This window comes from Conger conger, chromosome 4 (assembly GCF_963514075.1).
Source record: "Conger conger chromosome 4, fConCon1.1, whole genome shotgun sequence".
In the NCBI taxonomy this organism is placed as follows: Eukaryota; Metazoa; Chordata; class Actinopteri; order Anguilliformes; family Congridae; genus Conger; species Conger conger.
The window spans coordinates 32,190,918-32,254,120 of NC_083763.1; the positions used below are offsets into that span (position 1 = coordinate 32,190,918).

Genomic DNA, 63,203 nt, shown 5'->3' on the forward strand with positions numbered 1-63,203 from the left:
TAGAACAATGTAATGCTTAATTTGCTTATATGAAGTTGTTGTTGCCATCTATGATGAAATCCGCTAGCATAGCACTTAGCAGTATACCAGAAATGCCATTCAGCGGGACTTCTGCTTTACCTCCCTATAAAGTAAATACAGTATATGCTGCTGAAAACAACAGCAGAATTCATTCTGAATTGTACAGAGGCATCTTATCTGCTCAGGTTCAAGCAAATGCCTCCTAACTCATTTGACGGCACTCCACCTTACAGCAAGACAATAATTTCAAATATACTGCCAAAGCAAAAATGTAGTTTTTCAAAGACAAAAACTGGAAAATTCTTGGCCAAGTCACCCGATCGGAATTAACATGTGTTTTGTATGCTAAAGAGAAAACTAATGGCAACCAGCCCCCTAAACAAGCAGGAGCAGAAAATGGTTGCAGGATTGGCCTGGCAGAGAATCACCAGAGAAGATACTCATCATCTGGTGATGTCTATGGGTCACAGATTTTCATTGCATGCAAAGGATATGCAACAAAGTACTAAACATGACTACTTTAATTCACATAATGATATGTCCCAAACATTATGGTGACCAGAAATGGGGGGGGGGGGCTGAGACTTTGTACAGTGGATATAGTCATTTTAAATGCACTGTAGACAAAGGGGCGGCACGGATGGTGCAGTGGGTAGCACTGCCACCTCACAGCAAGGAGGTCCTGGGTTCGAATCCCCGTCGGCCGGGGCCTCTCTGTGTGGAGTTTGCATGTTCTCCCCGTGTCTGCGTGGGTTTCCTCCGGGTACTCCGGTTTCCTCCCACAGTCCAAAGACATGCAGGTTAGGCCGATTGGAGAGTCTAAATTGCCCGTAGGCATGAGTGTGTGAGTGAATGGTGTGTGTGCCCTGCGATGGACTGGCGACCTGTCCAGGGTGTATTCCTGCCTTTCGCCCAATGTATGCTGGGATAGGCTCCAGCCCCCCTGCGACCCTGATCAGGATAAGCGGGTTCAGATAATGGATGGATGGATGGATGTAGACAAAGGTTAAGATTACAACGTGATATTATATTATATTTATTGGATATTTCTTACTGAAACCTGATGTCTAGTTGAAATATAAAATAAATGCTGCTATGTAGATTTACTATTTTTATCTCGTTTCGTGAGAAATGCGCATGTAATCATGATAAAATATTACGTTATACGAAATAACTACAGTAGTTACACCGTTATAGAAGAAAAGATTCAAGTTTGCATAAACAACTTGACGAGATTGTGGATTCACATCATGGCAGGTATTCTCCTATGCATCCCCTTATCTGCATGCGTCTCACGGTGTTTTGAATTTACACGATTGATACTTTGGTAATATCGAGATTCAGGTAATTTTGTAATGACGTATATTTGTCGTAATTACGTTTTGATCCTTTATGATACCGAAATAAAAAATAATGACTACATGGCAACCGTGCACATGCGTGGATAACAGAGCTACCAATAGCACTTTCCCTATCCTTACAAACAGAATACTACTGCACCGCCCTGTACGGCCATCTGATTGTATGCTATTCATGTGCTGAAGTCCCAATAGCATGCAATCATCTAGAAGCAGTAGGGACGATTCAGGTCGAGTGTGAGCCGCCCGGTGGGTGCACAAGTTTGCTTCCCATATATATTTATACAGCATTTCCAGGAAACGGAGCACCATGAAAAAAACATCAGCTAGCGTTTTGCTGCAACCGTGTAACACATCTTCCCCATGGGACACAACAAGGAATTAACATTCGACCACACGTGCACCAACTGAGTTGGTCATGCTGTGTCGACAGACATGGATGCTCAAAACAGGAACAAAGATACCTGCCAGGACCGTGGGGTTTGCGGCGACGGGCGGATTATTCAGCATAGTCATAATTGGGGAGTATTTCAAAAACACACTGCATAGTGGTTACATTTCATAGTTAAATAATTGTTCAGGTGAAGCGCATCATTCTACTTTCTGCTGGCGTGACGTCACACAACGGCACGATACAATTACAGCAATGATAAAGTAGAATGTCCTGGGTTAACCAGGCAGAGAAATGACTGCCATACACGCAAGCTTCCACACCACTGAATATGATAATCACGAGCAGTAAACCATACCTCTTGAAACAAACGTTCATATAGCATACGCAAATGACACGTGTAAAAGTGCATGTCACACTGTCGCCGAGCCTTTTACTGATAACTGGAAATAATGCATGCACACGTGCCAGCATGTTAGCCGCCTAAAGCCAAAAGGTCTGAATGATATGTAACCTATATGCTGATTTATATGTGTTATTTGGTGTTGATTTACATTTCTCATTTGATCTGAGCCTCTCTTATGCATCTGATTCTATTTTGGGGTTCTGCGCCTCTGGACAAACTCGTAGTGAAAACGATCAAAAAAGAACACCGGTTTCTATCTTCCAGTTTACTTCGGAAAGCAAAAAGCGTTCTTTTGTTTCAGGGTGTCGTGATTACTCCACCTTGCTGAAACACTTGTCCCCAGAATCACGAAGCGGTTATTTAAGGACGGAATAGGCTAGTCCTATTCCTCTGCTAAGACCCAGAGTAGAATATCGCATTCACAGCAACCAGTGCAAAAGTACCCACTGGCTTTCATGTAAAATATGCTTCACATCTCTACGCCTTATTTGAGCAAGGGTGAAGACTTCATTGCTATGAAAGCCTATGCGTTTTACGATAACATCCGTTCAGAGCAACGAACTATACGTATACTGCACAACACAATGGCATAAGCGTTTAATCCGCAAAATATGTTTAAGGGATAGAACAGGTGAAAACAGACTACTAACACACACATAAGGTCACGAATCTCAGTGGAGAAGACGAGGAGAGCAAGTCGTAGAGAGCACATTTTAGGCTACCACGGGGGATCCCAACAGAACATTTACTTAATACGCTATATTATGTCTTGGTGCCACGCTATAGACTGTAGTCACGTTTACAATGCGGTCGTAGCTTTTCTATCTGTAGTATGAAGCATCGTTTCCAATGTTTTTCAACCAGAGTGAATAAAAAATTGACACATGCTCTGCGTCCTTTATATGAAAATGATAATACAATCACTGACAGTTCATGCGACTCGATGTCAGATTAATAGGCTACAATCTGTGTGTGTGCCAGTGGCAAGGATTGGGCGTCTTGGTTGTGCACTAGACACGCGTTTTATCGATTGCTAAATAGTGACTCTCATTCGAAAGTTCCCATGCCTTCAATCTATAATGTCTAAATGTGCGCCAACAAATGTTTAAACTCAAGGTGCAATTCATACATAAACTGACTCATGGCGCAAACGTATAACCGTAAAATATAATGAATGAACTGTCATATTCGGAAAATGAACAATCGTACACGTACCTTTCCTTCTAAGCTGCATGTGCTGCGACAGGTAACCTGATGTAACCCTACTGAAAATCCAGCAGTTAAACTTCCCTTTTCAAGATCGTCAGAAAAAGCATGCCAGAAATCCGACACGTGAAAGTGAGGGGCTGTCTGCGTTCCGCATCCAAAGTGCACTTCTGGCAGCCTAAAGCAGGGCACGAGCGCATGACAGACATTGGTAGCGCGCGGGGGGTTCCTGACAAATCGGGGCGGGAATTTTAACTCTGGAATTACATTTAGACACATTGTAGCAGCAGTGGCGATGTATGCATTATATCGCCCAAGGTCTTTATAATGAAATACAAACATTTTGAACAATTTAGTAACAGCATACGTCTATCGCATGGATGTGTGGTACCCTACTGTCGACCGTACAGCTTGAGATCTGAAAATAACTTGCTTTTTCATCTTCTTAGCACGTACAGTAACTAGGTAACAGTTTCTCGTCTTAATACAGAGCAGCAAAGGAATAATATAATAAGATTTCGCTCTGGAGTCTTAACTAATGCACAGTATTGTTAGAGACAATTGGTGATTCAAAGCATAAATCATTGCCTCTTGCATCTTAAACACTCTAATATCTCTTTGCGCCTGTCATTTGTTCAAAGCACCTCATTGGCATATCTTCTCCATTTATAACTGTATATTTGGTTTATATTATTCCTCTACTGTGTTTCTATTGCAACCAGGTGCCTAAGTCCATCTAATACTGTTAGGATAGTTAATTTAAATTTATTAAAATGGATCCTATCCATTTTACCTTGGTGGAAGCACTCTCAATTGAGAAGTGGAGTGGAAGCCTTAGGAATAAAAATAAAGATGTACCTATTGCCTAATTTTGGAAGAAATACTTACTGGAAAGTGAACAAGACTTTACAAGACAAAAAGACATTGGGTTATGTATTTAGGTGGTGACATTACCAAAGAAGTATGGGACAAGGTTCATAATAGGGCCTATACCCTATAAGGATTTTTCTACTGAAGCTAACACAACTAAAAACTGGCTATCTGTATCATTGGATCCCAAGCAAGCTTCATAGGGTTAATCTCAGACCATCAGGCACCTACTGGAAATATTCAATCAAGGAAGGGACTTTCCTACATAGGGTATGGGCGTGCAATATAATTAAGTTCTAGGCTGAAGTCCTTCAAAGAGTCAAGGATGTAACAAGTATTACACGTATGCTCAGTTTTTTCCATGTGGTTGACTATAGCTTTTAGAGTTTCTAAAAAAACAATTTAGAATAAATGGAAGGACACTTCTGGCCCTTCCATCCAAGTCCAGACAAATACAAATACAACTGTAAAGAGTCATACACAGTGACATCGGCTCTGTGGACATCTATGAGAAGATATGGTCACCTTTTGACATATATGCCTTAATCTCAATCTATGACTATGTCTCGTCTTGTACTGCATTGGTCAGGCTGTTTGAACTTTACTTGTGAGCTAATTGCAGTTGTATGTTTATTTAAGGCACAAATGTACCTCCAAAATCTGAATGCAATCCATGAATTAACACACAACTAAAGAGAAGGGAAAAGGGGAGGAAAAAAGCAAAAAATATAAAAAAGCAAAGATTAATTAGATGTTTTGGGTATTACTAGGTACAATAAGCACCATCATTATTACTGTGAATTATTTGTCACTGTAATTCGTTCCCATATGTGTTTCTTATTTTTCATGTTGTCCTTATTTTCTGTTGGTGCATGTATGTGCATGTGTGCATGCTTAGGTGGGTGGGTAGGGGGTTGCGTTGGGTATTTATTGTTCTGAAAAATGAAATTCTCTTTCATTCTATATTCTACACTGCTCAAAAAAATTAAGGGAACACTTAATCATCACAGTGTAACACCAAGTCAGTTAAACTTCAAGGATATTAATCTGTCCATTTAGGAAGCACAAGTGATTGTGAATCAATTTCACCTGCTTTGGTGCAAATGGAAGTGACAACAGGTGCAATGGAGATGCAAAAGCGGTTGTGGCCACAGGCAATCGCTCTATCCTTATCCTTCCTGACTGATTCTTCTCTAGTTTTGTGTTCTGCTAGTGTCCTTGTCACGACTGGTAACATGCAGTGGTACCTGCAGCCCAATCAGGTTGCACAGGTAGTCCAGCTCCTCCAGGATGGCACATCCATACGTGTGGTCACAAGAACGTTTGCTGTGTCTCCCAGCACAGTCTGAAGAGCATGGAGGAGATACCAGGAGACTGGCCGTTACAAGGAGAGCTGGACAGGGCCATAGAAGGGCATCAGCTCGATTGGCATTTGCGAGAGACCACCAGAATTGGCAGGTCTGCCATTGCCGCCCTGTTCTCTGCACAGATGAGAGCAGGTTCACACTGAGCACATATGACAGGCGTGAAAGAGTCTGGAGACACCACGGTGAACTTTATCCTGCCTGTAACATCATCCAGCATGGCAGGTTTGGCAGTGGGTCAGTGGTGGTCTGGGGAGGCATATCCTTGGAGGGTTGCACAGACCTCCATGTCATAGCCAACAGTACCCTGACTGCTGCGAGGTACCGGGATGAAATCCTCAGACCAATTGTCAGACCTTACACTGGTGCACTGGGCCCTGGGTTCCTCCTGGTGTAGGACAATGCCTGGCCATTGATGCCATTGACTGGCTCTCACGTTCCCCTGACCAACATCCAATTGAGCACCTATGGGACGTTATGTATCGGTGCAACCGACGCCGCCAAGTACCGCCACAGACTGTCCAGGAGCTCACTGATGCCCTGATCCAGGTCCAGGATGAGATCCCCCAGGACACCATCTGCCAACTCATCAGGAGCATGCCCAGATGTTGTCAGGTGTGCGTACAGGCATGCGGGGGCCATACACACTACTGAGTCACATTATGAGTTGCGTGATAAAATTTGGATCAGCCTGTGATTTAAAAATCCGGCCCTCAATGGGTTGATGATTTTGGTTTCCTTTGACCGTTGTTATGTCATTTTGTTCTCAACAAATTATACAATTTATATTAGTAAAGATTTTCAACTTGAATAAATCATTCATCAAGATCTGATGTGTCCCTTAAGTGTTGCCTTAATTAAATAAGCAGTGTATATAGGCGCTACTCAACTACGCGTCCTACGGGCCGCAGTGTCTGCAGGCATTTGCTTCAACCGGGTGCTACCACCTGTTTTTACTAATTAGCTTATTTGAACCTGGTGGTGTAGCACACGGTAGAAGCAAATACCTGCAGACACTGGGGCCCAGTAGACGTGGAGTTGAGTAGCGCTGTTCTATATGATCCTTTAGGACAGGGGTCTCCAACCCTGGTCCCGGAGAGCTAATGGGTCTGCTGATTTTTGTTTTCACCATAAAATCAGCACCCTGTTGAGACCCAGGTAACCTGGTGAGGTGAGTTAATTAATCAATTAGAGCAGTTGATTACGGTTAAGTGAAAAGTAACAACGAAAACCAGCCGACACTGTAGCTCTCCAGGACCAGGGTTGGAGACCACTGCTTTAGGACAAATCCTGCAATTTAATTGGTTAATAGCAGTGATAAAATTTGTTTAGAGTTCTATTTCAATTATCTTTCCGTGGCTAAGTTAAGTTAAGAAGTTAAGTCAAAATGAAAAATTGTTACATGCAGCCAATGTGCATCAACAGCTTGCAACAGTGTTGCCCAGCTTATGCAAGCAGGGACGCAGTGACTTCCGCTTCTCCATGATCCAGAAACAATCTGATGCGGGTCATGAGGAGAGAGAGATTTGTGTCCATAAGCAGGCAGAAGTGTGAGAGCGATCAACACATGGGGACCGGAAAAGGCGGAGCAGTGCTCACCACATAGAGCAATACGTCTTCTCCAAATAATAGAGAAGAATAGTAGACCTCCGCAACGTGATTCCAATGATGTAGGATTGTTTTCAGAGTCTGCATAATGGAAACGTACAAATAAACATTTTATCACTGTCAAAAAGGTTCATTTCGGACTTGAGCTCGCCAAATAATCCTCCCCGCAACAGCGCCAGAATGGGTGGAGCTACTGGTGCTATAACACCACCTGGGAAAAAGTTAGCGGTACTATCATAGCCCAACGCACCACCTCGAATTTCGTCCAAAAACACAAACTCGGAAATCTAATAGTCCTGAAATGAGGCATATTACTACTCATACTAGGATAACTGCAAGTCCAACACAATCACTGAACACAAAAACAACGTAATGTGACTGGCCAAAGACGTGACAAACTGTGGTGGTTTCCCTGCTTATTTCCTGTTGCTATGTTGTCAAGCTGTTGTCATGAAAGAGCACGGACTCAACATGATTCCACTGACAAATCAGCACTGATATCATATTGAAATTAACAGTGTTTTTGGTTTTGTATTTATAATGGAATACATTAACTGTACAAATGCCTGGTTAGCAAGGGGACAGTGGACTGTCACAGAACAGTTACATTTTGCTTTGAGTGCTTCTCATTAGAAGCAACAGAATGGCCTTTTAAAAACAGTAACCATGGTACAAACACTTGTCAGGGAATGCCCATCTGTGGCTACAATGACACATAAGTCTTTTGAAATAGCCTGAATTTGTAGAAGAATGTACCTATCCTATCCAATTTCTGTGTTGATCATATTGTATTGTGCACAGACTCTTTTTATTGGTTTTAAAGAGCTTCACCTGCTGATTGTTTAGTGTAAATTCACAAGGTCGATTGGTTGAAAGGTTGGTTGGGAGAGAGAGCACACACAGTTATCGTAGTTAGCTAGTAAGGTAAAAATAATAATAATTCTCTACTCCTAGCTTCTTGCTCGCAAACCATTATCATTTGGAATAAATGGTAAATGGTTGGAATTTATATAGCGCCTTTATCCAAAGCCCTGTACAATTGATGCTTCTCATTCACCCATTCATACACACACTCACACACTCACACACCAACAGCAATTGGCTGTCATGCAAGGCGCCTACCAGCTCGTTAGGAGCATTTGGGGGTTAGGTGTCTTGCTCAGGGACACTTCGACACAGCCCGGGCGGGGGATCGAACCAGCGACCCTCTGACTGCCAGACAACTGCTCTTACTGCCTGAGCCATGTCACCCCCAAGAAGACTTATATGATGACATGCTGGGAACAGATTTTTTTGAAGAAGTTTGAAGATTTTTCCACTGGCTGTTCAATACAAAGCAGTCCCAAACCGTGAACGTAAATGCCGTAAACAACGTAATGACTTCACTTTGTGATGACATATGGGGGCGTAGTCACGCAACCATGCAGTCAGCACCAGTAAGATTTGGGTAGTTCCGGTACCTATGCCCCAATTCAGCTTAGATTGGACTGCCCCTGTTAAATTTCAGCCAATTGGAATGTACCTTTTGCATTCTTCACATCCAAAGTTCCATTAATGGCAGAGTGGAATTCAGTGCAGAAGACGTACACCACACCTTTGGGGACTAATTAGAAAACGAATGTTCTTCTTTCTTAATTGTTGTTAGTGCGTGCATCTAATTAACCACACTCAATAAACAACATTTCAGTTGAATATAAAGTTGTTGGTGATTGACATCCCCTCATATAGTAATTGGTGACATCATGCTCTGACTGGACACCCTATAGCGATTCATATAATCCAGAATCAGCTAATTTCTCACTTCCAGCCCATCATATTTTGTTCTATGGCCCTTCGAGCCAAATTTGGTGAATAACTATAGTGACGATGTCATACCCTGAGCCAGAAGAGCCGGTGGTCCGGCCGCAGAGAGTTCCAGAGAGACAGATGGAGATGCCTTGGTTGGATACCACCAACAAGGGAAGAGTATTCTTGTCAACACCACATTACAACCTACCTCCAGTTAGGTCCTCTCCATCAGCCCATTACTCCCAAGCTTGGCGCCAGTCAGAGCTCTCAACTCCACAAGAGGAGTACCATGATCGTCATCGCAGATCTCAATCCAGCCTTTCACCCACCAGATTATCTTGAGGCTTCTGAACATCTCCCAGACACGTTCACTCAAGAGAGAACCTAAGCCTACTATTCCTAATCTTACCGCTCTTGATCCTAGGGAATTTTCAAGGTTGAGAATTGCCCTGGAGAATATTCTACCAGAGGATGCCTCTGAGAGATTCAGGTTTTAGATTCTAACCGATCATTTAAAACTTGAAGAAGCCCAGCTTGTGGCACATTTGTATAGTAACTCCAGGCATCTTTTTACAGACACAATGCTTACCCTCAACAAATTGTATGGACAGCCTCATCGGTTGCCCATGCAATGCATTGCTGAAGTGATGGATGGGTCAGACATAAGTAGTAGAGATGTAAAGGCATTTTGCACTCCACGTACGATCCCTGGTGGGCATGTTGGAGCAGTTGGGGAGGAAGGGTAAGATTGAGCTTGAATGACCACATGACTTAAAGTTCAGGAGGTACATTCATCCACTAAGGGTGCCCATCCCCACACTTCTTGACTTCAAGCAGACTGATTGGAATATGAGCTCCAGGTCCAGGAGGATAGCACCAGAGTTCCCTGCCACCACAGAGGGGAGACCTCAAAGAAGAAGAAAGATATGTGCAAAGATACAAAGCAATCTGATAAACCAACTACCATTCTTCTAAGCTCAGAGAAGAACCCAGAGGTCAGTGCCACAACCCCGAAGACATCCAAGCCTACTGATCTCAAGAAGGAGAGAGCAATGGCCTTTTGCCCTTATTGTGACCATTGTAATCGTGTATTGGAACCGCTGTGACAACTTTAAGCAACACAGTAAGGAGCAGAAACAGAATAGGATCAAGAGCAAGAACCATTGCTGGCACTGTGGTCATGGCCATCCGGCAGCGAACTGCACATTTAAGACCTGCAAAGGAAACACTTGTGTGTGCTGCATGAGGTGAATGGTGGAGAAGAAAGGTAGAAGAGAAGGCTGCAGAGGCTTCCTGCCTGGTGAGTGCCCCTCATGAAGGTCTGTATGTTGACTGCCAGACATATAGCCATAAAGAGCTGCTGAAGATCAGTAAAGTCCTGTTGAGAAATGGCGACAAGTCCCTGGAGGCATATGCTGTTCTAGATGATGGGTCTAAGAGGACCATCATTCTCCATGCTGCTGCTCTGCACTGAGGCCTTCAAGGGCAGCCTGAGGAATTAGCTCCTTGCACAGTAAGACAAGATATGCAGGCCCTTCATGGGGCTTCTGTGTCCTTTATGGTATCCCCTGTGGTTAAGCCAAAGAAGACATTTCAGATCAAAAGTGCATTCACAGCTGAGCCAATGAGTTTGGCTGAGCACACTTACCCAGGCAATGCTCTGCAATGCAAGTATAGACACCTTGCTAGTTTGCCTTTACAGCAGGTAAAGTGGGTATGCCCGGTGCTCCTAATTGGTTCAGATTGTCCACACCTCATCACACCCATTGAGCCTGTTCGGTTAGGCCCACCAGGCAGCAGTGAGAACACGCCTAGGGTGGACTCTTTAAGGGCCAGTACAAGAGCTATAGGATCATCTTTCACCACAGCAATGCTGCTTTACCTTAACATCACCATCTATGGATCTCTATGCAAACATGGAGAAACTCTGGCAAATGAATGTGCTTCCTTATTGAAGTGAAAAGATCCAGGCTATCCAGGTTCTCCAGGAGACGAAGGTGAGGATCAAGGTAGATGGAGTTAGGCATTATGCAATGCCCCTCCTTCGTGTCAAGAATGTCTTGTGATTGCGTGTACCAAAGGAGGCAGTATTACCACAGCTGAGAGGGATTAGTTAGAATACAAATATCTAATTAGTTTGACTTTGGGTTAGTGCATGCATCTAAATAACCACTCTCATTAATCAACATTTGAGTTGAAGATAAAGTTGTTGGTGATTGACAACCACTCATATAGAAATTGATTGTTCTGACAGGACACCCTATAGGGATTCGAATAATCCAGAATCAGCAAATGTACGTCCCTGAGTTACTATTAACTCACTTACAACCCATCATATTCTTTTCAATTACAGTTAATGGGGTTTCTCTGCGGGCGGACCGAAAAACGCCCCTAAACTGTGATGTAATCAGAATATACCACTGCCTGTCCTGAGTTATTGCTTAAATATGCCATGCTATGTTCCACTTTTATTTTGTACTTGTGAAGTGTTATGTACGATACTGAGGACCCAAAAGCAGACCAGAGGATATTCCAAAAACATTGTCTTTATTCAGTCCAAGTTCACAGCCAAGAGATCATGTGACAACAGCCAAAACAAAGAGCAAAGAAACGTTGAGAAAAAAAATAAGCAGGGGTTGGTATCCAGGAAATCAGAAAGCAGAGGTGCAAAAGGGCTAAGGCGAAAATCAAAGTCAAAGTCGTATCAAAAATTCAAAAACCAAATAATCAGAAGGGGAAACAAAAAGAGAGCAAAGCAAACTTGGAAAAAAAAGGGTTGTCGTTATGAATCTTTAAAAAATAGGCATACAGGTATCTCGGCTCTGAATTACGGTCAACGTGCTGACAATGAACATGCTGACTGAGATTTAAATAAATGAAGGAAGGTGACAATCTAGGCGGGGCTCGGGAGAAAGGTGGGCTAAACAAATAGACAACAGGTAGAAAATATAATAGGGTAATGATACAATAACAGGGGGAGACAAAAACGCGGACTGGATGCACACAGACCCACATGTAAGTCAAACGGCTCTGGATTAGGGAGTCGACATTTGCATAGAGTCGGAGACGTAATGATAGTATGAAACAGGTGCGAACACTTCGCTGAAACTAAGCAAGTAATCAGGGATAGCATAGGAAGGTGGAGCTATAGAACAGCATGTAAAATAGGAGATAACGTTAGTGAGTTAGTTACGTGATTAAATCTAAACTATCCAAATTAAGTGACTGTTAGTTTAGTTAGTTAGACAGACAGTAAGTGTATTAATATGATTAGTACTGTACAATATCTGAATTAGTAGTAGTTAGTAAGAATCATGCTTTAGAACATTAACTAGCGAAACAAGCCAGAAGTAAGGAATGTGAGGCTGGAAGAAATGTTGAAAACCAGGAAACCACCCGAATAGTGAAGCACACAGACGGGAGTGACTCCACCTCAGGAACATTCAGACACAGACATCACAGGGGATCACGAATGCAATAATTGTAATGGAAAACAATAAACCAGATAAGAATGATTATAATTAAACAGCAAGAAAAACACAAAGACAAACAGACAACTCAGGAACATTACATGAAGACTTTGGGCTCTATTTTCAGCCAGCACCTGGTGTGTGGGGAGCTGGCATTCTGACGACTTCATACTTTCGTCAATTGATTTATATGATTCCGACCTGGTAATTTTGGGACTGGCCATGCGCCGAAGTGGGAGGGGAGCTGCTGCTATCAGTCAGTCAGTGTGTCAGTCAAGAGCGAGCAGCGCATTGCTATTTTGGTGTGGCTTTTTGCACAAGTCCTACCTAATGAAGTGATCACTGAGCGTAAATCCCACAAGCATTTGTTCACAGTTTTTTTTCTTCTTTATAACTTTAATTCGTGTATTTATTTCAGTTTTTAATGGGCTGTTCTCAGATTACACTGTGATCCCAGGGGTACTGTACTTCATTGTTTTTCTTAAACCCACCTGTAATGAGAAGAATGACAATAAATGCAAATTGATGCAATTCTTTTCATTTTAATGACATAACTGTAGTTATGATAGCTACAGTACAGTACAGGCACAGATTATGGATAAACTGTATTTGACGATCAATTCAATATTTTGCAATAATTTCTCTCTTGGCATAATAAATATAAAATGTAATAAATGTACTATCAACATAAAACAAGCATGAAGACATAATTACTGTTTGTATTAAACAAGCAATAAGCATAACAAGCTGCCATGACAGTATGTTTTGGTTCATACCAACATCATTCAGCAGTCTTATGCATCTTATTGTTAAGAGAACTACACATGTAATTGTAGAACTAAAACACTAATAACTGAGTGTTTGTGCCAGTATTGCATGTGCAAGCTACATGAATTAAATGCATTAGTTATTTGCTCCGTAGCTCATTTAACATCATCTAGTGCTGGGGCAGGCTGGAAAGGGTATCCCAAATACGGTAAATAAAGTTCAAGCATGTGGGTCATGCAACGTGTGTAAACATCAACTGCATTTACTTTGTTTGCTTTTCCAAAGCCATTCTATACAGCTTGTATTTTAACGCATGTGCTATTGTGCAGCTGGACACTAACTGCACCAATTCAAGTTATCTACTGAAATACAGGGTTATGTGGATATACAATAATTTGGGAGGATGACAAACTCCCTGCAGAAGCATGCAGGACTTCTGCAGACTTAGGAGAACAGAACCCCCCCAGAACTTCTTATCAAAGGAAAATGGTAAGATATAATATCACATGAAATATAATTTACCCTTGTCCTTTGGTAATAATGTAGTGATCTAGCATAGAGGTCCACAAAAATAAAATTTATGTTACATATTATGTGTTGGAAAATGGTGAACACACTAAATCCAAAGGGCACAACCCTACCCCAGACAACATACTGTAGCTTAGGTGAAGTAACTGTCTAAAGACTTGCATTTATTGATAAATTATGCATGGAGTGGTTTCTTTGGTCTGAATTGGTTGTTGATTTTTGGTTATAATAAAGATCAGACCACCCTTGGGCTCTCCAGAACTAGGGTTAGAGACTAAATGGGGATCTAGTGTATCCTCCAGTCCATTTATCTATTTTCTATCACACTATTTTATTTCAAGAAAAAAAATATCCTCACACAGAGAAACCCCAACCGAATGTATCATACATCACTTGTGACCACAGCAGCACCACAACCTTTTACAATTAAGGGCTAGGATGCAAAAAAAAAAAAAAAAATCAAATTAAGCCACCCAAAGGTGGGTTTTTTTTTTTTTGTTTCGAGTGCAGCCCAAGTTTTTGACACGGACGTATTGAAAAACCCACTTCTACATAAGTAAGTCAGTATCATGTATTCAACCAGTCTATGCACAGTGCAGTACTCAGCTTCTTCAAACTTTTGTTTTAGCCTACAGTTGGTTCACTATGATTTGGATGCACTCATTTGTGTTCTGTAACCACATACAGGTTAGGACGACACTCAAGTCAGATTTGGTTTATTTTGGTCTTCAGGAAACACTCCCTCCTCCCTCCTCCCCCTGGTGCTCTCACCTTAAATTCGCATATTTTACTTGTGATCTGTGTGGAGACAGGGAAAAAAAAACTGGTGTTTCTTTACACCTTAAGGTTACTTTAGGTGGTAACAAATCCACACTTGTTATCTCAGCTTAAAGAGGGAGGTATTTGAATAATTATTTCAGTCAGCTTCCAGAACTGGAGCATACTGTAGGTGCAGTTAGTCAGATACACAGAATGTAAGAGCTGAAATAGAAATCTATTTATCTCCCCAGAACAACGGCATATGGAACCACAGAGTTAAACACACAAAAGGACTCCTGACAGAACACTGTTTAATTTATTCACACAGTGAATGCAAATGAAATGACACTCCTTGTCCTCCTCATAAATTACACGCTTACTGAACAGTGGAACTGGAAACAGAAGTAGATTATTCTAACACTAATTATGATTTCCTGCTCTTTCTTGACAAGTCTGTTAAAACTAGACCAGCTGTTGTAGTTCAGAGGTCTGAAAGGATGCAGGGTTGTTCATCCTGCAGCACTGACTGTGGAGCGAAAAGAGATCTAAAAAAAGATCATTTAAAAAAAAAAATCATTTGGATGAGGAAATGGCTGTCCCAGGTATAAGAGAACACAATGATCCAATTGACTGAATTCAGGGAATAGGCCTACCGCTGAAGTACTTGCAACCAGCCTGGAGGACTTTTGTTTGATTTGCGTTTTGTTTGCTGCATCGACACAAAAGTTGATTTTCAGTTCCCACCAGTCACACCAACTGGGTCTCATACTCAAAAGTGTGTGCTGCCACCGACAGCATTCACAAAAAAATCACAAGAGGAAATAAGGACAGGGAAAATGCAGTAAAACAATAGCATAGTATACAGTTTTCTTAAGGCAGAGAGAGGAGGGAGGATACATTTCAAGTGCTTATGATGCCGAGAGAACCTTGTAGCTCTGAGTTATACAGTATGCATGCAGGCAAGCAGAGAGAACAAATACCGAATGGGGTGGCTGGAGGTGGGGGCATTTAGAGCCATTGGACTGAAAAGTTCATTGTATCTGCATTAGTTTCTGTTGTATTGCAGCAGCAGACTAATTAAAATGTATTTTAAATATTAACCAGCAGTGGATTTGCTGACAGCAAGACAAGACCTAGGAGCATGCCTAAGTGCTCTGCGTCTGGGGAATTCTGGGTAGAAACAGCAGCTTACAAGCTCATGGCATAGGAGGAGGTGGCAAATTAGATTCACCCAAAAAGCTTGATTGAATCCGGTGTTGTTGATGCACATACTCCATTAATTCAAATACGGAACAGACTGAACCTCTCACAATGGCAGACTTCTGAATCGTCATTGACCGAGAAATTTATATTAGTCATCTCTCCACTCTTTTATCTGAAAGGATTTTACACAGGTTTTCAGCCAGGCACACTGCTGGCCGTGGGACAGAGGCGTTGATTCTAGCATATTTCCAAATGCAGTACATGGTTCCTTGGTGATTCAAGAGCCCCTAAGCTGGCTTTACTTTCTAAGCACCTGTCTGGCTTCTCTCTGGCAGATTTATAGTTTTGGTCTGAGTCCAGCTTCAAAAACAAAGGTGAACTCTACCTAAAGTGTGACAGAACTGCTGATGCATAGTCAGCTCTATTTATTGTTTTTCTCCATTTCTCCATTCTCTATAGAGGCCCTGGCTGGCAACAGGTTTTTGGTAATGTCTGGACTTGAGTGTTTTTAGTTTTTTTGGCCGCACCCCTTCATGAGCATTCGCGGTGAATGTGAACACTTCTAGAGCATAAAAGGTCAGTGAGAGAGAAATGAGGTAATCCTTTTCCCTGTCTACAAGGGAAATTATTGGGAAAAAGTTACTGTGGCACCCTTCCCAAAATACATTTCCAAAGTCATATCTAATTTATAACTCTTTGTCATCTTTTTCCATGGCAACTGAACCTCCCATCGGTGACATACATCTTTAATAATGCTTCCCAGATGTACATTGGGTTCAATAGTGTCATATCCCAAAATGCATCACTGGAAGAAAGGAATCTAAAAAAAAAAAAAAGGTCTCTGATTGGTCTTTCCCCTTTCATTGAGTCCAGATATTGATATTAAATGTGGAAGGGAAATTGCAGTCCCATCCCTGCAAGTTGCTTACTGGCTCTTTAAAGCTGCTTGAAGTGAAACCTCTTTAACACATTTGTCCCTTTCATTACATTACACAAAGAAGTTACATGAAACAGAACTACACTAAAGATGCGTCATTCGCCATAGTGCACACCATCAAACATACAATAAAATATGAAGAAATATGTATTAATTATTTAACTCCTGGGTTAATTCTGTCCATCCAATGCTGGAGACATACTGATCCATACAATAATAGTGCAATATCAAATTGCCTATATATAAACCTATGAAATGGGGTTTACAGCCTGTCAATCTGCAATCTGACTAGGCACAGCAATGGTAATTTTTTAATTCCATACTATAAAAATGTTAAACTTAAATTATTAAAGCTATCTGTATTAAAATATCTATTTTAAATTATGTTCACAATGTTTAAGTAATGTAAAGCTTCAAATAGAGCCTGAAGTGAAGTAACAACCACTGCTAACACTTGATTTATTACTACAGTAATTTAAAGCCCAGCATGTTGCCATTACATTTCTCTTCAGTTGCCCCTGTTCACAAGCACAGGATCAGCTCACCAGTAGTTCTTTACCCTAGTCCTAAAAAACCCCACATTTATTTTCATTGAACTAACCCAATTGTTGAAAAATGAATTCAATGTTAAAGCAAATTGAAAATCTGCATTGTGTTAACATCTGTTCCGACTAAAAAAATTGGAACTGACACAAATCCAAATTTAAGAATCAAGAGATTGGTTAGGAGTGGAAATCAACATTCTGCCTCTCATCCAATATTCCAGGATGAAGTTTCAGAACCACTGAGCAACCCATGCTTTCCAGCAATGATATTTTTAAAAACCTAAGAACGGATCATCTGTGACACACTTTTGACACAGTGTTACAGGCTTTTTTTCTGATATTTTTCTGTTGTTTAAATCACATTCCATTGTCCACTGTATTATCTCTTTTACATGGCTTTATTACAAAAAAATTGAACCATTTAAGTGAAAAAATAAAAGCATACATTCTACATGGCACAAATGTTGGAATGTTGAAAGATACTGTAAACCAGTGGTCCTCACTCCTGATCCTGGAGAGCCACAGGGTGTGTTTGTTTTTGCCTTAATATCAGCAACCAATTCAGACCCAAGAAACCAGGTGAGATATTTTTTCAACAGTTCAACAGGAAAATTAGTCAGGAGAAACATTTATTGTAGTATCTACTGCATAGCTGTCAGCAGCATGATGGTTTGAGGCTCATTTGATACCTTGGACCCTTGATGACTTAAAGCCTTTTAGCCAAAAAATGTTCCAAACTCTATCAGCATAATTTACAGCTGAATCTAGTCCCAGTCTAGATCCATTCAAATGCAAAGAGTTTCAGTATCACTTGTGCAACTTGAAAATAAGATATCTGGACTAGGTCACAGACATCGGGTAGTCTTGGCATGCAAAGGATATGCAACCAAAGAATATTTGACATTGTGTAAATTTGTCTCAAACATCAAAATGGGGGACTACATATAAATAACTGCTGTAATTACTACATGGTTAAACAAAAATGTTTTAAAATGCCCTTTAATAAAAGCTCTGAGTCTGCAGACCACATCTGATCAGAGAAAATAAAATATTAAAGCAGAAAAAGTGGAAAAGGTGGCTCCAAACTTTTGAGCCGGGGTGTATATATAAATATACACTCCTCAAGTATGAACCAAGGTTCCCTCTGCAATTTTAGCAATGTTTTATAAGAGTCACCAGCTTTTACACCAGAGCTAAACACCAGTGATGTCGATAACCTGAAGGACAAATTGGGATGGTGTCTGACCAGCAGAGGGCAGAGGAGCAACTTATGTTTTCAAATAAGAGAACAGGAATTCTCTGAATGTTCTTTCACAAAGGTTTTTATATGCATGTCTGTGAAAAGCGTGCAAGGAAAACATGGACAAGCCACTGGATGTCTTGCTGTAGCAGCATAAGTGGCAGTACAAGGCTTGAATTGCCTACAGAAGCATATCTGCATACTATACCCCACATCCACCCTGACATCAATTAGTTAAACACGGAATACCTCAAGTCTGTCATTGCTTTACACAGGAGCTGTCTTCCTTGTGGTATGCCATTACAGAGTTTTTTCTTTCTGGGGCTAAGAAATTGTCCCATTTCATACCCAGCTTTATTTACCCAGCTTTAGGGGAGGATGTATCACCAGAACAAGATTTATTACACTGTTGAAACCCTTCAATTTTCCTATTCTCTGTTGTTGTGGGTATGTGATAGTTTGACAGGTCTGTTGTTTACAGACCAAATAAAATCAGTTTGCTTCGACATATTACAACCATGAGACTAAGAGAAGATGTTTCACAGCAATGTTTATCAGCGAAATTGTTGTCATTTTATTTCTTACTACATAGGCATGATAGGTTTTGTAAAAAGCAGTGGGAAATGCCCACATTAAAATGAGTGCAGTTATATAAGAATTCACTTGCACAAAAGAAGTTAAAAGTTACAAAATACATTCATGATTTAACTAATTAATTAATCACGCTCTTCAATCAAGACTTTAAGTAGAATCAAGTGTATTAGTGCCAGACTAAAACAAAATGGCACACCAGCCCTTTTCAGACACCCCTGCTTTATACGGTAAAAATAATATAAAATATCCATATAAAATCATCCTTTTTGCTGTAGTGGTATTTAATCCTGGTGCTGGAGATTATCAATTCATAAAATCATAAATCATCAAATGCAGACCCAAGAAACCGGGGTCACGTTCAGACCCAACAAAACGTAGAAAAACATTTATTTAAACAGTTTAAATGGAAATGAACATCCTGTTGCAATCTGTTGGCAAATCATAAAATGGCACGTCCATACCAATAAACTCTTTGGAAGGATGGCACGAAGACAGCCCTTACTAAGAACAATAAACAAACCAAGCATCTTGAGTTTGCCAAACCTCTTTGAAATTATGGCTGGAAGAGAGTGCTATGGTCATAAAGTACCAGGAAATCATCCTTCATGACCCGTCTCCGGACCCCACATCAGCCACTCTGCGGTGCATCTCGCCCCTGCTGTGCCTACACTCCACAGCTCCAGCCGGGATTTTTCTTCACCATCCAAATTATTCTTCTGTCATCCGCTACACTAGTTTTCTATTGTCTGGCAGGTCGTTTGCCATTGCTGAGCTCCCCAGTGCATTCTTGCTTCTTAACAATGTACCAAATATCTTGTGAGACACAAAATCAACCTGCATATGTCAAGTGGAATTTTCAAGGTCACACATACCAATAAAGGTCAACAGTTACTTTCAAAATCCTCACATCTTGACATTTTCATTATCTACCTTCTGCCTGACTTGATGTCTTCTTCCAAATGAAAACCCAAGGAACCCTGCTTAAAAATTTACATTTTACATTTATTTTGATGTGGAATACTTGTGCTTGAACTGGTGAGCTTCTTAAATATATGCCTTATGCACTGCCTCTATACACTTCACATATGACAATGTTATAATATATTAAAGAACAAAAGAAGACAAATAATAGGACAAAAGCCTACTTTATTCAGTTGAGGTTGTATATTAGTTTATTATCCTGAAAGCAGCAAAAACAATATTATTATACTGCCCTCTACAGGAAAACTTGATGTTGGTATTTTGGAGACAATCTTTACAGTATTGTATAATTCATATAATACTTACATTTTTGGCAATCAACAATACAGACATTTGTGGGCTGACAATCAGAAGTGAACCTGAACATAATATTCAAACAGTATGTACAGCGCTTGTTTGGAAATTACATCCTTTACATCAAAAATAAATACACTAGGTTTTGGTATTAGGTATTTATTATACTTTTTTTAGACTTACTGGCCTTCTGCTGCTGTAGCCTATCCACATAAAAGGTTTGACAGGTTGTGTGTTCAGAGATGCTTTTCTGCATACCACTATTTTAATGCATGTTTATTTGTGTTACTGTCACCTTCCTGTCAGCTTTGACCAGCTTTGGCCCTTCTCCTCTGACCTCTCATTAACAACACGTTTTTGCCCACATAACTGCTGCTCACTTGATCTTTTACTACAAACAAAATTAAGTAAAATAGATAATTTATTGAAAAATTATACAATGCCAAAGTTGGGTGCAGCCAGAAAATAAAAAGTATTAATTATTCAACCAAGTAAATTGTAAGGTAGAACGTTTCCAATCCAAATGAAACTTTGTTTTTCAAAATGTATAATACACCGTCTTTGGCAGAAATAATTCCAACCAAACGCTTCCTATAATTTGATATCAGTCTTTACTGTGGAGTGATTTTAGCCCACTGTTCTTTGCAGAGGTGCTTTAATTCCAACAAATACGTTTTTTGAGCATGAACTGATCTGGGGTCCTGCCACAGTATTTCCATTGGCTCCTTTAAGAGACTTTGACTATAGCACAAGCACAAATGGCTGCAGAAGAACGGGCACAGAAAATATTTGAAGCAGGTTTTGCATAGTTTGTGCCAGTACTGTGTATAGACTATGTATAAAACATAAATCCAAACATATTATGGGCAGGCGCCTGTGTACAGGAGGAAGCCATGATGCACATGGGGAAACTATTTGAGGATGATTTATTGCCAAGAATATAAATGGCTTTTCTCTGGAGCTTTTTGGAATATTTGTGTGTGTGTGGGGGGGGGCGAGAGTGTCTGTGTTGTGCAGGACTTTTTTAGAGTATGTAGAATGTTCATGATTAGAAAAAAGACGCCCAACTTTATAAAAACATTGAAACATACTACAATTTACAACACTGATTCTCTGTTGCCCTAGACACATGGGAGGCGCTACAGGGAGTCCTAGCAATCACAGAATGCTCTGCCAATGTCACTACAACCCTGTTAACAGAGCCGTGGTGAGAATGTTGGAGTATGTAGTGTACTCCTGCAGGCTTTGTGTGGGCAGGGCCCAGTTTGGAGTGCAGGGACAGAGAATGGTGGACAAACAAGGTCATCGCCGCTGCAGTTGCGCAGGTGGAAGGTTGCTGCTATGCTGAGTAGCAGTCTGTTGATCAGTCCGCTGAAGCTGAGCCAAGGTTTCTGCTGGTCCCAAGGCAAAATGATAGGCGCAAGAAATAGAGAGTTCTACAGTATGCAGAGTTTCTCTGATTACTCTATTTCAGAGATGGCTTTTAGCCAGAACAGGCTGAGAATCTGGACTGTGTTATTCTTTGTATGTCTGTGACATTTTGGCAGGTCTGAACTTCTGGGGCCACAAATAATTCAACATGCTTTTACTTTAACATTTCTCCCTTCAGAGTAATACAGGACTGCCCCACTGCAACAACAGACTAGTCAAAGTGTAATGGTGCTTCACCAAGGAAAATGCATGTTAGGATAAACCAGCCTCCACCAAATTGTTTTCACAGAAGTACAGAGTGATTCCCACCTCTTAATTTAGGGGGTAGGAGTATGGGTATTAGGCTTATTGCAATAGTTCATTGTCTATACACACAGACCCTATTTCACAATTTCCTTAACCCTGATCTTATCCATCCATCCATCCATTATCTGAACCCGCTTATCCTGAACAGGGTCGCAGGGTCGCTGGAGCCTATCCCAGCATACATTGGGCGAAAGGCAGGAATACACCCTGGACAGGTCGCCAGTCTATCTCAGGGCACACACACCATTCACTCACACACTCATACCTACGGGCAATTTAGACTCTCCAATCAGCCTAACGTGCATGTCTTTGGACTGTGGGAGGAAACCGGAGTACCCGGAGGAAACCCACGCAGACACGGGGAGAACATGCAAACTCCGCACAGAGAGGCCCCGGCCGACGGGGATTCGAACCCAGGACCTCCTTGCTGTGAGGCGGCAGTGCTACCCACTGCACCATCCGTGCCGCCTACCCTGATCTTATGATGTCTTTAAATATGTCCCTTTATTTTAATTTCCTCTATAAGAATGTCTTTGTAGTTTTTCTCAATTATATTTATCGTGAAATTATCACATGATGTGTCCCCCTGGTGGTAAACCCGTGGAAGTTGAGCAACTGCTATTTTACTATTTCAGTGGATTTTTGCAGCCAGCTGGGGGTTTGAGCCAATCAGATCTGGCATCTGCAACAGCTGCAACAAATGCAGTCTTCTGGCGCAGTAGTCACACAGCTTATGGAGTGCTGGAACACAGTGACTTATTGCAAACAGATATCTGACGTGCTGATCAATTCAACTGTTTGAAGGCTACACTGGGAATTCCACAAAGAACGAAAAAAAGGAAAGAGTGGGTTTAAAAAAGCAATTTCAAAAGTAAAGACGCTTGCCTGAGAGGATAAGGCAGCATGACCATTTTCTTTTTCTCATAAAATTGCTTCACAGCCCAGAGAAGCAAATGGATTAATAATGACAAACAGTTGTATCACCACCACCTCAGCTAAATTTGTCAAAAAATGCACAATAATAATAATAATAATAATAATAATAATAATAATAATAAACACATAAACAACATGACCCACAAAACTCTCCTTTAGCGAGAACAGCAGTTTAGATTCATATCATCTTCTTATTTGCAAACCAGGGCAATAAAACAGAAGGCTCCCCCATGCCACGCTTACGGGTTTACAACCATGACCTCGTCACAAAAGCAGTACTGAACTATTTTGAATGTTAAACATGGCAGACTTCTTGTAGGGGGTTTCCTACCATTTCCAACAAGATATAATGTGTCACATTCTGGTGATGAACAGTTTAGGAATGTTTCTGCATTCGCATAGCAGAATCAATATTCAGACATGCATAAAACATCAAGTGAGCATTTGTGTTGGACTTGCTATAGATAAACCCATAATTTTACTAGCTAAGGGGATCTGGTTAACCTAATTTTTTAATACAATGCAGGTTTGTAGGGTAAGTAATCTTTTTGGAGAGCTTGGGCATGCTTTATAAAACGTACTCTCATATATGTGGATAAAACACATATGAAGGTTATTTTTTGTTACATTTTGCATCTAAAAAAATGTGGGTTTAATAGACAAATCAGCTTTTCTGATCATTTTTGTGTCTGGACAAAAAGATATGCAGATGTTTTGTATTTGGAGACACTTAAGGACATCTGGGTGCAGTTTGGGGAAAACTTATTCCCAAACATTTGGAAAATTTGAATGCCTGTAGATATCTTTACTAAATCTTGAGTTTGTGCACACATATAAAGTAATTCTGGTTTGGTCTTTGACTTAGAAATTGAGATTCAGTGTTAAACTATAAAAACCTAAGGAGCTTTTGTTTTTTAATGTATCTTCTATGTACACTGTATGTACACTCTGGGTACACTCTGACATATATTTGTTTGTTCTGAAATGCATAAATGGTACAAACTTATTTAATTTAAGTCTTCAACCATGTGTGCAGTAAATAGTTTTTGAGATATTGACACTTATACAACTAGTACACTTTTATGATGAGTACAAAATAGGCTGAAATTGCCTTCTTGGGGGCCAAAGTGGAAAGGGTTAATTACACAACCCTCGCTTCAAATGGAATCACAGTTGACTCAGTAGGTTTATCAGTTGCGGAAGCTAATACCAAGGGTCAGTGTGTATGTAACTGGCACACAAGAGTATAAAATATGCAGTAAGACATGCTACACCTAGTGTCTAAAGTCCAATTTAATTGGGGGGAAGAGTGGTAAGACAACTAATAACAGTAACTCTGTCATAGTTGTACCACGTGTGATTGTGGTAGGATGTGCCTTTATGAAAGGCAGTACTCATTAAACACTGTCTCACACAGAGCTGGTCAAGGACCAACTGCTTCTTTACTCCACATGTCTGCACCACGTGTCACGGCTGGATCCCAGTTGATAGGTTTTGGACTTGTAGTGCTTAACTGGGAAAAGCTATCCAGATAGAATTACATAGCGTACTTCTATAGTCTTATCTTGCAGGTTTCATTCTTTTTAGGAGTATCATTTTGAAATGGACTGCCTGGGGTTTGGGTCTATGATGAAGTCATAGGTGATTAAATTAAATACACTCATTGCATTCTTTTGGCCTAGATTTAAAAGGTACCCGAGGGCTGACAGTATAAGGCACAATTGCGTATTGTAATGATTGTAACTCCATTGAGAGACCAGGTGGATCAGGCATAACACTCATCACTTCTTTATTAAGCAGTTGAGTGAGTCATCAGACCAGAACAAGCTGCTAAACAGAAGAAAATGGCTGAAAGTCATTCTGAAGGCCTGAAGGTAATTTTCTGGGCTGAGCAAGGGCCCAAGATTATTCCTCACACAAACATGTACAGCTTTGTTGGCAATATTACTGTGATATCACAATGCAATGCAATTCAAACAATATGGCACATAATATAATTAACCATTCAGTGGCTAGTTAGTTGGCTAGTTTGGCAAGACACTGCTACATTCTTCCCACCTCTAATGAACTCCAGTGATCTTGTTACAGAAATCACCAACAGCAATCCTCACTTTCTCAAAGTTTGCAAGCCAGGGCGATCCCCAATGCAGGAGCTGGCCTTGACTCTCCCCCCTGGACTGATCCAGGTATGAGGTGGAACAGACAAGCAGTGCACACTGACTGGCACTGTTGAATGGAGGTAAAAAGGGTAGGATGCAAGGTGGTCTAGCACCACAAAGTGCAGCACCACAACCCGCTGCCTCATACACTACATCAGGCAGGCTCAGCAATATGATACAGGGGCCCTCCTAGATGCTATGCAACTTTGGTGACTGACCCTTCTTTTGGTGGGGGTTGTAAACCCAGACCTAATCTCCTGGCTGGTATGACCGCCTGGTGCAGCAGAGGTTATAAGTAATCTTCTGCTGGGAATCTGTGCAGCCTGTGTGCTTGCAAGCTAGCTGATGGACCTGGTACAGGTGGTTGTGTAGCTGGTGAACGTATGTGAGATCAGATGGGTCATTCTCTGGGGGGCGCTAAACATTGGATTAATTGGTCTGTGCAGCTCTCTCCCAAGCAAGAATGCTGCTGGGGTGCACTCTGTGGACTCTTGCATAGCAGGACAGTACACTAAGAGGACTAAGCATAGGTGCAGGTCCCAGTCATGCTGGGTTGCTAATGTATCATTAACCCTTTTGACTAAGCTGTTGTTTTGAGGGTACAGCAGGGTGCTGTGGGTCATCTCGATGGAGAGAGGGCAGCAGCGCTCGATGAAGACCTCCCGTGGTCATTGTGGAGTTCTTCTGGGATCCAGGAGAACATCCATGAGATCAGGCACTCTGCCACCAATGCCGTTTCCTGGGAGGGAATCATCTACACTTCGGGCAACTTGGTGACATTATCCATGGCTACTATCCACTGGTAACAGGAAATAGGCTGAAGATATCCACGACCACCATCTCCGTCAGAGCCCTGCTGCATGACTGCTGGAGCAGCAAACGTGTCTGGCGGTCTGGACCATGCTTATCTATGCAGGCCTTGCAGTGGCAGCGGCAGCCCTCTATGTCCTGCCTACCGTAGTAGTACCGCTGCCAGTCTCCATCCGTATATCGCCCACTGGAGGACTGGGGCAACTACTGGTGCCAGAAACTGTTACCATGTTTGTCTCCTGCATTGCTCAAGCATAGAGGAAGGTATGTCTTTCTGGCTCCTTAAACCTGAGTAGCCACTGGAGAGCTGTATGGTTCATCTGGATCTGGAACTCCCACCCCTGGAGGTATACACCCACGATGGATAAAAGTGATTAAAAGCAGCATATAAATGCATTCAGTCTACTCGTATTTTTGACTAGCGGCAATTATTTTTTGAAACTTCAAACATTTCTTACGAGCACGTTATTGCAGTCATTTCCCACTGCTTTGCATGATATATTGGTTTATTGAATCAATTAAACAAACACCCAGTTTCACACATAAGACTTTTGTTTCCTGGGCACAAGGCGTCATATGTGCACCTGAAAACCATTGCTAAAGGCTTAGTACATCTCTGGCCAGTTGCACAAAGCATCTTAAATTGAGATTTTGAATTTAGGGCTTAAGGAATTCTTTTTAAAAAATTAAAAATTGAAGAAATTAAAAAAGGTCCTTCACAACCAAAATATGGATAAGAACTTAAGATACCTCCAACTTGACCTAAACCACATTCAGAAGATGGCTGAGTTTATGTACATCGGTGAGGAGGATTAATTTGTATATGTGGAGTTTACTAGCTAGCGAACTGTAAGACTCCGGGCAATACACAGGCAGGCTGATGAGGAAGCTTACGTATGATCACCATGGCAACTGTAACATATTCAGTTCACAAATGTGGAAACAGCTTAGTATTTTCTCTACTCTAAGAAAGTAACTGTACATGTTTTGTGCATCAACCCTTAAAGTTAGGAAAAAATTAGACCTCAAGATTGGCTCAGCACTCTGAGGGCGGGGGGAGCAAAGAGCATTATTGAGATTGAAATTCTGAACTCTTGTCTTGTTCTTGTCTACTACTACTACTTATAACTGACTGTTTCTTTGATTTTCCTATGGTGCTAGCCAATGATGGAATGGACAGCATAGACATGCCTTACACCTCTAATCCCACCTCCACTTAAAATCGGTGTATAAAATATCATTCAAAAAAGAATAACTCAAATGAAAAAAGGCTAATTCTAAAGAAAAACATAATGCAAATGAAAATGAATAACAATGAATAAAAATAATTCTTTTTTAAAAGTTGTTTTCCTTTGAATTATACTTTTTATATAAAGATAAATCATAAAAAAAGACAAATGAAACTTGAATTGTTAAATGCACGAAAACGTGAAAACCATCAGAAAGGGAACTCTGCCTTTAAGAATTTATTGGCGACAAGGTACTTTTATTTTGAAGTCGCTAAGAGCCGCTGTGCGTCTTGCTGTGGCTTGTTTCACAGTGGCGCACCAACATACTTCCTCCGAATAAGATTTATTTCGTCATTCTACCGAAGTCATCTGCACAATAACGTGGACGGCACATTGTGGCAATGAAGCGGGTTTTTGCTGTTACCTGCTTACTGACAGCTGTCGCTTATTACATTTACATCCCTCTGCCAAGTACAATTTCGGAACCATGGAAACTGATGCTACTAGACGCAACGTTTCGAAGTGCCATACGATTGGTGAGAATACGGTGGTACAGCAATGGCAAACGTTAAAATTGTTGGGCTGAATAATGTGTTGTTCTTTTATTAAGTAAAATCGCCGTTTGGACATGCTGGAGACTTTAGATTTCTTAAACTGTGACAAGCTAATGATGTGGCCATTATTGTCTGGAATATTTCTATCAGTAGCATTGACGCTAGCTGTCTAGTTATCCAGTGCACACTCAGATAGCAGAATAAAAATCAGTGTCGTTTACACGAACATATAACTATATATAGATTATAGACAGACACCGAAAACACGGAAAATACAGCTAAAGTAGATAATGTTTGATTGAAGATTAGAGGGTATCAGCAATAGGAACTAATTACAATAACCATCTCAAAATGTGGCCTTTCAGATGTTTTCGTGGTTACAGGTGCAGCTGCTTTTTTTATATAACCTGTCGTCGCCTTTCACCCGGCTCCCTGGCCTCGCCCTCGTACTCAGTGCTTCTCCAAACAAATTTAATGTTAGTCTATTTGTCATAGAGAGCGGTGCCGAAGATTGTGTACGAATTCTTGACAAACTCGTTTCCGTCTGCAGGGCTGTTTGCCTGTCTTTTTCGTTGTCACATAAGCATTACAAGTATGCAAGGCTTTTATTTACCATTCACTCTTACTCTGTAAGAAAGAAAAAAAAGCTTAGACAAAAATCTATCATTAATTTGCATGAATTATGAATAAAGTATGATAACGTGAATACACCATATTAGGAAAAACAGGAATCACAAAGAAAATCCTAAATGTATTACTACAAACAGATTTCAGGATAGATTTGTAAATTACAGCGAATAAATTAGATTTTCCCTGTGATATTCCACGTGTCCATTTCATGCAGGTCTTGCAACCTGTTTCCTTTCGATTTGCATTTTTACACCAATGAAACAGTAGTGGCACATTCCAAATTAGCAGTTCTATGAATTAACTTCTGCTACATTCACAGAGTCGTGTTCATTTCCATGATCAGGCATTATTGGAACTGGACCAGAACACGTAAAGTAAAATTCGTTTTTACCTGAATTTTACGAATCGAAAATACGTTAAGAAACAAAGGTTTTATTAACGTTTGATTAGGAGAGTATTATGAGTGCATTATTGCCCGACGCCGTTACAACTCAGCTTTTGAATGAAACTTTCCGAACTTTTATGCTGTGTTGTCAGTTACGAAAATTACCGACCAAAGAATGGAGTGCGTCTTTTTGAACGAGTGTGTATTTTAGAAGGAGATTTATGGAACCCCGCAACAAGCACGAAAAAGCTCTCAAACTATCTGCTATTATGGCGACGCCATTTTTAAATGTGCGCTAGTCCCTTTACATTTTTTTTTTTTAACATTCATACACACACTCACACCGATGGCGATTCATTCACCCATTCATACACACACTCACGGCGACTGGCGGCCACGTCGCCAGTCGGGGTTGGGTGTCTTGTTCAGGGACACTTCGACACAGCCCGGGCGGGGGATCGAGCCGGCAGCCCTCTGACTGCCAGAGGACTGCTCTTGCTGCCTGAGCCATGTCGCCCCCCGCTAGTCCCTTTACATTTAAGACACATAAATGAGGCTTATGATGAGATAAATTGAATATTCAGTAGGATGACGTCCCAAGCGCGGAATAATCTGCGTTTGACAGATTAAGAGTTCATAGGCAAAGCTTCCTAACTTCCCACTTTATTAGGTACACCTATAAAGGCTACCAGGGCCGCATTTCCCGAAGCCATCTTAACGCTACGCCGTTCTTAAGTTATACCTTGAAGCTCTACCTTAACGTTTCAGCGTGTTTCCCGAAGCGTCCTTAGCTAAGATAGGCTAACTTCTGTAAGTGGTACTTTCGTAAGGTTGGTCTGTTCCACTTAGCTGTACCTTAGCGATGTTGTCAGCTCACTCTGCTAGTGGCCAGCACTGTTACGACCACTGAAATACTTAGTTACATCTCAATCTGTTAAGCAATATGTACACTGATAATTATACAGTTGTAGTTGGCTAATGATATTACTAAAATACCAAATTAATGGGACTGTTTTCATGGAAAGAATACAATTGTACATTACAAAGGATGCATGTTGCACTTAATTGACTTTAAATGATAGCTATTTATAAACTGACGATTTCCCACTCTCTCTGTGGGCTGGAGCGATGTTGAATCATAGTTCTTTCTTTGTTTTGTTGGACACCGTAGTCCTAAAACTGGAAAATAATTTCCATGCCATGTCTCTAACAATATCTCAATTTAGTTTGCTGTGAAGCTGTGGGACCGCTTCTTTCTTAGTTTTTTTTCTGGCACAGCTTATGTTGTTTTCATGTTGGTGCGTTTTGCTTGTTGGTGTGTTTTTATTTAAAACGTCAGCCAATCAGAGAAAATAGTGAATTACACCAGTAATGTGATGGTGCTTCTGGCAAATCAACTCTGATTGCAAAGTCATTTAAGGGACCATGACAAAGATATTAAAATAATGTCAATAAAACATGACATGCCAAAGAAGGCGTATTGCTAGGTGCCGTTGCAGGATGAGGTGTGATACCACAATCTGATACCACAAACCGTATACACAGCTGTGTTCAGGAAAATAGCAGTACAACATCTGTAACCTGATGAACCACTGTTATTAGTAGTAGAGATATTTCTGCATGGCAAATAATTAACTTGTAGATGTAGGAGTGTAATAGAAAAACAACAGACCCAACTGTCATGACATGTTGGGGCGTTTTCAAAATAATTGCAGTGTGGAGGTTAATTAGAGAATTCATTCATTCTTTGAAAAAAACAGGTGTCATTAATTGTCCTTTATTGAGGAAGAAGGGAAGCAAATGTTTCACACATTGTTATAAAATATATATCCTTCTGAATTGCTAAGTAAAATGGGCTGATCTAAACATTGTTCGGAGGAACAACGTCATTTGATTAAAAAGTTGATTGGAGAGGGGAAAATGTATAAAGAAGTGCAGCAAAATATAGGATGCTCAGCTAAAATGATCACAAATGCTTTAAAATGGCAACAAAAACCCAAAATACGCGGAAGAAAATGAGCAACTATTGTTAAAACGGATCGAAAAATTGTCAGAATGGCAAAGATTCAGCCATTCATCAGCTCCAGAAAAATCAAAGATGATTTACAATTGTAAGTGCTGTTACAGACGTTTGATCGAAGCTAAGCTATCAGCAAGAAGCCCTGTAAAGCACCATTGTTGAAAAAATGGAATGTGCCAAGGAACACATCGATTGGTCCATAACATTCTGTGGACTGATGCGAGTAAAATTGTTCTTTTCGGGTCTAGTGGTCGTCAACAGTATGTCAGACGATCCCTGGGTACTGAATTCAAGCCACAGTACACTGTGAAGACAGTGAAGCATGGTGGCGCAAAAATCATGGTATCTGGATGTTTTTCATACTGCGGTGTTGGGTTCGTACACCAGGGATCATGGATCAGTCAAAATACTTGAAGAGATTATGTTGCCTTCTGCTGAAGAGAAATGGCCCTGAAATTGGTGTTTCAACAAGACAATGACCCCAAACACACAAGTAAGCAAGCAACATCTTGGTTCCAGACAAAAAGGATTGAGGTAATGCAGTGGCCAGCTCAATCCCCCAACCTCAACCCCATTGAAAACTTGTGGGGTGAAATTAAAAATGCATTTTCTGAAGCAAAACCCAAAAATTCACTGGAACTGTGGAATGTAGTTTGTTCATCCTGTGCTGAAATACCCGTTTCTAGGTGCCAGAAGTTGGTTGACTCGATGCAACGCTGATGCACAGCAGTGGTTATGCAACTAAATATTAGTTCAATAATTTAAACTGAAGTTAAATCGTTAAAAATGAATTCAGTTTATACACGGTTGGATAATTTAGTTTGTAAGTTTTTAATTCAATTAATAAGTTCCCACCAGTCATGATAAATGCAATATTTTTAAGTATTCCTGCAGTGTTTTATTCAAAAAGAACAAAAAAAATGTATCTCATAACACAGTCAAGCAGTCACTGCATGGAGTGAATAATCACTCTTAGAAAGGTTGATTGGCCTAGTAACGTCGCACGTAGAAGCTATGCCTTAAGCAACCGCCTAAGGGATAGTTTGAGAAACACGCCTAGAAAAGTAAACAACTTTAGTAAGGTATACCTTTCAAGTCTTCGTAAAATGCTAAGAGACACCATTATCGGGAAACTCGCCCCAGGTTGTTCATGCACATATCTAATCACCAAATCATGTTACAGCAACTAAATACATAAAAGCATGTACACATGGTCAAGAGGCTCAATTGTTATTCAGACCAAATGTCAGAATGGGGAAGCAATGTGATCTAAGTGACTTTAACCAGGGAATGATTGTTGGTGCCAGACGGGGTTGTTTGAGTATCTCATAAACTACTGATCTCACAGGATTTTGACCTCCAGAGACTCTTGACTTGAGTCCACACAATGGTACAGAAAACAAACCAGTTCTGTGAGTGAAGTTTCCTTGTTAATGAGATCAGAGGAGAATGACCAGACTGGTTCAAGCTGACTGCAAGGTGACAGTAGCTCAAATAACCACATTACAACAGTGGTATGCTGAAGAGCATCTCTGAAAGCACAACTTGTTGAACCTTGAAGTGTATGGGTTAGACCAGCAGAAGACCACGCTGAGTTTGACTCCTGTCAGTTAGGAACAAGAAATTCAGGCTACAGTGGACACAAGCTTACCAAAACTGGACAGCTGAAGATTGGAAAAATATTGCATGGTCTGGCAAATCTCAATTTCTGCTGTGGCATGTTGATGGTGGGGTCAGAATTTGGTGTAAACAACATGCATCCTGCCTTGTGTTAATGCAGGTGGTGGTAGTGTAATGGTGTGGGGAATATTTCCTTCCTTTTCTGGCCACGGTCTACCCATCTTCCAATAGCTACTTCCAGCAGGATAATGTGCAATGTCACAAAGCACATGTCATCTCATGCTGATTCCGAAACAATGACAACAAGTTCAGTTTACTCCAATGGCCTCTACAGTCCACCAGATTTCAATCCAATAAAGCATCTTTGGGATGTAGTGAAACAGGAAATTTGCAGCATGAATGTGCAGCCAAAATATGAAATGTGATGCTATCATGTCAGCATGGAATGTTTCCAGCAACTTGTCAAATCAAGGCCACAAAGAGATCAGGCTGTTCTGCAGGAAACGGAGGTCCTACCCAGTACTAGAAAGGCGCACCTATACTAGGGCTTGGTATTTTACTTTAATGTGATAGTGGAATGTTTTCCAGCTCCCAAGATCGAATTGCAAAGAGATCTGTGTTCACATTCACTTCTGATGATGTATGTAGATCAGAGACAAGGCTGATCTGGGATAATATTCATGATTTTCTTGTATGCAGAGTAAGTCATCTGACCATTACAAGGCCATCAACCACACACAGTGTTCTATTAACAGACACATTCTAAACACACACGCAAAGCACTACAGGTAGCAAGAGCTACAGTATGACATCACATAACAAACATGGCCGCACCAGGAGGTATCCCTTTGGTAACTAGCTAGGCTGCAGCCCTACACTATATATTTTACCCATTTTAAGTGAAACCATTGAGGTTTTTCTTTTTTTAACAGCAGCTCGATGCATAAATGTTAAGTTTATTGAACTGATTAAATTTGTGCACCATGCCGGCTGAGATAGATTCCATTATTCTTGGTCAGACAGGTGATCCCAAAAGAGATTAAAAGAAGATCAATAAAAACATTGTGTGCCAGACAGACCAACTGCAGCCAGGTGTGAAGCCTGTTCTACTGAAGGGATTCAGCAGGGGCTGTAGGGTTGCTGCATACAACAGCACCCTGATCGCCTTGGAGTCACGGTCGCAGGGTGTTTGAGACGATGCAGCTTATAGAAGGTGCATCATCCTCTAGATCGCTTGATCTCCTGGGCCACCGGGGGGACGGGGTTGTCAGTTAACCTGGGCAATTGGAATTGGGATAGGGTGCAATTAGCTACCAAATTGGAAGAAAATGGGAAAAAATCAGAAACAAATAAAAAACTTGTGTTCAAAATTGGGTAAAGACATCGACAGGTTTTCCCAAAACTGCCCCCAGATGTCCTAAAGTGTCCCCAAATCTATCAAAATACAATAGATCACCAATACCTTCACACCTACAGTGTCCTACAAGAGCTGACTGATCCAGGTGCTCTCCTGGTTTAATTTCACTTGTAATCCACTGTGAAACTGACATGATTTTGGATGTAGGTGTCCTTGTCCCTGTTATTCGGCATTGATCTTCTCCTGCACGCCGTTTGGATGAGAGAAGGAACATTGTGGTTTCTTTTCTATCCGACATGAACTTTTGCCTAATTTTACAAATTGTATCACAAGCTCAGATCTGCTGAAAAGGGGAACCAATGCATGTGCACATGTCTGCAAACCAGGAAGCAGACCTTATTTATGCCATAATATAATCCTGAACCGCCAGTAAACCCATATGTGAGGCTGCACCTGTTACAGGAGTTAGTCTGCTGCAAGTTTCAAACCACATTCGATCCAAACAACAAAATACAATTAGCCCACTGAAGCAAAAACCCAGTCAAGGGCTCCAGCTAAGGGATACAAATGACACAATTCTCCAGAACCTGTATCCAGCCATCTTAGCATCTCCAAAATGTACTACACATGCCACTAGGGTCCCTAGGGGGCTCATACTAATGACTATCCTTGAACTCCAATATCTTTCTTTATGCTCAATCCCACCATATGGATCTCAGTGAGAGCCATGAGTATTTGTGTTACTGATGCATGGGCTGTGTCCGAATCAGCCTCCTAACTACTGTGTTCTCAAAGTATGTGTTGAGGAAATATTTCTGTCGCTGTTCCTCCTCGTCCCTTTTAGGTGGGTGAAGTTGTTCACAGCAGTGATGTTGAAAAAGCACTCAAAATAAAATCTTTAGTTTCAAATAAAACAGATTAATCTGGGGAATCAGTGTGCTTCGTGCAAGAAGCTTCAAGAGACCAGAGAATTCCAAAGTAACAGTAGAAAATGTCCTTTATGTAATATAGCTAACCAATCATCTGTCATACAAATATCACATTGTCTCTCTTAACCCGCTTTAATATTTTCTGTCACTCTATGACAGCTGAGCTGTCTTAAGCCCCCATCTCTGCAATGTCAGGTCGCCCGACCTGCAATCACTAAATGAAAACATTTCCCTTGTGAAGACGCACACTACTCGGCCCGCAATCAGAAACCAGCGTCATGGCCTTTTAAACTCCTGATTAAATGTGCTTCTTGTACTTTCTGTACTCTTATACACAAAGAGCTCTTGTACAGCTCAATATGTTTGAACATGCTCGCATGCCATTGTTGTTGAAGTAAAACGTTGAAGTGAAGTTATGCATCTTATTTATAAGAACCAAAAGGTTGTTTACATTCTTAAAAAGACGAACCAAAATAGTGTTAGTGTACTCAAAAAGTATATTCAAGAGTACAGATGGGTGATCCACTGATTTTCTTTTTGTTCCGGTGCGAATTAATACCAAGGCTGGTATTTCAGTACAGATACCGATTCTTGTATACATCTTTGTGATTGTGGGAAATGTTTATGATTTCTAGAGTGAAAATTGGTTAATGCACACATAAAAAATTACATTTGAATGGATTTGTATGAGTAAATTGCCAAAGATCAGACTCTTTGTTTTCTGCTTAATAACAGCCAGTGCTTGAAGTGGGCAATAATAAGTGATGGTACTCAAATGAGCAAAATCGAGAGGATGGCCGTCTCAGAATGGCCTGCCAGTCCATTATGGAACTTCCAATTTTTGAGCCGAACTCGTTTTGAAAAGACTGCTACATTTACAGAAATATACCATTGGGTCAAGGAAGCCATTTAACAAGGCTTTTAACAAGAGCTAATCTACAGTTTTGGAGCTTGTAAATCCCATCAAGTGGATACACACAGAATTAAATAATAAATGTATGTGAGGATCGATTTGCCCATCTCTACTCAATAGTAGGCAAGTGCACTGATTCGCTCGGGACCAAGGTGACCCTGAGCCTCTCCTTTCCTGTCCTCCTCCTCATTTCCTCTCCCCTCCCTTTTTTTCTCCTACTCTATCTTGTTCACCACAGGGAAATCTGGTCCATGACTTGGGCCTCATTCACCACATCCACGTGCTGAACTTTGCAGTGAACCACTTTGAGATGCAGGCCCCAGAGTCGAGCGAGGGCGTGCGGGTGCAGGATATGTCCTTAAGCGGAGTGCAGGTGCGACTCTTTGAGTCCACTCGAGGGGAGGAGGGCCAGCTGAAGAGGGGCGTGATCTACCTCCATGGAGGGGGCTGGGCCCTTGGGAGTGCCAGTAAGTGAGTGTGAGTGTGTATTCATGTGAATGTGTTTGTGTCTTCTTCTATGTGAGTGAATGTGTGTGTTCTGGTTCTGTGAACATCACAGTAAAGTGCAGAAAAAGTCTCCAAGCTGTGTGGAACAAATGCTGAAATTCCTGAAATGCTAGAACCACCCTGCATGGCACTAACAATCATACCATGGCCAGTCACCGTGCATGGCACCAACAATCATGCCATGGCCATCCACCCTGCATGGCACTAACAATCATGCCATGGCCAGTCACCCTGCATGGCACTAACAATCGTACCATGGCCAGTCACCCTGAATGGCACCAACAATCATACCATGGCCATCCACCCTGCATAGCGCCAACAATTATACCATGGCCAGTCACCGTGCATGGCACCAACAATCATGCCATGGCCATCCACCCTGCATTGCACTAACAATCATGCCATGGCCAGTCACCCTGCATGGCACTAACAATCGTACCATGGCCAGTCACCCTGCATGGCACCAACAATCATGCCATGGCCATCCACCCTGCATGGCGCCAACAATCATGCCATGGCCAGTCACCCTGCATGGCACCAACAATCATGCCATGGTCATAGTTGCTTAGATCAAATGTTTTGTCAGACAAATAAAACTGAACTCTTCACCATGTCTGCGCGATTTAGTTGCAGCCACATAATTCTGTTCATTAATAAGCAGGTGTACACAATAAAGTGTCAGTGAATGAGTGTATACATTTAACTGAAATGTAACTATAATTAAATAAAATATAAAGGTAATAAAGAAATAAAAGTAAATATTCCTGATCCTAAACACCCCACCCTCACTGTCACACCCACCCCAATATAGTTTCTTATACAAGCAGGATCTCTGACACTTTACTGTAATGGGTAACTCATTTACTCATGTAAAATAATTTAAAAATTATGTACAATGTGATTATAATAATGTCTAGATAACATATACAGTATATTGAGTAAAATATAGGCTGATTTCTTAGGTATATTGAGAAAGACAGTAAGACACAACATTTCAATATAATGCATCAAATTCCATTGGAATATCAGGCACTCAGAACGGGCAATCCAGATGCAAGACTCGGACTCTTTGTAATAAAAGTCTTTATTACCAGATAGCAGGTTAGACAGGTGAGGTTCAAAAGCCAGTAAACAGATACAGCAGGGATCAGGCAGTTTGTGATAGATAGTCCAGGCAATAGGTCAGATTTCCAGCAAACAGATGTATCAGTGGTAATCCAAAGAGTAGTAGCGGTCAGAGGCAAAGGGTCAAAAACAAACTGGATAATCAAACAAAAACACAATCCAGAAACAAAAGTCGAAAAACAGAAATGGGTCGAAATACTATGGGTCAGAATCAGACAGAAGGAACAAGCTAAACTTGTTAGCTAAACCAGCGGTCAGGGGCGAAACAGGTCGTAACAGGTATCAATCAGAAACCGCTGGAGAGTATGGAATAAAGACATAACAGTCTGGCAGGGAACTAAACAAACAAATTGGTTTAAATAACACAGGTAACAAGAGGGAATGGGAATCAGGTGGGGAAACAATCAGGAATTTAAACAGGTGAAACGAATGAATGAAGTGAAACGAACTGACAGGGTGGCTACGGTGTGCACAGAGGTAACAAAAACACAGAAACACTAACCAGAATGCAATACACTGAAAACACAAAACATAACATGGAATTCAGTACAGGTGAAAAATGACCTGGCCTACGTAAACATGGGGTAGTAATGAAAAACTCATTGTTACTCAAATTGTAAGAAAGTTCAAACAGAAACTGGTCTTTCTATCAATTAAGGACTAGTTTGTAGGATAATTCATGGAGCTACAGTTGTTGACATGGCTTATTTTGAGAGATAATGAACACACAACCGGGTAATTTTTGACCCACATATGCATCTAAGTCTGACTGTCTCTCTGCATATAGGGATTCGGTCCTATGACTTCCTCTGCAGGAAAATGGCAGAGGAGCTGAATGCCATCATTGTGTCTGTGGAGTAAGTGTGACTTATCCCAAAGATATTTTTAAACTGCTTTTAATGAATTATATCTGATTCCTTTAATGATTATTTTTGTCACATGTAAATTAGTTACCGGCTGGCCCCGGACGTGCATTTTCCCAAGCAGTACGATGATGCTCTTCAGGCCTCCAGGCATTTCCTCACTCCGGAGTTTCTGGACCGGTTCTCTGTGGATCCGGACCGGGTCGCAGTGTCAGGAGATAGTGCTGGAGGAAACCTGGCAGCAGCAGTAGCCCAGGAGGTAGGACCTCCAATCTGACTGACCAAAAAAAACAGCTCAAGCTAGTTTTTGAAACAGCTTTGGTTGACCAGCTTTTGACCAGGTCTAGCTGAGGTAGCTGGATTTTACAGTAGAGTGTACACATCCAGGAATCACACGGAACACACACGGAAGCAGAAGTGGATTTAGAAATGAACTTGTTGTGCAGTTTTGTTATTCTGAAAGAAGTGTGAATTTTGGATGGTTGTACAAGTACATTCTATAAGCAATGTTCAATAATAATAATAATAGGAAATAATAGATATTGTAAATAAATGTAAATATAAAACATCTAGTGATTGTAATGAAATTGATATGAAAATTGTGAAAAGGGTCATTGAGGGGATTTCTGAACCACTAACATACATCTGTAACTTATCATTCCAAACCAGTGCATTTCCTAACAAAATGAAAATAGCTAAAGTTATACTGCTGTATAAAATTGGGGATAGACACCACTTCACAAATTACAGGGCTATTTCTTTACTTCCACAATTCTCCAAAATTCTAGAAAAACTATTCAATAACAGATTAGACAATTTCATAGATAAACATAAATTACTTTCTGACAGTCAATACGGATTCAGATCAAACAGTTCAACATCACTGGCATTAATTGAATCAATTGAGAGAATTACTAACGCTATAGATCACAAACAGTATGCAGTTGGAGTATTCATTGATGTTAAAAAAGCTTTCGACACAATCAATCATAACATATTAATCAATAAACTGGAACAGTATGGGATCAGTGGGGTAGCATTGCAATGGGTCAGAAGTTACTTAAGAGACAGGAAACAATTTGTGAAGTTGGGTGAGTATTCATCGTCATGCTTGGACATTGCCTGTGGCGTCCCCCAGGGGTCAGTATTGGGTCCAAAACTGTTTATTCTTTATATAAATGATATTTGCAAGGTATCAAAAACATTAAAATTAGTACTATTCGCAGATGATACAAATATCTTTTTTTTCTGGGGGGTATCTAAAGGAGCTACTGGAGATGATTACTTCAGAAATGTGCAAATTAAAAAGATGGTTTGACACAAATTATCATTAAACCTAAGCAAAACCAACTTCATGTTATTTGGTAATTGTAAAACGAATACTCAAGCACAGATACAGGTAGATGGTGAAGACATTGAAAGAGTTCATGAAAATAAGTTTCTTGATGTGATAATTGATGATGAGGAAATCTCATATAAAACATGTACAAAATAAACTGTCAAGAAGCATTTCAGTACTGAGTAAGGCAAAACACGTTCTGGACCACAAATCACTCTACACTCTCTACTGTTCACTGCTTTTACCATATTTAAATTACTGCGCGGAGGTCTGGGGCAATACGTATAAATGTAGACTACAATCACTATCAATATTGCAAAAAAGAGCCATAAGGCTAATTCATAATTCTGGTTATAGAGATCACACAAATTCATTATTCTTAAAATCAAAAACATTAAAATTCACTGATCTGGTCCACCTTCTAACAGCACAAATAATGTATAAAGCAATAACCCGGCTACTCCCTGGGAATATTCAAAACTTGTTTTTTGATAGAGATGGGGGTTATAATTTGAGGGGAGAGTTAAAGTTAAAACATCTTTGTGTCTGGACAATGTTAAAAAGTTTTTGTATTTCAATATGTGGAGTGAAGCTGTGGAACGGATTGAGTGTGGAGCTAAAGCAGAGTCCAAGCATGACCCAGTTCAAAAAGTGGTATAAAAACATGGTTCACAAGGTACAAGGAGGAAGAAGGGCTTTTACAGTCACCAGGTGTTCTTACGGATTATTCATTTATTTGTTTATTACATTATTTATTTTCTATTGTTAATAGATATGTATGTATGTAAACATGTAAATATGCATCCCTCATTCGGTGTGAAAATTGTTAGCACAATCTATTCGCTGCACTCAGTCCCTGTACAAGCAAGGCCTGCTGTGTGTGCGCAAGACCTGTCGGCTGTGGCACAAAGGGACGGCAGTTTGATTTAATTTAAAATATATTCAAATTGAAGTCAATGTCGATCCATCGATTATTAATTTCTGAATAGTGGAGAAGGGGTAGGATTAAATCATGCTTCTTCCTACTCCTTTTCGGACATGTTAGGTTAATATTGTTTTTCTTGGTTTATTTTATTTTATTGTTGTTAATACTACTTTCTTTTTGATTTTGTCTTGTTATCTTAATCCTTGTATTTTCACATGTTCGAAATAAAGCTTTCATTCATTAATTCATTCATTCACAATATTCAATGCATCTGGCATTTCAGTACTTATAATAACCATAATAATACTGATTTTACCCTCTACTACAGCTAGCCATGGATAACACCACTTCCATCAAATTCAAGCTCCAGGCCTTAATCTACCCTGTGCTGCAGGCCTTGGACTTCAACACGCCCTCGTACCAGCAGAACCGAGATGTACCCATACTGTACCGTCCCCTCATGGCCAAGTTCTGGCTGGTGTACCTGGGCGGGGACCCCAGCTTCGTCCAGGCCATGCTGACCAACAACCACTCTGCCCTGGACCAAAATCAGGCCGCACTGGGCCGCGCCAAACTCAACTGGACACTGCTACTCCCGCCCGCCGTGAAGAGGCACTACAAGCCCGTGGTGCAGGCCCATGGGACAACCCGAATCGTCGAAGAGATACCAGCGCTACTGGACGTGCGAGCTGCACCCCTTCTGGCCGAGCGGGATGTCCTTATCAGGACCCCACGGGCATACATCCTGACCTGCGAGCACGACGTGCTTCGAGACGACGGGCTGATGTACGGGCGTCGTCTGCAGGAGGCGGGCGTGGACGTTACCAACGACCACTACGAGGACGGTTTCCACGGCTGCATGATCTTTGCATTCTGGCCGGCGTACTTCTCGGTCGGCCAGCGGACGGTGAAGAACTACATCTACTGGCTGGCCCAGAACCTATAGCCTTTTCGCCCTCTTCATCTCTCTATGTCCCTTGTGCCAGACGTATACACTGTAATGGCCTGTGTACTGCAACCTTTTATATATATTTTGTTTTAGCGTAGCAATATTTCATGCAATGCAACATGCCAATGCAATGAGGCTGTGGATGCCGATGTCCTCTGAGGTAGCATGTGTGTGTGTGTGTTTGTGTATTGGGGGGGCTTCAGGAAACACTTCAGGGGTGATACATTACTGTGTGTTTAGCACAGTCATCAGAGGAAAACTAAGGCTGTATGTTTTTAAAGGCATTCAGTATAGAATTGTTTGAATTTACTGAAAAAAGGCAAATTATTGATTTCATGGCTTGGGGGGGGGCATATGATATACTATATCATCAAACCTTGGGGGATTTTATGTAGACATGCAGCCACCAAAAATCCTCTGACATTTGGGTTTAATAATGCAATTTATTTATTTAAGAAGTACTATATAATGGCTCATTTTCCCTTAGAGAGAATTGTAGTAATGCATTAGAAGTAGATTCCAGAAAACAGACAATATGAAAGCTAAAAGTGATGTGTTTATGAGGCTATGCAAAACAAGAAGAGATCTTTCACAATGTTTTTCCTTTTATGAGAACACAAAGATTAACTTTTTTATGTGAGTTGAGTCGAAAGAATGGCCATTTTAAGAATGGTTTAAGAAAGGCACATAGCATATAGCCGTAGTCCACTTTGAAGAATGTTGAGAAAAAAAAGAAAATGTCCTAGTTGCATGGGGCTCTTTTAACGATGGCACTGGAGAGCATTCCGCAGAACTGCTGAAGGGTAATGCACATGGGACACCATACGAAAACAGAAAGGCTTTTGTTCTCCGCGTCCTTTTCCAGTTAAGATTTTGCACTGATAAAATAATTTGGCACGCATTTTCAGAATGGAACCCGCTGCTTTTTAAACATTCCTTTTCCCCCTCCTTTTGCACATATTATTTGTGTGTTCAATTAGCAAATGAGTATTATTTGTGTTAGGACTTTTGGTTGTAAGCTTAATACGCTGTGTTTCACACAACAATTACCGATTGAGGGCACATTTATCAAAACCCTGGACAAACTTCAGTTTTTTATCATTTATTATCAATATAATTTGGTCTTTTTGCTCCTGATATGAAGCACTTTGAATGTTCCCTGGTTTGAATTGTGCCATATAAATAAATATGCCTTGCCTTATGCAGGAATTTTTATTTTTCTTTCCAGTTCTATTACTTTGTGTTGATAAGAAGGGCACATAAATGTGTATCTTTTGTCAAGAATCCATTGGGCACAGATAAGCACTATGGATTGACCAATAATTGACACCAGGGGTAGGCACTGTAGCTGCTCTAACCATGAAAGTGCCCTGGACTGGATAGAGAACAAACACATTCTGTGTACACTGTGTATATTCTAGTTTGTCAATGTCAGGGTCATATACTTCAGCATGATTCCACCTCCTTTACTGTCACTTATGATGTCTGTGTTAGCACTAACTATAATCTGTTTCATCTGCTTGCAATACATGTCTGGCCGCCTCTGCTATGAAGATAGATTTTTAAGGTAAAGTGTAGTAAAATGGGAAAATGATTATAATAATTTGATCCCAGCTTGGAAAACACTGAAATGTTGTTGTTTTTTTTGGTTCACATACTGTGTGCCCTGCTTCTGTGCCTCTGTGTTTATGTACTCTACAAGATTGCTCTGTACTGTATTACAGTTGGCTCCAGAATTGTTGGCACCCCTGATGAATCTCAAAAAGTGTTGTAAACTCAAAAATAATTGTTTATTGACATAAACTTTATTTTCAAACATGCATAGAGCTTTATTCATGATTTAATGGAGCCAACCAAAGTCTTAAATCTTTCAAAAAAAAAATTTTTTTCGCAAAAGAATTCCCCACAATTATTGGCACCCCTGGTTTAATACCCCAGGCAAAGATAACAGCCAAAAGTATTTTCCTATTATTTGTGATAAGGTTAGAGAACACAATTGGAAGGCTTTTTGACCATTCCTCTTTGTGGAAGAATCATTCAGGATCATTGATATCTTTGGGATACCCCCTTCTTCAGTTCAGACCACACAGTTTTACTTAACCATTTCTGTGTGGATTTTCATGTATGCTTGGAGTCATTGTCTTGCTGGATAATCTACCTCAAGCTTCCTAGCAGAGGCAACCAGATTGCCCAGATTTCCTTATAATCTGCTGAATTAATTGTGCCATTGATCTTAAATGGTGCCCCTGGACCACTGGCAGCAAAACATCTCCATATTTGACAGTAGGTACGAGGTGCTTCTCCTTGTATGCAATTAATTTAGCTGCCAAACATATTGATGGTGTGTATGGCCAAAGCGTGTGACCATAGCACTATAATTCTAATGAGGTTTGGCAAACTTAAGATGCTTGGTTTTGTCAATTGTGCTCAGTTAGGGCTGTCTTCTTGTCACCCTTCCAAAGAGTTGGAAGGTATGGAGGTGCCATTTTTTTTTAGAATCTATCAATTCTTAGACTGAAATCCTTGCGTTACTTATGGTCTCCTTCACCATTACTGTCCCTGGGAATAATATGCACATGCATCCTCTGCCTGGTAACCATTCCGTGTGTTTTACTCCTTTCTGTTATTGCACTTACAGTGCTAAGTGGAATGTTAACCGTTGATGTATGTACCTATTACCCAATTTCTTATGGTCAATTACCACCTGTGTCTTCTGAATTGACAGGTCTTTGGCTTTTCCCATGCTGATGGTTGACAAAGGGATTTTGCATGCTTTTTATCTAATTTTTATACTCTAGTGAAACAGGAAGTGATTGAATGACGCAATATAGTTCACTTAGGCTGAGATTAACTAAATTAAAGTAAAATGCTATTGCCAATTTCACTTTGTTTGATTTTACTTACAATAATCGTTAGGGGTGCCAATAATTTTGTGGTTTACAGGAGATAGAAGACATTGAAACATGAGAGTAAATGTATTGAAATAAAAGTATATAGTTTCCTGTATGTTTGAACATAAAATATAGTCAGTGATCACTTTATTAGGTAGACCTGCACACCATCTTGTTAATGCAAATATTGAATCAGCCAATCATGTGGCAGCAACTAAATGCATAAAAGCATGCAGATGGGGTCAAGAGGTTCAGCTGTTTTTCAGACCAAAAGTCAGAATGTGGAAGAAATGTGATCTAAGTGACTTTGACTGTGGAATGATTTTTGGTGCCAGACAAGGTAGTATCTCAGAAACTGCTGATCTCCTGCAATTTTCACGTGGCTAGAAACACGTTGTTAATGAGAGGTCAGAGGAGAAGGGTTTCACAACTTGGGATTGCTGTAAATATTATGTTTAAAACAAACATAACTGGATTACCTTGTTGCTCCCATAAAATCATATTTTAATGTGTAATTGAGGTTTACATTACATTATATTAATGGCATTTGGCAGACACGCTTATCCAGAGTGACGTACAGTTGATTAGACTAAGCCTCCCCTAGAGCAATGCAGGGTTAAGGGCCTTGCTCAAGGGCCCAACGGCTGTGCGGATCTTATTGTGGCTACACCGGGAATCGAACCACCAACCTTGTGTGTCCCAGTCATTTACCTTAACCACTACACTACAGGCCACCCTAGAAGGTTTATTGTTCTACTTCTACTTCTGCTTGTTTATGTAGAAAAGCGTAGAGACCAGGATTAGTATTTTTGTTTTTTAACGCTGGGTCATCTGGTGTGCTACATTAATTTAGCAAGCTGCAAAATATAATTTTCTCACCACTATGAAGTAGTGTCAATTCTCGCCAATGTCAATTGTGGCAGGTAATAGTAAGGTGAAAATACCCAATGATGAGTTGTTTTTTGTGAAAAGATGAAATAAATTATTTTTCTCACTGACAGAAATAAGAGAACAGGAAGAGGGGTGACTCACATCTGAATCAGCTTCATTGATGGTGGCTGTTATTGGTTCACGTGGGTTCAGTTCCAGTCACAAAATTTGAATTTACTTTTTCATGTTATTAAATTTCAGAAAAAGCCTTTTAAAAGTAACACATATACTATTAGCATAAGGGGAGATCTGTGTAGACCAAATAAGTCCTTTTGGTTTATTAATTTTGGTTTGAATGTGTACTGTAGTATGTGGGCACTTAGTGTCAAAAAGGTAAAGTGGAGGTTGAAAAGTTAGTTATTTCAGGCAATTCCTGTTTGTGTGATTTCCTTTATCGCCTCCAAAAAACAACTAATATTATTTGTCAGAATTTGACTAAATTCCAGGTCATATATAGTCCTTTTCAAATTCCATGCAGCTGACTCTAATACCCTGAAATACAATAATATTACATTACTGTTGTGCTACACATTAATTTGTGTTTCAAGTGTTGTTGGTGATTGAATGCTGACCTTAATGGCTGTGTATAAAGGAAGACATAAAGAACTTCTCTGAAAGGTCTGCATTACAGAATTCAAACACAAGTCGGCTCCCTAGAGCTGTCTCTAGTGGAGGTTTTCTCTCCAGTCGATGACTGTTCAGACAAGACTGCTGTCATGGAGATAAGGGTAGGAGGATTGAACTACTTCTTTAAATCAAAGACAAACTCCCAGCTTTTATTTATTGTTTTTTTTATTTATTGTTTTTCACACTACTTTTCAGAAATGACTAGTGAGTTTTTGAGAAAGTCTCCCTATGATCAATTTAAAAACAAAGTTTACTAATTGGTTTTTAAGTGTTCTTACATAAACTGTTACTCTAAAAACTCAGCTACCCTCAGATATTTACTGACGTGATTAAGGTGAGCTATCATCTTGAAACTGGATTGAAACTGTAGCCATCTTATCATCCTTCTAGATTCGTAGACAGACTAGAACTTGGGCAGGGATGGTATCACATCAGAAATGCCATCCTGAAACACATTGCATGCTCTGGTGGAATAAACTACAATTGTCAGATGATTACACAGGTGCTGTTTTTGTTCAGCCTCCCCTTACTAGCCTTGAATTTATCCCAAATTACAGGATTAACAGTCTGCTGCTACTCGTACTACACTTCCATTGCTAACATTGTACATTCATTATCCAGGTATACAGCTGGATATCTGGCTAATAAGCTATTCAGGTTTACTGCTGTGTTCAAAGGTCAGCCTAGTCCCATGCCCTTGGCCTAGCTGTGATCAGATATCAGCCTGTTGACGCAAAGGGCACAAGACCAGGTTGCTTTGTCTACTTTAAAAGTCATTACCCACCTCACCTTCCTCCTTCCTAAACTGTATCAAGTTCCACTTAAAGGAAAATGGGACTGTTAAGGTCAGCTATGATACAGAACTGTTGCTTTTAAAGTTTAATTGTCAAGCATATTATTAACCTAGGCTCCAGAATTCAGTTGATTTCTGACCAAAGTGATGCCAACAGAAGCAAGTAGTCCCGAAGATGCATCAGCAGGAAAGTAAAAGGCTACCTTCACTAATCTTGATCCCTCGGTTAGCACAAGCGATAGTTGAGGGATGTGGAGCAAAGCTCAAAAACAAAATTCTGTTTTGCCAAAAAGGCTATGAATCATTTCTTGTATTATTGTCTCAAAGTGGTGATATCACTTACTGTCATAAAGACACATAACTGTGTCTGTGACCCTACAGTCACAGCAGATGAACGAAAAAAAAACGGTAACACCGGGGTCCTGGGTGGCACTGGCTAAATGTGAGAGTAGTGAGTATGAGTAGTGTGAATGTGAGTAGTACTGTAGTACAACACAACTCCCTATACAGTACAATGTTCATTGTTAAGTGATCTCTTACAGTGTGCCTGTGGTCCCTTATGAACACATAAAAGTTTGACGCTGAATATTAATACTGTGTATTGCCCATAAAAAAATTCAAATCATGCCAGTGTCAGCTGTGCCCAGGAATGGCTTTATTCTGTATTTATTAGACATATTTTTTAGGCTTATTTAGTCTTTTGCTGCTGTTGTCTGTCAACTTAGTGGTTTGACACATTGTCTGTTCAGAAATGCTCTTCTGCATACCACTGTTGTAATGCATGGTTATTTGCGTTACTGCCAACTTCCTGTCAGCTACGACCAGTCTGGCCGTTCTCCTCTGGCCTCTCTCATTAACAACGTATTTCTGCCCACAGAACTGCTGCTCACTGGTTGTTTTTTGTTCTTCACACTATTCTCTGCAAAATCTAGAGACTGTTGTATGTGAAAATCCCAGATCAGTTTCTGAGATACTCAAACCACCCTGTCTGGCACAATTATGCCACAGTCAAAGTCACTTAGATCACATTTCTTCCCCATTCTGACATTTTGTCTGAAAAACAGCTGAGCCTCTTGACCTAGTCTGCATGATTTTATGCAGTTAGTTGTTGCCACATGTTTGACTGATTACATATTTGCATTAACAATGTTGTACAGGTTTACCAAATAAAGTGTATACATATTGGCTTACATAAACGATGCAAGAATACAAGCTTTCAAATAAGGGTGTCAACCAAGCAAATTTACAATAAACATTCACCATAGTTCCACTGTGGCAGGGACTGGAATAACCTGTTATCACTCTTCTGACAGGCACATTCACTTTGACATTTGCTAGATGATTTTTTTCTATCTATAGTTATGGCTCTGGAGGCTGCTGATTCTGATGTGGCAATGCAGCACGACTTTTCCTAAAGCGAAACAAGAAGACATATTGCCCTGCATTTGATACTTGAAAACACCCCTCCCCTTGTCAAATGTTTTTTTTCTCTTTGAAAAGCATATTGTGTGGGGGCGTCAGGCTTAATACACACCCTCAAACCTATTTACATTTAGTGCTTGCAGCACCAAGGGCAGGGGGAGTATAGTTTCATTTCAGGAAAACAAAACTGTGGGGTCCGCCCCACTTGTGACCTCATCTAACAGTGTTATCGACCGTTGGTCCAAAGTTCACATTGTTTATCGCTTCCTTACACACAAAAGCTGTCGACTAAAAATCTGCAAATGCAAACACAAAAGGCCCACAGTGCTAAGATGTACATGCAGATGCTGACTCATGAACTGCCGTGTGGGAGATCTTCTTCAACAGCTAGTTCCGCTAAGTCCAGCTCCGGCAAAGATCCTCAAAACCACGGTGAGCTACGCAATCCCTGTGGGAAAAACAATAAGCCTTGGTGCTGGACAGTGTTTGGAGGAGAAACCTAATGCATACTTTTATCTTTTGCCCATTTTTCTGCCATACGCAGATTCAACTTTTTTTTTTGTATTTCTCTGTGCCTTGCTCACACTGTTCCAGCTGCCCCGCCCAAGGATGACCATTTGGCTTTTCATTGGTTTCCGCCCAAAGTGCTGACTGCCAAATTTACAATGAACTCTTCACACACCATCCTGTGTTGGAAAATGTTTATCTCCAAAGACCTTCATTAGCATAGTCAAGAATGCTTCAGAATGTTTATTGGGACTTAAAGGTACAATAGGTAATTTCGGACTTCTAATGGTCAAGAGAGGAATAGCAGCAATTCCTCCCCCTACTCTGTAAACATGCGCTTGAGCTTGAATTATTGTAGTTATACAATGTTTTGATACAGAGTGTCGGGCTTTCAACGGTATATTTTGAAACCCGAATTTAAGGACTATAAACATAGGCAGAGGCTGAATCAACATGTCAGTGTGCCTTTTCAATGATAGGAAGGGATTTACAATGTTCTTGTAACAATATTTTAATACAAAAATCTTACCTATTGTACCTTTAATTACAATGCAAAAGGATACTACCCGTGCTGTGACATTGAGACTATATTATACAACAATTGCTGATTGGGAAGTTGATCAGATTTGTATTTAATTAAGTCCCTGGTCTAAAAAATATGTGTAGCTACATACGTTGGCCTCCATAATGTTTGAGACAAAGACCCTCTGCCTCTAATTTGCCACAGTTTTAGATCTGGTATCACACAATAAACTTGTGGTTAAAGTGCACATTTTCAGATTTTATTAAAGGGTATTTTTTATACATTTTGGTTTTACTATGTAGAAATGACAGTGATAAAAACAGGAGGTGTTGGGGACTTTCCTCCCTTTGCTGTGGCTGCTTTCAATCAAAGTTACTTTACTCAGCACAATCCTGTTCTTTCCTGTTTCCTGGCATCTCATATTTACTCCACACAAAACACAGACACAGACACACAAATGACTTCAGACAAAAGCACTTTACCTCTAGCAAAGAGCTTAAGTGGTGCCTTGTAACTCAGGTATGACACCTGTGCTGAGCCGCTACGCTGATTCCTGAATCCAAAAAAGTAAATACAGTGGGGTCCAAAAGTCTGAGACCATCTTTCATGTAATCCTAGAAATAAACAGAAAGTTTTAGGATTAAAAAAAAATGTAAAATTAAAGTTATTTCAAAGCTTTGCAAAAAATACTTGAAGACCAAAGAAGAGCAAGGAGTGCTGCACAATCCACAATCACCTGGCCTCAACCCCATTGAACATTTATTGGGGTTCTTGAAGACTGGCAAAAGCCAAGCATTCAGTAACATCACAAAGATGCTCTTTGGAACATTCTGAAATAATGCTGGGATAACATGGATCATCAGGTTTTGCAAAAAATGTATTTGCATCTCAGTTTGAGTGCATGTTGCCATTACAGCAAAAGGCGGACATACCAAATACTAAGAAATTCTGAAATTCATGTACATTTTTCAAAGAATCACATTTTACTCAAATTGTCATGCTGATAATATACTTTATAATGAAAAAGTTTGTATTAAATTATATTAGAAAAGCATGCAAAATAGAAGCATTTTCAGTAGTGATCTCACACTTTGCAAAATAGAGGGCAGTGTTTGGTTAGCACAGTTAACTGAGCCACACTCCCCAGCTGTCTACTTTTTTAACGCAGAGTAGGCTACATACATGCTGAGGATGTGGGGGGCCAGGCTGGGGGTTGAGGCCTAGGAAAATGGATACAGCCACGCTCCAGGGGGTGTGGATGGTACACTCCCCCAAAATGTCACTATGTGCCTCTCCCAAGTTCACTCTACCACCCTCTGCACCCTGAGGTGTAAAGGCCTCCAAAAACAAGGCACACCTTTCCACAAAAAGGGCGGCGAATCGACAAGGAGCTTTCAAAAAATGCTGGAGGTCTACCTTAAAAGCTCCCTGCCTCTGTATCCACTCTCTCCAGCCGCCCTCTTCCTGGCGTCAGCTGAAACAAATGAAGCCAACCAAACCCTCCGCCTTTGGGAAAATCCAGAGTTTTCTGACTGCCCCATTGGTGTGCTATCTTGTTTTTCTCAAATTACAGCTCCTCCCCCCCCCCCCCCACACACACACACACACACACTTTGTGCCAAATATTTGCAAATCTGCAGCAGCAGGCCAGGCTATCCGGTCCTGATTCTTGTATTGTTTGCTGTGCACTCTGGGGGGTTGTATTAACAATAAAAACTTGCAGATACAATGAGGGGTTTTCACACAGGGCAGGGTTAGTGAAAGTTAGCAATAATTCTAGTGGACATGACAAAAAAAGGAAAAAGTAGAAGAAAAGTAATTTGGCTGCTTCAGCAGTGCTCCTCCACTGTACTCTTCAGTCCTCGACCTCCGTTCAACCCCAAACGTGCGGCCATACTGCACACCCTCGGGCGCGAGCTGACTACTACCCTGAAGTGGTTGGCACGGCAACAAGGAAACAGAAAAAGGAAGTTGGAACTTTTCACATAAATCTCATTTTCTGTAAGTTCCTGGGGGTGGAATGTATGCCAGTTTTTGCTCCAGAGTCAGCTGCCGACAGTGTTATATAATTGAATAAGTCCCAAACATTTGCTCAGATTTCCACATTTGCTGTTGCATTTAATTTATTTTTTTATTATATGGTATAGGTGAAGGTACTGCATGCTGCAGTTTGTTCTGCGGGATACACCTGAGAATACCTACACAATCACAGAGAATTAGGTGCAGTGTTACACCATTTACATGTATATAAACAAGAAAAATTAAGAAAAGCCTGTTCACATAAAAGCCTGTTCTCTGTACATAAACAGAAAACTAACAGCACTCCGGGATGGCGTTTTTTGGGCTGTACTACATCGCTTTCATCGTCAGGGGCGCCTACCTGAAGTTAGCTACTGTAGCTCTAGCTGAATGTAGCACTAATGTTAAAAAAACGTTAATCACAAATGTTTTAAGTGAAATGTTTCCATTTGCTGAGAGCCTCAAAAGACAGGAAATTTAATTGATCAGCCCTAGCGCTAACATCAGCTTGCTCTCCATCAAGGTATCAACAGAGATCTTTGACAACATACTATAGCCCCTCTGTAGCTTATATTCAGTTTGTGAATAACACGACTCTCATTTATACAGAATGACATACAGCAGGAATACATTAATGAGATCATAGCTATATACACTCTATACTCTACAAAAGGGTATCCCAAACATTTTTCAAATGTGACCTCAAATTAATGTTCACGACCCCAACACCCCACCCACACATTGTGTGCCTAACAACAGCCTTTAGCAACAACTATCCTAGAAATATACCACAACCTCTCCTGCCTCATTGAGTTATTATTGTTGGGTTGTTGTAATATTAAACATGTAGTGGCCTACATTCACATATTTTATTACATTTTATCTTTAAAGATTTTCAGGCGACCCCATCCTGAAAGCGAGCGACCCACCATAGGGTCCTGACCCCCAGTTTGGGAACCCCTGCACTACAATATACACTTAAAACATACATTATTGTGATTATTGTGAACAATATATATGGCATGTTCAAACATATGGGAAAATTGTATACTTTTATTTCAATACATTTATTAGAAATAGTAAAGAGATTAGCAGTAATCAGTAAGCAGTGAAATTGGCAGAAAAATCACTTATTTTAGTACAAAATTTATCACAATCTCTCTATTGTGAACTATATTGTGTCATTCCATCGCTTTCTGTTTCTAGAGAATAATAATGAGGTAGCAAACATGCATCCTACCCCCAAGTTGTCCATTTAATGGGCGGTACCATAGGTGGGTTCCTTCTGATAGATGGCTCCACGGGATCAATACGAAGAGGGACATAATCTACAACAGATAGAGTGCTATGGTCAGATGAGAGGAAAATTGAACGTTTTGGCCATACACACCATCAACGACAAAAGAGGAATGCATATAAGGAGAAGCACCAAATATGGAGGTGGGTTATTGATGTTTGCGTGTGTTGTAGTAGGCTGCTCGTTGGCCTAGTAGTAGTAGCAGCAGCAGCTGGCTGAACACCGTATATCTTCTGAAATATTTAATTCTTCAATAGTCAACTGTTTCATTTTCCCAATTCTTTCTAGTTTACAGTGCCATCACTCTCTTTGTGATGTGTGTACATTTATACTTCGAATCGCAGGTCTCCAGTAAATCACAAGCAAGTTAAAACAGCGAATGTCAGCGTCGCGCACTTCTAATACATACGAGAGGAGCTTATCTTCTAGGATCAGCATGAAGTGTAAACTGAACCGGTTCGGTTTCTCCGGAAAAGGAGACAGCCTTGTAGCCCTACTTTATTGAGTACTGGCTTCCGCGCGGCTCCGCCTCTATGAGTTTTTCATATGTGCAACTTGCATGCGCTCTGCAGCAGCCTTTGTCTGGGACGTTGCGGAGTGCAACAGTCAGCATGACGGGCTCGCATTCACTGCAATGCTTGGGACTCATTCTTCTCGCAGCAATCCTCCTGCAAACAATTGCAGTTGCGATAACTTTCATTTACTTCAGCAACGTGTTGACAACGGTAAGGTACAACGTAGTGTACGGGTTGCTTTTGGGGGAAAGAACGTTTTTGCAGAAGATAAAGTTCAACTGTGCGAGAAGAGAAACTGACATAAAGATAATTGTGTTATGAGTTGGACAGTTCCAGGTGGCCACCGTACCAATGTCATATTGTACTATTTGCTTTCTGTTGTTTGCTTTCAATGACGCTGATGTAGCCACATAATATAGGCTAATAATGAACTCGATCGAGCCGAAGCATAACTGAGCATTTCATGTACAACGCGCCATTCGTCCAAGTTCTCCTTTACTTTTAGTTCAACTGGATTTCAGCCAATGGGTCGCACAACAGAGCCTGAAGCGCAAGTTGAGCAACAGAAACGAAGATTTAAGGGGGAACGAAAAATGTTTTTACTTTTAAAACCCCAAAAGAAAATTGCGAAGTGAAAAAGCCTGCGTTTCGTCTAAATGGAAAAAAACGCAGTATCCACCTACTTTGGAACTATGAAGGAAATTGTTACTTTCCTGTTGACTTCTCTGTAATTGCCTGTTGCTTGCATACTGGCTTGGGTTGGTTCGGTAATTGCAAATCTATTCACGTTTTCACCATGTAATTATTTTATCCTGATATAAGGTGCAACCATAGGCTACATAAACCTAAATCAGAACTACAGTTGATCTTAAGAGGCAGTAGCTGCAGACCCGCATACCCGTATTACGTAGTAGCCTAGGCTATATTAGAATATGTGTCACTGGAAAAATAACAAGTTCGTTGTTACATAGTCATGCAAGTAATAATTTCAGGCTAGTATGTTAAATGTATTATATACAGTCAGCCAAAGAATAACAATACCTTTTATATGAGCATATAAAGCTTTATGTTTAATCTTAAACTAGTATGACATGCACATTTATTTAAAGTGTTAAACATTCAGGGCAGCTTGCAGTTAGCCAATATGGTCTGCATTAAGCACGATATTAGCCTTTCATTAGCCTACTAATGTATTAGTTACACGAATATTTACATCAGCAAACCATGGGCTAAACTTATAATTAGCTTAATTAAACATTAACAAATACATTAACTGTTTTTGTTTTTCAATTCAGTATGATTTGGCATTAACGAATCATTAAAAATTAATTAACGATGTACAAATGCATTAACAAAGCAGCAGTTATTAACTACATTAGTTAATGGTAATTCATGTAACCATTAAGTTTTACCAGAAAATGTATGTAAGGGTGTTGCAGATACATCGATTTCACTTGGTTCGGGGGGGGGTGGGGGGTCATATTTATGTACTAATATATAGATTTATTGTCCTACTACTTTCCAGATGAAAGATACATTTTCCAAGAGCAGCATTTCGTGTCTGATGCGCCCGAATCTAAAAAGCAAGGGTTTGGACCTAACCGCAGATGAGGGAAAAGACGACCCCTGCTGGCAAGTTACCCAGCAACTCCATTTCCTCATCGAAAAGGTATCAGGCTGAATTACAGAATGTGGTGGTTGCTAGGCAATGCCGGACTACAATGGACCCTTATTTCCTGGAATTCGTTGTCTTTAGGTTATTGAACAGAGGCATTTTGTACACCTGTGGGGGTTTACTTGACACAATCAGCTCTGGCTCCTGCTACACACATATCTCAAGGTGCCTTTATTGTTTTACAAAAAATGTTTTGAAAAGTGTTCATTGAGCTTCATGAATGTGTCCTTTCCTCTCCACACAGACCATGTCAAACTGTTACGAGAAACAAATCTCCTCTGCTGTCAAAGGTAGGTACCGACTCAAAATACAGCTTGTTGCATAAATCCCAGCACTGGGATCAGAGTGGGTTTTTTTGGGAAGGTATTTTCCCTGGCAGAATGATATGCATCATAAAAAATTTTTTTTTGCATATTATACAGTGGGCTCCAGAATTAGTGACACCCCTGATCAGCAACGCACAAAAATATGTAGAAATAATGAAAAACTCAAAATTCTGATGTGAAAAATACTGTACTTTATTCATGTTTCAATGAAACCAACCAAAATCATACATTCATTTATTAAAAAATACATTTCACCAAATCATGGTTTCATAATTATTGCCAGCTTTGATTCAGTACTTGCATCCATATTTGGAGGGATTTTGGACCACTCTTCTTTGCAGATTCTTGCAAGATCCTTCACATTCTTGAGTTTGCGCTTATCAACTGCCTCCTTGAGTTGGGTTCACAGGCTTTTGATTGGATTCAGGTCCAGTACCTATGATGGCCATTGCAGAACATTGATTTTGTTGTCATGGACTCAATTCTGTGTGGATTATGTAGGTATGCTTTGGGTCATTGCCTTGATGGAAAGTCCACCTGTGGCCAAGTCTCAGCTTTGTGGCAGAGGCAACCAGATTTCCAGCCGATATTGCCTGACACTTGGTGGAATCCATTTTACCATTGATCTTAAACAGTGCCCCTGAACAGGTCCAGGGGCACTGGTTAAGATCATCAATGATATTGTTGTAATTCTGGCCTTTTGAGTTTATTTTTTGTGCACTGCCAGTCAGGGGTGCCAATAATTTCTGGAGCCCACTGTAAGTAGCAAAACAAATGCTACTTCCTAATTTTCCTTAGTGTGCAGAGTTATATTCAGTCGGTGTGATTTTGCCAGTGTAATTCTTCATGTAGAAATTCTCTTGAATCAACATTAATTTAACCTTATTGCACTGAAAAACCACTGTGTGGTTTTGGTAGTCAATGATGCTTCAACCGCTCTTTTGTAGATGAAGTATCACGAGTTTTGCCGTCCCTGACAACAGAGGACAAAGAAGCACTGCCCCGTCCCGAGATCGCAGCTCACGTCACTGGCACGTTCTCTCCAGGAGCAACTGGATCAGCCGAGGGTATGGGGCATCCATTCTAGAGAGCGCAAATGTACTCCTCACAGTTCACTATTCACTATGCAAGATTACATTACAAGGAATTTAGCAGATGCTCATAGCAAGAGTGACATACAATGAAGTTCAAACACAGGAACAAGTGTGAAGAGAACAGACCCTCGAGGACAGTATGGTTCCGAGTCCTAGCATGACCATACAGATACAGATTCTGCTACTGGTTGTACGTGGTGCAGGATGAGGGGCATTAGAATTAGAATTAGAATTTTCTGTTTATTCTGGGTCCAGAGAGGTATATTATCTAAAAGCTGTTAAGCAGAGGTTGTTCTAATCACTCTTTTTGAAAGGACAGTAAGCCACAGTTCACTGGAATGGCACAGCAAGCCATTAGGATGGGAAAATCATCATTGAGATATTCTGAGGTTTCACCCCACTGCACGCACAAACATCCTTCTTTGCTTGGCTTTGACCTTCACCGCAGTCAGCAGCCTGTGGACACTAATGGGTTATTCTCACACAATTAGCTCTGTGGACCCAGAGTTACTAGTGCTTCAGCATATGAACAGCATACACAATCAGCGTGCAGCTTGTTAGCGTGTGCAAGAGACACATTGATAGTGCCAGTACTGTGGCTGTTAGCTCCACAGGGTGCAGGAGGGACTGCACCACTTCACATCACTCTTAGGTGACCCCTGCTGGTGAATTTGGGTGCCACATATGAGCTCACACAGACATACAGGTATGAGTCTTACTCTGACTCACTCTGTGTGGTTGGCTATGGGCTGCAGTGTGAAAAGAAGCAGGCTGGTGACACCACACGTTTGACAGGAAAACTGCACCTGGCTTCACTCCAAAATCGGCAGAGGAGTTTGTGTATAAACGCAGCTACAAATTCAGCACCATGTTGGGCACTAAACTTTCTTTCATTGATTAGACTTATTGAACGGTTGATGAGTTGATTGCCTGGTTGACTTACTAGTAGCATTAGAATGAAATGGTATTTTGTCATGCGAGTACTCAACTTTAAAAAAAAGAAATACATTTATTGGATCAAAGAAAACAAATTTGACAAAAATTAAAAAAGTGTTAGTGGTGATGGAGGGAATGCTTTCTTGAAAATCAGAAATCTCACACCTTTGAAACTGAGAAGATATGTTTTTTTAAGGCTGACCATAGCATGCTATCATAGAAATAACATGTTAGTGACAGCTTGACACTGAGGAGATAGGTCTGCTAGGCACAGTGCTTGTTCAGGCTGAGCATATTGCTTGTCAGATCTAGTCTTGTATTTTTCTCACAGATTCCAAATGTAATATGCATCTTAATGACCCATATCACATTTTATTTAACAGTTCTGAATTCTTAAAATATGACTCCTCCATTCCTGCTGCTAAGCCTCTAGAATCTGTGGTGTGAAATTTCAAACCAAAAATCCTGTTGTGGCTACTGCAGATCCACGCAGCAAGAGGGTCCTGGGTCAGAAGATCCAGTCGTGGGAGTCGGAGAAAGGCCTGGCCTTCCTGCACAACGTCAGACTGACCAACGGGGAGCTGGTAGTCACTCAAGCTGGCCTCTACTACATCTACTCACAGACCTACTTCAGGCACGCCCTGCCCCTGGGGGAGGATGAGGAAGAGGACAAAGATGGGACAGAGGACACGGAGGGCAGCGCCGTGAGGGGCAAGCAGATGCTGCAGTATGTCTACAAGAAGGTGGGCTCCTACCCTGTCCCCATACTGCTGATGAAGAGCGCCAGGAGCACCTGCTGGTCCCGGAGCGCAGAGTACGGACTGTACTCCATCTACCAGGCTGGGGTGTTCCAGCTGTCCGCCAGCGACAGGGTGTTTGTGTCAGTCAGCAACGCCACCACGGTGGACATGGATGAGAAGTCCAGCTTCTTCGGTGCCTTCCTGGTCAGCCAGTGAGCCGATCACTGCAGTCATAGACTAGTGCACCTATACCAGCAATTGAGCCTGTCCTCCTTCTTTCTTCCTAGAACTGTGACACACCTTGGTCTAAGGGGATTGGAGCAGACCGGCAATGGGGGGGGGGGGGGGGGGCATGGGGGTGTATGCTGCCACCACCCCCCCCCATCCCTTCACAAAGTCACAAGTTGTTCTGTCAGCCAATGAGGTTTCTTTTTTATCGCTTACCTCTCAGGAGAGGCGAGAGCAGGGATGTGTGACAACCCCAGGTGGTGGATTGTACCTGACTGCCCATGGAAGGACCCATATACACTCAGTGAGCACTTTATTGGGTATTTTAGACTTTTCTTAGTCTTCTGTTACTGTAGCCTATCCACTTGAGGTTTGACACATTGTGTGTTCAGAGATGCTGTTCTGCATACCGCTGTTATGCGTGGTTATTTGCGTTACTGACGCCTTCCTGACCGCTTCGACCAGTCTAGCTCTCCTCCTCCTCATCTCTCTATAACAACACTTTTCTGCCCGCAGAACTGCTGCTCACTGGATGTATTTTGTTTTCCGCACCATTCTCTGCAAACTCGAGAAACTGTTGTGTGTGAAAATCCCAGAAGATCAGCAGTTTCTGGGATACTCAAACCACCCTGTCCGGCACCAACAATCATTCCAAAGTCCATCCATCCATCCATCCATTATCTGAACCCACTTATCCTGAACAGGGTCACAGGGGGGCTGGAGCCTATCCCAGCATACATTGGGCGAAAGGCAGGAATACACCCTGGACAGGTCGCCAGTCCATCGCAGGGCACACACACCATTCACTCACACACTCATACCTACGGGCAATTTAGACTCTCCAATCAGCCTAACCTGCATGTCTTTGGACTGTGGGAGGAAACCGGAGTACCCGGAGAAAACCCACGCAGACACGGGGAGAACATGCAAACTCCGCACAGAGAGGCCCCGGCCGACGGGGATTCGAACCCAGGACCTCCTTGCTGTGAGGCGGCAGTGCTACCCACTGCACCACATTCCAAAGTCAGTCACTTAAATCACATTTCTTCCCCATTTGGTCTGAAAACAGGTGAACCTCTTGACCACATCTGCATGCTTTTATGCAATTAGTAGTTGCTGCCACATGTTTGGCTGATTAAATCTTTGCATTAACAAGCTGGTGTACAGGTCTACCTAATAAAGTGATCACTGAGTATATATATAGTGATATATTTTGGGAGGGGGTGGGGCCAGATAACTGTCAAAGGGGCAGTTGTAATGACTACAACAGGAAGATGGGCATGATACAGAAAAAGGTGGAGCATTTGGGAGTCCACCAGCTCTTCTGCGGTTGGGACTGATGTAAAGATGGGGAAGCAATCTTGTTCTGTCAAAAATCCAGTGTTTTTCAGTAATTGTACAGAACTTTAAAGTGTAAAGAAGGTTTAATTTGTTTTGTTTTCTTCATGATTATTCTATGAGTGATCCTATTGAGTTCCTTTTTTTTCTTTTCTTCTCATTTTTACCATGTTTACGTAGCATTTTAATTCTTGATTTGATGTGTGGATGAACAATTTTGCCTTATGTCAGAAAAAGGTATTTTTTATTCTTCCCATTCATGTAACAATCCATAGTTCTACAAATGTCTCATAGCCACCAGCCTCATGGCATTGTGATGAAATCACTCGGCACTCCCCACAGAAGGGGACACTGGTAAGGAATGAAACAGGAACTTGCAGTGCTCAGCATTGTGGTGGACCAAAGGACTTTGTTTCGGCCACCTGCTTGCGGCATTGCCGCGATAGACCCAAGACTAAACATATTTATTTGTAAATACATCACAAGACTGTGAAATTTGTTTGACTGAGATTTGTTCAATATACTTTCCGTATTTTTCTATGTGAAATTGTGCTTTTGTTAACATTCTGGCTCTTCGATCCAAACACCACCCTTCTCCTGAACATCCAGCTCCAAATGGAAGAGATGCGAAATGTCAGCCACAAAAGATGTGTGGGGCAGTGGCTTCTGTGCAAAGAAATAATGCTAAATAAGCAGATCCAAAGGGGGTGTTTAATAATGTCAGTTTTGCCAAGTTTCGTTTTCCAGCGGTTCCTCTAAAGGTTTCAGAATGATGCTCCAGTTTTTATCATGTGTTTTATGTATGTGTTGCAGAGAACTAAACGATGTGCAGTCTATATACTGTCAATTCCACAGGCCAGATTTACTAAGGAAATCGTTGCAATGCAAATGTCCTATTGCTACTCTTGCTGCCACAAATACCAACACAAAGACTGTTACTAATTACGCAGTTGAATAAATGAAACGCCCTCCTTTGCAATTTTGCTCTAGGAGATACTAATTAAAAAGGGTCAGAAATAACATAACATAATGGCGAGAACAGGCCATTCAGCCCAGCAATGCTTGCCTTTTCCTACCACTAACTGTACCTACTGCTTATTTTGCCTAAAAGCTAAATAGTATCTAGCACCGTATCAAGCCTGGTCTTGAAAAGCCCCAGAGTTTCTGCCTCCACTACACAAGCTATTCCACACAGTGACCACTCTTTGTGAAAAATACTTCCTAATATCTGCAGAATTCATCCTTTGCCCATTTATATTTGTGCCCGCTCGTTCTGCTAACAGAACTCACCCTGAAGAATCGCCTGTAGTTCACTTTGTTAATTCCTTTAATGAATTTAAAAGCCTAAATCAAATCCCCAGTCAAAGTGCGGTCCCCAGAACTACACACAGTACTCAAAAGTGTGGTCTAACGATGGTATTGTATAAGGTGAGTATAACTTCCTTAGAATACTCTTCGCTATGTATCCTAGAATCCTGTGGCCTTTTTTTACTGCTACCGCACATTGACTAGAACGTGAAAGCCTTTGATGATCCCTGGAGCAGATGAGGGATCAGCTGACCAGTCAGAGTTGGAGCAAGGGGGCGAGCCTGAGCTCGACATCTGGTTCTACGTGCACCGTGGCTACCCTGAGTAGAAAAGCTGGCCCTCCACTCATTAGAGCAAGGTATTATGCCTGAGCGGCTAAAGCAGCACATGGCATTTTGGCAGACACACTTATCCAGAGCGACGTACCATTGATTAGACGAAGCAGGAGACAATCCTCCTCAGGAGCAATGCTAGCAGGGTTAAGGGCCTTGCTCAAGGACCCAACGGCTGTGCGGATCTTACTGTGGCGACACCGGGGATCGAACCACCGACCTTGCGGGTCCCAGTCATGTACCTTAACCACTATGCTCAGGCCGCCCTGACTCACCACACAACAATCCCTCCACACGGCCTTGACCGGAGCAGACAGAGCGAAGACCGTGCTTACTCCTTGCCGTGATCCCAGACCTAGGGTACAGCAGGCCGAAGCCACGGAGGAAGCCGGCGAAGAATTGTCTGTCTGCAAGGCCCATCTGCAACTGCTGCGGGGAACCAAGCCACATAGCCAGCAACTGCCCGACACCAACCCCCAAGGACAGCCGTGGGGAAAGAGGCCAGGGTGGCCCAATGAGGAGACTGTCGCCCCAGGACTCCCCCCTCCTTGACCCAGAACAGTTCCAAGTGGGCAACTCCATGGCAACGCCCTCTCCCGATGACCTAGCAAAGCCTTGGGAGTGTCGCTATTGCCAGCAACAAGAGGAACGCAGCCAGGTGCTCCCCCGGGTGGCGACCCTCCGAGCTGACAACGATCCCGAGATATGCTTGGGCCTCGACAGAGCGCAGCTGCCGCAGGCACAGCATGATGACCTGGTGCTGCCGCGTGTCCAGAGGTGGTTTGAGGCGGGCAGCATGGAGTCAACCTGTCAAAGTGTGCCAAGCAATATATTTAATTTTGCTGGATAGAATACTATTGATGGGACCAAACAATAGTTGTGCACTTGCCTGGACTTACGTTAACAGCACTTCAAGGTCGCATTAAAATAATTATCCATTTTTTAATTCTGCCATTATGTTCCCTTGTGTTTCACTACAATTACAATTGTGTTATTTGGCACAATTTTACTGCTATTTGAAAGTAACTTAAATAGTGAAATAATATGCACTACGTTCCAGAAGATAATTGAGGGTGTTCACTGCGTGGAGTCATAAAGTGCATTCTCGCCTGCACACTTTTACAAATATTTGTGATTCATAAATAAAATGTGTTTAGCCTATGTCTGATTTATGATTTTTTTTTCCATTCTTATGCCCATTTTATGAATCATGTGTATGCAAGACGCCAATCCACGCCAATTCTATGCATGATGCCCCTGGTTTCTTGGGTCTGAATTGGTTGCTGATATTAAGGCAAAAACAGTCAGCTAAGTCAGCAGACGCCTACTACAAAGGTGGTTATAAACTTGCTAAGTGAAGAGGAGCTTTGTTAACCAAGAGCTCTGCGCGTCCATGCAATTTTGGGCCATAGGCTGAGCGGCATATTTCTCACCTGAGGAAAAAACGGATATTCACAAATATAATGGACTGATACGAAGAAGTTAGAACATCAAACACTCATCGGCAAATTTCAGCCACAATGCCCGGGACAAATGCCAATAATGTAAATTTGTTAGTTATAAACTTATTGAAGATATCATGCCACTCATAACAAATAAATCTACAATCTCAAAGATCTTTTAAAAATCTTTCTTGTGCGGGTAGCAGTTGAAATTGTACTTCCCTCTAGGGTCTCTCAGCGCACTTATCCCTGGTTATAGGTATGCACTTTGCACTTTCTTGTATGTCGCTCTGGATAACAGCATCTGCCAAATGCCATTAATGTAATGTAATGTCATCTTTGAAGAGAGAAGGGCAAGGTTCCAGCAAAATGAATGGAAGGGAACATCATCAAAATCGCACTGTGAAGACGTTACAAAATGCAGCACTCAACTTCATTATTTGACCTTTTCACTGTTTAAGCTCCTTTTCGTAAGTTAGCCTACATTCATTGTTATATAAAGGACAATATTGTTTTGCGCCCTAAGTTTACTCATGCTAATACATACAGCACTATGCATATTGGCAATCTAATTTGCAACATTAGCTCTGACCTGATACAAGTAAGTTACATTCAATGCATTCATACCCTTGTCTGTAGAATAGAATCAACAGCAAACTGCCTTGTATTTATTTCTATGTTATTTTATATAAAACCATGCGCTTCATAATACAGTGCAATTCCAAGTTGATATTGTATCGGCGGTAACCAATATATGAATTTAGATCAATGGTTATTTAGATCCTTGGTCCACCGCCAGACCCCCCTCTACATTTTTCATATCGCGTAACCACTAACCACAGAGAAAGCCAGCCAGTTAATTTGGTGTACGTTGAAACACAATCATTAACTGAAACAGAAACAGCTGTGTAGGAGGGTTAAAACTTGGTGAGGAACAGCCAA

At 41.0% G+C, this 63,203-nt stretch overlaps 2 protein-coding genes and 1 long non-coding RNA gene across 4 annotated transcripts; 2 read left to right on the forward strand and 1 right to left on the reverse strand.

Annotated features, from left to right (window-relative positions):
• Positions 1-27,507: 27,507 nt before the first annotated feature.
• LOC133126258 (neutral cholesterol ester hydrolase 1-like) lies at positions 27,508-44,339 on the forward strand. Its single transcript, XM_061238287.1, has 5 exons — positions 27,508-27,738; positions 35,849-36,077; positions 38,030-38,099; positions 38,193-38,364; positions 40,698-44,339. Exons 1-5 carry the CDS (start codon positions 27,604-27,606, stop codon positions 41,313-41,315), a joined length of 1,224 nt encoding a protein of 407 aa, XP_061094271.1. The 5' UTR covers positions 27,508-27,603; the 3' UTR covers positions 41,316-44,339.
• Positions 44,340-47,187: 2,848 nt separating this feature from the next.
• LOC133126261 (uncharacterized) lies at positions 47,188-52,865 on the reverse strand. Its single transcript, XR_009708518.1, has 5 exons — positions 52,737-52,865; positions 52,271-52,358; positions 50,428-50,485; positions 49,494-49,625; positions 47,188-48,429 (listed from the first exon to the last, which is right to left on the reverse strand). It is a non-coding gene; the product is annotated as an uncharacterized LOC133126261 (long non-coding RNA).
• LOC133126259 (tumor necrosis factor ligand superfamily member 10-like) lies at positions 52,317-59,719 on the forward strand. 2 transcript variants are annotated; one of them, XM_061238289.1, is made up of 5 exons: positions 52,317-52,470; positions 54,368-54,511; positions 54,762-54,807; positions 55,791-55,910; positions 57,357-59,719. In XM_061238289.1, exons 1-5 carry the CDS (start codon positions 52,465-52,467, stop codon positions 57,827-57,829), a joined length of 789 nt encoding a protein of 262 aa, XP_061094273.1. In that variant the 5' UTR covers positions 52,317-52,464; the 3' UTR covers positions 57,830-59,719. The 2 variants fall into 2 exon arrangements, with proteins under 2 accessions (XP_061094273.1, XP_061094272.1); XM_061238288.1 differs by lacking the exon at positions 52,317-52,470 and adding an exon at positions 52,917-53,052.
• The last annotated feature ends 3,484 nt before the right edge of the window (positions 59,720-63,203 follow it).

Coding starts and splice junctions, on each gene's coding strand:
- LOC133126259 (XM_061238288.1), top strand. CDS start 52,939: ATGACGGGCTCGCATTCACTGCAATGCTTGGGACTCATTCTTCTCGCA. Junction 53,053..54,367: donor TCAGCAACGTGTTGACAACG/GTAAGGTACAAC, acceptor ACTACTTTCCAG/ATGAAAGATACATTTTCCAA. Junction 55,911..57,356: donor AGCAACTGGATCAGCCGAGG/GTATGGGGCATC, acceptor TGGCTACTGCAG/ATCCACGCAGCAAGAGGGTC.
- LOC133126258 (XM_061238287.1), top strand. CDS start 27,604: ATGAAGCGGGTTTTTGCTGTTACCTGCTTACTGACAGCTGTCGCTTAT. Junction 36,078..38,029: donor CTGGGCCCTTGGGAGTGCCA/GTAAGTGAGTGT, acceptor CTCTGCATATAG/GGATTCGGTCCTATGACTTC. Junction 38,100..38,192: donor GCCATCATTGTGTCTGTGGA/GTAAGTGTGACT, acceptor CATGTAAATTAG/TTACCGGCTGGCCCCGGACG.